The sequence below is a fragment of the Helianthus annuus genome, chromosome 7 (genome assembly GCF_002127325.2).
Source record: "Helianthus annuus cultivar XRQ/B chromosome 7, HanXRQr2.0-SUNRISE, whole genome shotgun sequence".
NCBI classification, from domain to species: Eukaryota; Viridiplantae; Streptophyta; class Magnoliopsida; order Asterales; family Asteraceae; genus Helianthus; species Helianthus annuus.
The window spans coordinates 87,215,759-87,287,847 of NC_035439.2; the positions used below are offsets into that span (position 1 = coordinate 87,215,759).

The window sequence follows — 72,089 nt, forward strand, 5'->3', positions numbered from 1 at the left end:
GCTGCAAGCGCGGCGCCTGGAAATCAAATCGATGCAAAATTCGACTTGTCACTGAGTAGATAATTCTGGCAAGTTTTCGGGGATGGCTTCAGGATATTCTTTTATCACAGGGACATCTTCGAGTTTTAGTTCTTCGGCTCCCTTGTCCCCGACATGAGCCATAAAACAACCCATCCTTTTCGTAACATTCTTTGTGCCTTCAAGCGATTTGTAATTTGCAGAGGCGTATCCTGCTTCATGAGTCAAGATCACTTCTTCGTTCGCCATGATGGTGCGGATATCAATCTCCTATTGATCATTTGTCAACCAATCCCTCCAACTACCTTGTTGAAGTCTCCCAATTCATTGGCAGTAGATCAAGTGTAATCTTACGCTTCCCGTGTTCTATCTTGCCGATTCCAGTTACTGTGTTGGCTTCCACTAGCTTCCCCTAAGCTAGTTCTAATGGGTATTGGAATATCTACTTACTTGCTGCTTAAACCAATTATACTCTCGAACTCTTAGAGGTGCGAATCCTAGAATTTGCAACAATATTTGGCAATAAAGATGCATAACATTGAGTAGTATGGGACGTACCGATATCCATGCTTGGATTCCTGGCGTGCTTCTCTGGCTCCGGTGTTAGACATCTTTCCCATGATTTTGCTTAATCTCCCTTGGGCAATCTTTCCTAAAGTGCCTGATATCCCCGCAGGTATAACATCCTTTATCTTTCCCCTTTCCTTTCTTTCCACGCATCGTCTCACTCCAACACGTTTCCCTGTTGTGTCCCACTTTGCCACAGCTGTCACACTTCCCATTTTTACATCGCCCGGTATGATGACGTCGGCACCTGTCGCATTTAGGTAGTTTACCCATGTACTCTTTTCTCTTTTTGACCTTGTTGTTGCTATTCGCCTGAGTACTCTGCTTGAAGTTTGCGAACTTCCTCTTGTTGTCTCCAGATGACTCTACATGAGTCTCATTCTTCTCCTCAGAGGTTGAAAATTTGTTCATCCTGATTGCCTCTTCAGTCAAGGCCACACTTAGATTAATGGCTTCAGCGATCGTTGTAGGCTTCGATGTCGTCACCATGCTCATGATTTGGGGTGCCAATCCTCAAATGAAACGCTCAATCTTCTTAAACTCTGGGTCTACCATGTAAGGAACGATACGCGACAGAACTTGGAACTTCTCCACATACTCAGCTATTTTTGGACCTTCCATCTTCAAGTTCCAGAACTCAGTTTCCACCTTCTGGCTTTCTGTTCTCGAACAATACTTTTTATGCATTAGCTCTTTCAGCTCGTCCCACGATAAAGCATACGCAGTAGTCTCGCCCATCGTCTGAACCTGGAGTTTCCACCATGACAGAGCCCCATCTTGGAACAGTCCGGAAATGTACGTGACCTGGTGCTCTGGGGCACATTTGCTCGCACGCAAAACAGTGTCCGTTTTCTCAACCCAGCGCACGAAAGCTACGGCACCCCCAGTGCCGTCGAAAAGTAGGGGCTGGCAGCCTAAGAACTGCTTGTAGGTACAACCGTTGGCTGGGTTATTTCCCGAGGTACCTCCACTGCGCTCAGAGCGAAGGGCCTCGTACTGCACGATGACCTGTAAGAGGCGTTCTTGAAATTCCGCCTCTGTAGTCGGCAGAGGGTTGTTGGTATCGGTGTTTCCTTGAATTGACATCTTCTAAGAGGAAGATTGGATAGGTCAGGTTTCTTTAAGAACATAAGCACAAAAGCATCTACTTAACGACTGAAACCCAGGGGGTGTATTACATATATGTATATACGTAGTTGTTATAACAATCAATCACATATCGTCACAATTATAGCACATCTTGTAGATAGGAACGTAGCAAGTAAGCATGTAGTATTATAGTTATAGCACAAATATGCAGATCAACAGTGTGCTTAGTGGGAATATAGCGACCAAGTTTTTCATTAGTTATTAGTCATAAGTATTGTCGCATGTTTAAAGATGATTGGGCTTTCGTCATCCTCCGACCACAATCACTGTGTTTTACAAAACGTATCATATCAGAAGGAACGCAGGGTCACCCTACCCTTGTCCAAAAAGAATATTAGTGCATCAAAATTACGTAGTCAGAAGTGGTCTTTAAAGTCTCCACAGACCCGGCTTATCATTAGTCTTTTTACCAAAGTGTAATGCAATCCGCATGAATCCAGAAACCAGCTATACTGGTGACTGAAGAAGAGGAGGAAAAGAAAGTAAACCGTCAACACGCGTGGACTTCCTCCTCGGGCTTGTGTACACGTCGAAGTAATTGTCTGTTCTGCTGCTCGATAGTAAAGAAATGAGTATCAGAATCCTGGGAACGGTGTGATAGCAACGGTCGAGAGCGCAAAAAGGAACCTTGATATATGTGGAGGTTTAATGTATACTGGCAATAGACAGGGTGGAGGGCGTGGTGTCTTACATAAACTTTTCAGGCAATATGCTGTCTTGTGATGTAAATACTTAAATCATGTTTTCAATTATGCAATGTTTTTGCATTTGAAGTTACCAAATGTGGTGTCAGCTCAAGCTCCAACACTCTGCGAATCATATCCTCAAACTGTAGCTCATGTGACAGGTGTACTCATCCCGTGTGTAGCCTCCATAATGTGAGGGATGACAAGGGTCTAAAATCAACATAGTGTAGCATAGGGATCCATCGAAATGACTTGTCCAGCGTTGTAGAGGTGAATGTAGCAAACGGTGCGTCTTGTTAAGTTTAGGAAAAATGTTGCCGTAGCTGAAGAATCGTTATGCGGGTGCTGACCTGGAGCGCCTTCCCGGGGTGCGGGTATGTCTTGAAAGAGAACGGTAGGCATGTCGGTGCAATGGACGTCGGTCTTCATAGATGCAACATCAGCGGGTGCAGGTGCAGTAGAAATGTCTCAACAAAAGGAGATTCAATAGGTGCAGGTACCGGGTTTGGTAAGAGGAGTGCAAGGTATAGTAGTCCAAAGGAAATAATATCACTTTTAAACAGGTTCAGCAGGTGCAACATCAAGCTGGCCCACAAGGAACTGGAGCTGCCTCAGGGGTAGGTCCTGGGGAGCGTGAGGGTATGTGATCTTGAGCAAGTGTTAGTGCAGTAGTCAAAGCGGCGGCGTCGTCCGTGTCGGGAGCCAAAAAGCGGTAATCTGCCTGTTGGTAAATTCGTAAATGTCGCAGACTCAAAGGAGTCTGAAATCGAGTGTATACTAGAATCAGAGGATAGTTTGATAATAGGGATCTCAAAACGTGGAGTTAGTAACAACGTCCTAATCTAACTTTCCATCATCCTGGGTATCAACGGAAGGATTATCAATAAGCAAATTAACGTCGTCATCAAACAATTTGTCAAAGAGGTAGATTATTGGGGAAAATAATCATGAGAGGTACGGCGTTGAGAATCGGAGCCACGATGTGCTCGTCATCGAAGTGTCCAAATGAGGAGGTGGTCGTGGACCGAAACAAGGATGACAGGAAGTTTCTTGTTAAGGAAGCCATCAGCAAGGGTAATTCATCACCAGAGTCTGGCAGCGCGGATGGTTGGCAGTCGTCCTCGTTCTTGGTCAACATGTCAGGGTCACTTTCAGTGTCTGACGTAAATATCTCCGGCGCAGGTACAGTCTCATCATCTGTGGCGGTGGCGGTAGGGTCGTCAATGCTTGACAACTCGCTTTTTGATCAAGGCGACATGCGTATCGGTATATGGTAGTCATAGTATGTATTAAGACAGTTTCCACATATGCACGTTTATCAATAATCAACAATTAAGCATGTATGCGATAGCAATGTAAGCAAGTAATCATCCTAGTCTTCCCTAGACTATCTCACCCAGTCTCTTAGACCGAACTCCCTAGTCTCTAAGACCAACTCCCTGGTCTCTAAGACCAACTCCCTGGTCTCTAAGACCAACTTCCCCAGTCTCTAGGACTAAATCCCTGGTCTTTAAGACCAAACCTCCCAGTCTCTAAGACTAAATTTTTCCCCAGCCTCTAAGACTGAACCTCCTCAATCTCTAAGATTGAACCCCTCAGTCTCTAAGACTGAACCTCCCCAGCCTCTAAGGCTGAACCTCCCTCAATCTCTAAGATTGAATCCCTCAGTCTCTAAGACTGAATTATAAACATATATTTTGGAATGTGTATTTGTGCCTTTTGTTTGTAAAAATGTTTGTTCCCTGGATCTGGGCGTTTTGTGTATGCAATGAAAACATGTTTGTAAAAGCGTTTTCGTGAGAGCCCTATTGATCGTAGTCTAGACTCGAGAATGAATCCTAGTTCGCTACGATCGAAGCTCTGATACCAAGCTGTCACACCCTGACTTTTGTGGAAGCGTGATTATGGGGTGACTTACTTGTTATCATTGCATTCAACCATATCAAACAATCTATATGATAATACCAAAGATTTGTCATCCATAAAATGAGTTTAAAACATAACAACATTGTCTAAAACGTAGACTTCAAAATTTAAGTTTTACAAACCAGATGAATTGTATAAAAGTTTGCTAAGGACTCGTCAAAGATAATAGTTGTAATCCAAGTTTGGAAGACGTGTCTCGTCCAGGATTAAGACACACTGGCCAAACCCAAAAACCATGGATGACATCTTTATACTTAATCATGACTTGAAATTCCAACGCCCGCCAGATCCATACTTAATTTCCTGAAATACATGTAGTTTGGAAAACATCAACAAAAGTTGAGCGAGTTCATGTGTATGTGAGTTTGTACAAATCGTTAATGTGTGTCCGTATAGATTGTGAAATATGTCTGTATAAATGTATGTCCTTGGTATGTAGCAATAAGGAAAAACAGATCAATTAATGTGACAACTCAAATTTCCAAGATTTCTAATTCGCATTTATTGCACGTTCAAGTGTTGTGTAGCTGTTTAATTGCACAATTGGTTACTGTAGAATTGTTTACGTTTTGGTATAATGAAGTGTATTGTGTGATTGTGCATGACTATGTGTTAATTATGATAAACTTGTCAAATGTGTAAACTTGGTGGTGAAATTGTGTAATTAATTGGAATGGTGCACTATTGTAAAATATAATACTTGAGGATGTAGAGGACAATTAGTGAAATTCTAGTAACACTTAACCCTAATCCCCTCCCTAATCATTCACTAATCACTTTCACCAAAACCAAAGCACGTACTCTCATTTCTTGGGCTCTAGCAATCATCACCATCATCATCACCAAGATAATCATCACGAGTTTGATCACTCTACTCATCTAGAATCATTCAAGGTAATTGTTAATAATTGCTTGTTGATTATTTGATTGATATCGGTTCATGATTTTTGCAATACTTGTAAACCCTAGTTCTTCACATGCTAATCCTGTAATTGATGATTTGATTTGGATTGTAGTGATAATGTTGTTGATATGTCCTACAATCGTTCATCTGATGATTTAGATTCATGGTATGTAGAAATGTTAATTGTTGAATTGATTCTGCTATGAATGAATAAGGTAGGGTTTGATCAAGAACGTAACTGTTGAAATCGTTTCAATGTAATTGAATCTTCGTGAATTATGTTAAGTCCGAGGTTTATAATGATGCATGATGACCGAGTTTATTTGTTTGAGACGTCTGAGTTTAATGGATTATGATGGTCCGAGTATGTTCTTGGACCGAGTTTAGGGAGTTGTTTGTTGTCCGAGTTTAATCTATACAAGCTGGACCGAGTTTTATTCATCAACCTTGACCGAGCTTATTATTAGATAATGTGATGTCTGAGTTTGTTCCATGCAATCCCTTGGTCCGAGTTTAAGCTTAGAAACCCCCGAGTTTAACTTGTCCGAGTTTATTGATGTTGAATGATGGTCCGAGTATAAATGTAAGCAAGTGGTCCGAGTTTATTGTTATGATGCCATGACCGAGTATAAATGAATTGAGGGGTCCGAGTTTAATGACTTAAATGTTGGTCCGACCTTAACAATTCATGTGGTCCGAGTTTCTCATTTTTTTCCCTTGTCCGACCTTATTAAACCCCCCCCCCCACTCTCTTGTCCGACCTTTAATGGTCCGAACTTCATGCTCACCTTATCTAGACCGAGTTTACTTGTAATGTCTTGCCTGAGTTTGATTGTGATATGTTGAATGCTTACATACAATCATGAGTTTACTTGTTACTTGGTTCTACATGTTAAGATACTGCGTGTACTGTGTGATACAATAACGGCATGTTCTGTTCTACATGATGTGATATCTATGTTGCTGTAATGGTGGTATATTACTATGTTTATGTGCAAACCATGTTAGTTGAGTATATAATCGATTATCAAACTCAGTTGATTGAACGCCAAGACTTGTAAACCCTAATTGATAACGGATTTCAAACACTTACATTATATCCTGTGCAATATATCCTAGGTCGTGTATAACGGACTTAGGCCATTGTTAAACCCTAGAGCATAGCATACCGAGCAAACCAAGGTGAGTTCACACCCCTACTAAGGCATGGGATTCCCGGGTCGTGGGAATGGGTTAAAGGTTTCAATTGACTTATAACGTACAAACGCTTTTCCTAGACTATCACCCATCATGGTCCTCGGATGTCAGGACGGTTCCGTAGGTTGGGATAACACCTACGTGGTTCCGTAGGTTGGGTAACACCTACGTGGTCATATGCCATTACTGCCTCGGATGTCAGGCACGCACGTAAAACCTACGTGTACGCATTACTTACTTCTTCCGTAGGTCGGGATAACACCTACGTGGTCATATACTAATTACTATCCTCGATACAAAGGATACGTGCGTAAAACCTACGCACACCTCATACGCACTACTGTTCTCGGACGAAGAACAGGGATAATACGAATAGTCTAGTGGTCACCTAACATGGGAAGCCCCCACCTGTATAACTTACTATTGGCCCTGTAGAGCCACCCGTTACTTACTATTACGCATTTACTTACTGTGAACTCGCTCAACTAGTTTGTTGATCATTCTGTTACATGCCTTGCAGATCGTTAGGTACTTGGAGCTTGCACTGGAGAAGCGGGTCGTTGTGGACAAGGATCGTGGTTTCTACGTTGAACTATTATGACATTTAAAACTATTAACTATTGTTGGATTATTTACTATGCTTCCGCAACTTAAATTATGTTTTGTTGAAACATCAATCGTATTGAATGGTTTGTTTACATTTATTATACTTGACATTAATTACATGTTCAATATGATTGGTGGCTTGATCCTGGTCAGTCATGCTCCCAAGCGGTGATACTCCGCAGGTGGATTTTGGGGGTGTGACAGATTGGTATCAGAGCCATTGGTTATAGAGAACTTGGTTTTAATATGGAAAAACGTTTTTATTAAAACCAGACTATAACCAGAACAGTGCTCTCAACGATCCACAACGACGCTTCGCTCCACGTGCAAGACTCAACTTCCTAGGTAATAAGGTTTATGTTTATTGCCTACATGCTAGAATTTGCATAGAACTTTGCTCGTAGTATGCTTACATTACCTTGCTCACAACTTGTCATTGCATGAGAATACTTATGTGCTTACACTCTTCTGTCATCGCACTATTCGCGAACCTTTCTCACTTATGTTGCCTGTGATGTGAAGATCAATGGCCGCACGAATTAACATGACTCAAGCCCAGCTAGAGGCTCTCATTGCTGCGGCAGTTGCAGCCGCCCAAGCAGGTAGTATACCCTGCAGTATAGACACTAGGATCTTTAGATCCTACATTAATTCTCGTACTTAACTTTGCCCTATTCGTACACAATAGGTCAACCCGCTCAGCAACAACCTGGGTGCACCTTCAAGAATTTCATGGATTGTCGTCCTAGCTCGTTCAGTGGCACGGAGGGAGCAGTTGGACTCCTCCACTGGTTTGAAAAGCTCGAGTCGGTTTTCGAAATGTGTGAATGCCCTGAGGCTCGCAGGGTGAAGTTCGCCACTGGCACACTTGAAGGGATTGCGCTCACTTGGTGGAACGCACAAGTGCAGATCTTAGGGTTGGCAGCTGCTAACGCCACACCCTGGAATGATTTCAAAGAACTGATCAAGAGGGAATACTGCACTAGAGAAGACATTCACAAGTTGGAGGACGAGTTGTATAACTTGAAAATGGTTGGTTCGGAAATCGAAGCTTACACTAAGAGATCAAATGAGTTGGCTGTGTTATGTCCAACTATGGTGGACCCTCCATACAAGCGTATTGAGTTGTATCTCAAAGGTTTGGCACCAGAAATACAGAGCCACGTTACCTCGGCTAACCTCAACAACATCCAGGAAATCCAGCGTCTCGCTCATCGCATCACCGATCAGGCAGTGGAACAGAATAAGCTGCCTAAGCGTGTCAGTGCTACTGCTACCGCTACTGCTTCTACTACACTTGCTACTCCCAGTGAAAGTAAGAGAAAATGGGATGGGGATTCTAGCAAGGGGTCAGCTTCAGTACAGTCACAAGCTCAGCAACGAAAGACAGACAGTTACCAGAGTCCCAGTCAGCACTCCTCAGGCAGCCACAGACAGGGAGGGTATCGAGGAAACCTTCCAAAGTGTAACACCTGCAACAAACATCACAGTGGCCAGTGTAATAAGGTTCGTTGTCAAAGATGCCTCAAGATGGGTCATGAGGCCAAAGATTGTAGAAGCGCTCGACCTGCGAACCAGAACCAGCAGCAGCTACCGGCACAGCAGAATCAGCAACAGGGCAACAAGGGGTGCTATAATTGTGGTGCTGAAGGTCACATCAAGAGACACTGCCCTCAGCTAAACAGGAACCAGAACAACAACAACAATCAGGGCAACGGGAACGACAACAACAACGGGGGAAACAACAACAACAATGGCAACGAGGCAAGAGGTCGAGTTTTCGTGTTAGGAGGAGGAGACGCAATGAACGCTAATTGAACTTATAACTTGTCTTGGGTTTTCATTATTATGTTTACGCTACTCAAACAAAGTTTGGTTTGAACATTAATCGTGTTGGGTTTTATGAATTATTTTACCTGTATACTTTATGTTTGGTATGATGGATGGTTTGATATTATTGAGCGCACCTACCATATTTATGGACCTTACAAACAGGGTGTGCAAACCCTACCTGGACAAATTTGTCATTGTCTTCATCGACGGCACTCAGATCTACTCCAAGAGTCAGGAGGAGCGCGAGCAGCACTTACGTCTTATCTTGGAACTCCTTCGAAAGGAGCAATTGTACGCAAAGTTTTCAAAATGCGACTTCTGGCTTCGTGAAGTCCACTTCTTAGGCCATGTGGTGAACAAGGATGGGATTCATGTCGATCCATCCAAGGTTGATTCGATCAGAAACTGGCCAGCACCACGTACACCGACAGAAATACGCCAATTCTTGGGTTTGGCGGGTTACTACAGGCGATTTATTAAAGACTTCTCAAAGATCGCGCAACCACTTACTATGCTAACACAGAAAGGTGTCGTTTACAGATGGGGTAATACGCAAGAGACCGCTTTTCAGTACTTAAAGGATAGGCTTTGCAGCGCACCTATTCTCTCATTGCCAGAGGGCACGGATGACTTCGTGGTTTACTGTGACGCATCGATACAGGGGCTTGGTTGTGTATTGATGCAGCGGGATAAAGTTATTGCCTACGCCTCTCGTCAACTCAAGGTTCATGAACGGAACTACACGACGCACGATCTAGAGCTGGGAGCCGTTGTTTTCGCGCTTAAGATATGGCGACACTACCTGTACGGTACCAGGTGCACGATTTACACCGATCACAGGAGTCTCGAGCATATTCTTAAGCAAAAGGATTTGAATATGCGTCAACGGAGATGGGTTGAACTTCTGAACGACTACGAATGCGCCATCAAGTATCATCCAGGCAAGGCCAATGTTGTGGCTGATGCCCTCAGTCGGAAAGACACTCTACCTAAGCGCGTGCGAGCGCTACAGCTTACTATTCAGTCCAGTCTTCCTGCACAGATACGAGCTGCTCAGTTAGAAGCACTGAAACCCGAAAACGTCAAAGCTGAAGCCTTACGCGGTTCAAGGCAACAAATGGAACAAAAGGAAGACGGCGCCTACTATGTAACGGGCCGTATTTGGGTCCCACTGTATGGCGGTCTACGAGAGCTTGTGATGAACGAAGCACACAAGTCTCGCTACTCGGTACATCCAGGTGCGGATAAAATGTACCACGATATCAAAACAACATACTGGTGGCCAAGTATGAAAGCCCACATCGCCACCTATGTTGGCAAGTGCTTGACCTGTGCGAGAGTCAAGGTTGAATATCAGAAACCAGCAGGTCTACTGCAACAACCCAAGATACCACAGTGGAAATGGGAAGAAATTTCCATGGATTTCGTTACGGGCTTACCTAGATCCCAGCGTGGGAATGACACTATCTGGGTGATCATTGATCGACTCACAAAGTCTGCTCACTTCTTGGCTATCAAAGAAACGGATAAGTTTTCTACCTTAGCAGACATTTACTTGAAGGAAGTTGTTTCAAGGCACGGAGTGCCCATCTCTATCATTTCAGACCGCGATGCACGATTTACGTCAGAGCTTTGGCAAGCGATGCACAAATCCTTCGGCTCACGATTAGACATGAGCACAGCATATCATCCTCAGACGGATGGGCAGTCTGAGCGAACTATCCAAACCCTAGAAGACATGCTTCGAGCGTGTGTCATCGATTTCGGCAACGGCTGGGAAAAGCACCTCCCTTTAGTGGAGTTTTCATACAACAACAGTTACCACACCAGCATTCAAGCCGCTCCATTTGAGGCATTGTACGGACGTAAATGCCGGTCACCTCTCTGTTGGGCAGAGGTGGGGGATAGTCAAATTACGGGTCCAGAGATTGTAGTGGACGCCACAGAAAAGATTGCGCAGATACGACAACGCATGGCGGCAGCACGCGACCGTCAGAAAGCCTACGCGGACAAGCGTAGAAAGCCATTGGAATTTGAGGTCGGGGACCGGGTTTTATTGAAAGTTTCACCCTGGAAGGGTGTGGTTCGATTTGGTAAACGAGGCAAACTGAATCCGCGGTACGTCGGACCATTCGAAATCTTAGAAAAGATTGGCAAAGTAGCCTACAGATTAAACCTACCTCCTGAACTCGGTGCAGTTCACAATGTATTTCACGTGTCGAATCTGAAGAAATGCCTATCAGATGAGACCCTTATAGTTCCTTTTAAGGAACTCACTATCGACGAGCGGTTGCAGTTCGTCGAGGAACCAGTTGAAATCACGGACCGGGATGTTAAGGTCCTCAAGCACAAGAGAATCCCTCTTGTTCGAGTTCGTTGGAACTCCCGACGTGGCCCAGAATACACCTGGGAACGCGAAGACCAAATGAAAGAAAAGTACCCCCAGTTATTCGAAACCAATGCATCCACTGCTGAGGCTGAAGCTACTACTACTGAATTTCGGGACGAAATTCCAAATCAACGGGGGGATGATGTGACACCCCAGGAAAACCAGTGAACGATGTAACTTACCTAGCTTCCTCAGTGAGTGCGTACCAAATTTCGGGACGAAATTTCTTTCAAGTTGGGGATAATGTGACAACTCAAATTTCCAAGATTTCTAATTCGCATTTATTGCACGTTCAAGTGTTGTGTAGCTGTTTAATTGCACAATTGGTTACTGTAGAATTGTTTACGTTTTGGTATAATGAAGTGTATTGTGTGATTGTGCATGACTATGTGTTAATTATGATAAACTTGTCAAATGTGTAAACTTGGTGGTGAAATTGTGTAATTAATTGGAATGGTGCACTATTGTAAAATATAATACTTGAGGATGTAGAGGACAATTAGTGAAATTCTAGTAACACTTAACCCTAATCCCCTCCCTAATCATTCACTAATCACTTTCACCAAAACCAAAGCACGTACTCTCATTTCTTGGGCTCTAGCAATCATCACCATCATCATCACCAAGATAATCATCACGAGTTTGATCACTCTACTCATCTAGAATCATTCAAGGTAATTGTTAATAATTGCTTGTTGATTATTTGATTGATATCGGTTCATGATTTTTGCAATACTTGTAAACCCTAGTTCTTCACATGCTAATCCTGTAATTGATGATTTGATTTGGATTGTAGTGATAATGTTGTTGATATGTCCTACAATCGTTCATCTGATGATTTAGATTCATGGTATGTAGAAATGTTAATTGTTGAATTGATTCTGCTATGAATGAATAAGGTAGGGTTTGATCAAGAACGTAACTGTTGAAATCGTTTCAATGTAATTGAATCTTCGTGAATTATGTTAAGTCCGAGGTTTATAATGATGCATGATGACCGAGTTTATTTGTTTGAGACGTCTGAGTTTAATGGATTATGATGGTCCGAGTATGTTCTTGGACCGAGTTTAGGGAGTTGTTTGTTGTCCGAGTTTAATCTATACAAGCTGGACCGAGTTTTATTCATCAACCTTGACCGAGCTTATTATTAGATAATGTGATGTCTGAGTTTGTTCCATGCAATCCCTTGGTCCGAGTTTAAGCTTAGAAACCCCCGAGTTTAACTTGTCCGAGTTTATTGATGTTGAATGATGGTCCGAGTATAAATGTAAGCAAGTGGTCCGAGTTTATTGTTATGATGCCATGACCGAGTATAAATGAATTCAGGGGTCCGAGTTTAATGACTTAAATGTTGGTCCGACCTTAACAATTCATGTGGTCCGAGTTTCTCATTTTTTTCCCTTGTCCGACCTTATTAAACCCCCCCCCCCCACTCTCTTGTCCGACCTTTAATGGTCCGAACTTCATGCTCACCTTATCTAGACCGAGTTTACTTGTAATGTCTTGCCTGAGTTTGATTGTGATATGTTGAATGCTTACATACAATCATGAGTTTACTTGTTACTTGGTTCTACATGTTAAGATACTGCGTGTACTGTGTGATACAATAACGGCATGTTCTGTTCTACATGATGTGATATCTATGTTGCTGTAATGGTGGTATATTACTATGTTTATGTGCAAACCATGTTAGTTGAGTATATAATCGATTATCAAACTCAGTTGATTGAACGCCAAGACTTGTAAACCCTAATTGATAACGGATTTCAAACACTTACATTATATCCTGTGCAATATATCCTAGGTCGTGTATAACGGACTTAGGCCATTGTTAAACCCTAGAGCATAGCATACCGAGCAAACCAAGGTGAGTTCACACCCCTACTAAGGCATGGGATTCCCGGGTCGTGGGAATGGGTTAAAGGTTTCAATTGACTTATAACGTACAAACGCTTTTCCTAGACTATCACCCATCATGGTCCTCGGATGTCAGGACGGTTCCGTAGGTTGGGATAACACCTACGTGGTTCCGTAGGTTGGGTAACACCTACGTGGTCATATGCCATTACTGCCTCGGATGTCAGGCACGCACGTAAAACCTACGTGTACGCATTACTTACTTCTTCCGTAGGTCGGGATAACACCTACGTGGTCATATACTAATTACTATCCTCGATACAAAGGATACGTGCGTAAAACCTACGCACACCTCATACGCACTACTGTTCTCGGACGAAGAACAGGGATAATACGAATAGTCTAGTGGTCACCTAACATGGGAAGCCCCCACCTGTATAACTTACTATTGGCCCTGTAGAGCCACCCGTTGCTTACTATTACGCATTTACTTACTGTGAACTCGCTCAACTAGTTTGTTGATCATTCTGTTACATGCCTTGCAGATCGTTAGGTACTTGGAGCTTGCACTGGAGAAGCGGGTCGTTGTGGACAAGGATCGTGGTTTCTACGTTGAACTATTATGACATTTAAAACTATTAACTATTGTTGGATTATTTACTATGCTTCCGCAACTTAAATTATGTTTTGTTGAAACATCAATCGTATTGAATGGTTTGTTTACATTTATTATACTTGACATTAATTACATGTTCAATATGATTGGTGGCTTGATCCTGGTCAGTCATGCTCCCAAGCGGTGATACTCCGCAGGTGGATTTTGGGGGTGTGACAATTAATGTGTAGCTAATACATTAATAATTGACATGGTCTAGGAAGCACTCAAACCTGTAACGCGTATTTCATACCGGTCCTTCCGGCGGAACGACATAGTCACCACATGCAGCCACACGCTGGCCCATGTGTGGGGCTCGCAACACCCAATAGATCTATCACTCATGCCTCTCGGTCCTTATACAAGGATTAATGGTCTTACGATAATAGCCTATCCATTCACGTGATCTAACAGTAAGTTCCTTAGCTAATCATACCATGTATAAAAATGTCTGTAAATGTCTGTAAATGTCTGTAAAAGTCTGTAAATGTCTGTAAATGTCTGTAAAAGTCTGTAAATGTCTGTAATAATTGTAACATGTATTTCACCCCCGAAGTATAAAACTGAAAACGGTTAAGAGAAAAGGGGGACATGAACTCACAATATTGCGTCTTCGGTACTCGTAACCCAAATCTCCTCAGCAAACACGACTACCTACAATGGTCTAACGTCTATTAGGGTATTTACAAGTATGGGGGGGGGCAAAGTGTAAATTTTTATTAATTATGAGGTAATTATAAAAGGGTTAAGGGTATTTACAAGTATAGTGGGTGTATGTCATGTTTGCATGGTGCATGGGGATTTTTGTGACCATGATTAATTTAAAATAATAAAATAATATTTCTAACAATATTTTCATGTCCCGGGTAATGTCTGGTTGTTCGGTTTCGCATCGTTCCGTTAAAGCGTTTAATTGACCCGTAAAGCGTCTTTTGTGCATCTTTTTGTAACGAATTTAATTCCAACACTTAGGAAAGTGTCCAGGACCATTTAGTCAATACTCTATATAATATGAGTGTGTTAAAAGCTGAATTGTTACTGAAAATGCGGAATTCTGTAATTAAATTGCGTTTTAGGCACTTTCCGGCACTCAAACTATCACCTAGTGACATAGTCTTATGGTCCTCACTTCCCTACACTCCATACTGGTGTAGTGTTTTATCCCTGGCCCATACTGGCCTAAAAATAGTGTCTGTCTAAGTGCTGGCATTGTCAGCACGTGTCTGAGATATCCGCTCACTGTGCTAACTGTGCTTTGTGCATCAGGTCTGTCACTAAGAGTCTGTATAAAAATAAATGGAGCGACTGTATGTAAAGTGATGCACATGTATGTATGTAAGTAACATAAATCAGTAAGTAGTTTAAAGTGTCAGTTGTTATCGAGCACAATCATTAAGCACGTAATTTAAAATTAATTAATTGTACAGTACCTGAAATTTTGAGGGTTGTCACATAAAATAAGGAAAACATCAAAGTTCAGGGGCTATTTTGTAATAAAATCAAAAGTTATCCGAATGAGAGGCGCGCGCCATGCGGCAGCCACCCCTCATCCCTCCGCGTGTCGCGACAGACATGGATCCGCAGCCAGCCCTTCCTTGCTCGCGGGTTTGCCAACTTTTCAACCACTTTTCTCACCCAATTACCTTTAAACCTCATTAACATCTAAACCTAATCACCCACTATATAAGCAAGCCTCTTAACACTAATTTTCACTTTCCAAACACATCTAAGCTCTCAAAACACTCTCAAATTTGCTGGAAAATCAAGAACAAGACAAATTCTTTCAAGTGCTAAAAGTGAGTTCAAACTCACTTTTCTTTATCTTTTCTTCATCATTTCTTCCTCTACAAAGCTTGGAACACCTCTAAGATTGTTTCCACAGGTTTACCATGGTAAACGAAGGTGGAACATCACCATTTTGAGGTCCAAACTTTCTGTTTTGGAAGAATCTATGGAAAACTTTTATGAAACTTAACTTTTCTTCGTGAATCTCATTCCTAACATCTTCCTAAACCCATCTATGGTTATGGAACTTGTTAGAGATTGATTCTTACAAGTTTAGAGGTGCAAACACCCTCTAAACTTTCTATTTTGATAGGGTTTAAGATAACCCACAAGTGTTGAAGTCATCCAAGTCTACCACAGTTCATATGACAAGACTTGTGTTTGATGCAAGTGTGAACCTTGGAAGCTTTGGTTATCCTAACTTGTTCCACACCTCACTTGATGTTTTATTTTTCTATTACAAGTAGCTTACTAGCCCTAAAGTAACGTAACCCCGTCTAGCCTCCAACACTTAGACCGCCCGTAGTGGGGCGTTTTTTTTAAAAAAAATTGCCCGAAAACGCCCAACCCCCCATTACAGGGGGCGTTTTACGGCGTTATATTTTGAAAAAATGGTTGTGCGCGTTATAATGAAAACGCCCAGTTTATGTTGGAACAAATGCTATCCACCAATCAGGTATATCCACATGGTCTGACACAATGCTGAATGCCCCCCATGTGTGCTTGTTTTTTTTTTTTCATTAAAAATAATATGGGGGTTATTGGCATAATGCCCCACTACACCACTTTTGCTATAATGCCCCCTTGCTGACTAGGACGCCACCTGTCGGATAATGCCCCATGGTGGGGGCATTATAACCTTCTACCACTACACATGGTCTTAGTTCATTCTTTCCATGTTGGGACGGCACACCCGAGTTAATCTTACTTGGCTACTTGAAGACATATATGTTAGTTGTATATTTCTTTTTCATTCATGACCATCTGAATCATCCTTGTGATGATTTGTGCATTGGTGAATTCATACAATTAGATTATCTTACCTCCATGCTTGACTTATATGACAATCTGTGATACTCTTGATGGACTTAACTTAGAATTACTATATAACTATATAAATATAAATATATATATATATATATATACATACATATACATACATAGCCGAACTCATAATGATAATCGGTTTATGATTATATGTCATGAACTTAGGCTATTTTATCTAATGTTCTAAGCTCCTCATTTTTTATTCTAGTGGGCAAACTAGGACCTATGAAATCACATACAACTTAGTGTCAAAATGAGTACTTAGACAAGATACATTTTTATGCATACATACTTTTTGTGCTTGAATTCTAAATCCCGAATCCAACCACTCCATAAACTCCGAATGACCTTACACCTTCGATTCCCCATTCTCAATAACTCGTAATTCACGGATAATCAGATTAAAAAAATACTTTATGGCATGGGTAGGTGGCGCAAGTTTACTTTTTATCTAACATATGACTTTTTATTAGATTAAAAAAAAAACTTTATGGCATGGGTAGGTGGCGCAAGTGTTTACTAGTTAATGGGTATTTTGAACAAATTTGAAATGACGGATATTGGTTGGTTTAGGCTATGGTACTTACCCTTAGGTGCTCCTTCTACCCTAAGTGACATCAACGTAAAATAAAAGTCCGACTAACTATCTAAACCGCATCTTAACCACTACACATGAAACGCGTGTATCTTACTGCACAAAACAACACATCATTCTTTTGTCATACGGTCCCCTCCTTATTCCCCCTCATCTTTAATTCTTATTATAAATAACTCACTAGCTCTCCACACAACATTTTAACAAACCCAACATGGCCACCAAATGTACAATCCCAATAATCGATTTTCTCGATTTACCCAACCAAATGTCCAACCTGATTGCAGCTAGTGAAGAGTGGGGTTGTTTCCGGCTAATCAACTGCCACAACATACTTCCGGTGACTCTGATGTCAGATATGAAGGTTTTGGTTCGATCTCTGCTTGATCTACCGGTCGAGATCAAGCACCGGAACCTCGGTGTTATCGTCGATAGTGGGTATATGGCTCCATCGTCCAAGAATCCCTTGTATGAGTCTCTTGGGTTGTACAACACAGTGTGTTGTGCTGATGTCGATAAGTTTTGTTCTCAGTTGGATGCTTCGCCCCATCAAAGGCAAGTTTATTTTACTGATTTTAGTTAACGGTGTTTGTTTTTCCTGTAGTAACGTGTGGATATAGAAAATGTTAGCTGTTGGACTGATTTGGATGCTAACCCGATACCCGATGAACCCGGTTGTGATATGGATCGGTTATCGGATACAATAACACATAGAAAGCTCAAGTCTAACTCATTTATTTTTAAATTTTTGAAAATTTAAAAATTTTCTTTTACAAATGAATAGATATAACAATAAGAAAATATAAACTTTCTTTAAAACATGAGGATATATCTGACAAAAAAATGCGAATGGGTTTTTTTCTCGCCTTTTTTAAATAACCTGGCTAGAGCTCTACTAAAATTTTTAAACAAGGAAAGCTCGATTCCTTTATATTCGTGCCAATTATGAGCGGTCTTTTCAAGGTCTATTTTCAATTATGTTTCGAGCCACGAACTATTTACAACCTTCATGGTGTTAGATTTGTGTTTGTATTAAAGCATCCACAATAACACCACCTGTAGTGGTCCTTTGTTTGGACGTTGACGGGCAAAACAAATCCCCCACATGGCAACATCGCCCCCCAGGGGTTTTTTAGCAAAATTTTGGTTGGGCGTTTTCATGAAAACGCCGGATGAAATTATTTGTTTTATTGAATGGCCAATAACAATCATCCAACTCATCCATCATAATATTATTTGTTTTGTCTTAAATAAATATAATAATTGAGTAATCATTGTGGGGGTTTTTTAACTTCAAGCCTCATAATGCCCATTTGCGAACTAGGACGCCGCATGTCAGATAATGCCCAAGAGAGGCCCTTGAACTTCAAGCCACAATACACATGGTCTAAGTGGCTTAAAAACACCTAAAACGTGCCTAGTCATTGCCACATCAAAAAAAAAAAAAACACCTATTCCTCAAAAATATCAAAAACCCACCCAATAAAAAAAGCAAAAACATTGTCACATCATCACCAACTTTTACATTCATTTTTACTTATATACTTTTTTATTTGCTTTAGTAATAATAAAATATTACAAAAATAAAAAGTTACAGTTTATAAAGTTGAAGATTTTTAAGTAAAGTTATATGTTATATATATGATGAATGGTTTTTAAGAAGTTTGTGATGGTTATGGGTGAAGGGTTGGGAGGCAGAGGTCTCGCGTTCAATCCCGGTTGGGACATGTTAGTTTAGCGTTTACTGGTAGCCCAATTGTTTGATGCGTGTGTATGCTATTCCACAAATCTGGGTTCGATCCTTGTTATCATCCTCTCTTCTCATGTTTTGGAAAAGAGTGAGTGTGTTATACGTCCAGATGCAGGTTCGACTCCTGCCTAAAGCAAGTTAATTTATTTTTCCGTTTGTTTTTGTTAGCCTTTTGACGGGTGTGAATATAGCTTCCCCCTTTTTTTTGAAACGTATAGCTTCCCTTTATGTTAAAAAAATGTTATATATGTATTTACAGAGACAATAGTTTTTTTAGATTTAAAGCTTACATATATAAATAAAAGTTATATAATAATAAAAAATAGTTTTTTTTACTTCCCAACCCACCCCATTCGCCCCACCACTTACACCATGGACCAACCGTAATTTTCGTGCTCTTGCAGAAAAAATGAAACCCAAGAAAAGGAAAGGGTAGAAGAAAAATTGAAACCCAAAAAATGGGTAGAAAAAACAACAAAAACTGTCACATGGGCTAAAAACACCCCTCCAAAAACATCATTGGGGGTGCTCTTGTTATCTCGGAATGAAATGAAAATATCAAGTATATAGACAGTAAAGATATGCAAGTAGACAGTGACCACAAATTCACATATCTAATAACTTTTTTCTATTTATATATAGATAGTAAAGATATGTAAGGTAGATAGTGACCATATATTCACATGTCTAATAACTATTTTTGTTTTGAGTTAATTACGTTTTATGTCTCTGTGGTTTGTCAAAAATCACTATTTCACTCCATCAATTTAAAAATTGCCAACACAGACCTTGTGGTTTCACTAACATAACTATTACAGTCCACCCACACTAACGCAATCTAATTATTCAGTTAGTTTATTTGAAATGATCATAATATCCGTGTTATTAAAATTAGATTTAAAATAACGCCATAGAGTGTAAAAACAGAGATATGTATGTAAAGGAGATAGTGACCGTATATTGATTCACATGTCTAATAACTTTTTTGTCTTTTTTGTTTTTTATAACAGGGAGACCATCATGAAATATGTTGAAGCCGTACATGAGCTTTCTATGAGGATTGGAAAGACACTAGCTGAAAGTCTAGGGGTAAAAAGCGCAAATATGGGAATAGAGAAGTGGCCATGCCAATTCAGGATAAACAAATATCATTTCACCCCTGAAAGTGTTGGATCCCCTGGTGTCCAAATACACACTGACTCTGGTTTCTTAACCATCCTTCAAGACGACGAAGGCGTTGGCGGTCTAGAAGTCATGAACAAGTCCGGCGAGTTCATCCCCGTCGAACCATGGCCAGACACCCTTCTTGTTAACCTCGGTGACACGGCAAAAGTTTGTCTTCAAACAACCTGTTTTTATATTTATTTATTTTTTTCAATTATTTTAGTTTGACCAGTTTGGAGATAATGATCATGTTTGAAGGTGTGGAGCAATGGAAGGTTTTGCAATGTGAAGCACAGGGTGCAATGCAAGGAAGCTAAGATACGAGTGTCGATTGCATCGTTTCTTTTGTTCCCAAGTGAGACGGTACTGGAACCTCCACTAGAACTAGTGGACGATGATCATCCCCGTCGGTATGTTCCTTTTATGTATCAAGATTACAGGAAGCTGAGGCTCTCGACAAAGTTGGAGGCGGGTGAAGCTCTTGCTCTTCTGCATACACCCATCTCTCACAAGTGATAAACCATTATTGATTTACTTTCTATTGTCATGTTAAATAATTTGTGTTTGACTGTATGGTAAACACAAAATTTGAGGTTTGTTGATTCATAATTTTATATAAAAATGCTTTAATCAAATTATGTTAACGTGATAATCTAAAATAAATTACCTGGTTGATATACACTCACGTAAAAATCAGTAGTTTAATTTAGATTTAGAATAAATTTATTGCAAGTAAAGTATCATAGTGTGTAGGTGTTCAGAATTCGATTCGAATTTAAAAAATTCAAAATTTGGCTCGATTCAAATTCGATTATCAAGGTTCGAATTCGAGTTGATTTGTATTTGAGTCCAGGGGCAAAACCAGAGGGGGGTCAGGAGGACCCCCTAATTTGAACCAGTATAGAATATAAGCTTATGATGACCCCCTAATTAAATCGTTCTGGTTCCGCCACTATTTGAGTCTAGTAATCAAATTCGAATCGAATGAGTTTCAATTCGATTTGAAATTCGAATTCAATTTATATATAATTTTTTAATATATATATATATATACATATATATATACATATATATATACATATATATGGATTGGGTAAAATGAAAACCACCATGAGATGAGAGAACCGAAGGAACAATTATCAACCCTTGATCATTCATGTTTGAGTGGCTGAGATTAAACTGCATAAAGTAAAACTTTGTTTTTGTGAAAATTATTTTTGATTATGAAAAGGGTTGTTTTTTCATTTTATATGAACTTTTTGTTAATTAGGTTTATATGTGCCATGTCAATCAAATCAAAACAAAGAGTTAAATGCTCGGATAGTCCCTGTGGTTTGGACTTTTTTCACCTTTAGTCCCTAACTTTCTAAAATTACCCATATAGTCCCCAACTTTTCAATTTTCGTTCCCGGATAGTCCCTGCCGCGAATGAGGGTTAGTTTTTGGTGTTAGATTGGTGGAAAATGACTAAAATACCCTTACTAATAAAATATGTTATTAATTGTATATTTTATTAATTATATAATAATAAAATAAAGTGAGCCCCACCCCCAACCCTCTCCCCTTTTTCTTCTCTGTTTCTCCCTTTTCTCTCTTTCATCTCCTCTGTGCCTCCACCACCACCACCACCAAGCCACCACCATCACCACCGTCATCATCAGCATCAATGGCCATCATACACTCACGAGTCTAAGCTCGCCCGTTTCCTTGTGTCATACATACACTCGCGAGTCTTCACTCCCGCTACGGTTCACCTCCGTCATAACCACCACCCACCGGAGAATCCTCCACCAGCCACATTTTCGAGCTCAAAAATCATCCAGTGCTATTCAAGAGGAAGCTGTGGCAGCTTACTCGTATCCGTACACCGTAAATGTTGCCAATTTTGTCTCTGTGAGGCTCTCAGGCGAAAATAAATGCTTTGCCTCATAGAAGGTCATGACATGCTTGGTTTCATCAAGGAAGCAAAAAACATCAGTGGTGGCGGAGGTCCGACGCCCTAACCCAGGGGTGGATATTAGGGTCTCTAAGTGAAGATGTGCTCATAACTTAAAAACTGCCAAAGATATTTGGCTACATTTAGGAAAAATTTATGGTTCTTCTTTGCCATCACAATCTGGATCAATTCCGGAGTTGAAAAAAAAAACTGCCTGGATATTGGATATGACGCATTGGAACTTTATGCCTGTACTTCTGGTTCGTAGTGTGTCGCAACAAATCGATCTGAAAGGGGATTCATTGACGCTAGCCGTGGAACGCAGTTTCAACGGCAGGTTATTGGTGTTAGAAAGGGTTGTTTCCCCGGAGTTGGGTGGTCGGCCGAAGTTATAGCGGTGGGGGTTTGGGGTGCTCGAAACAACCGGTGGGTGTGGGTTTGTCGGGAAGACAGAAGGAAGGGGGATAGGGGTGGGGTGGGGGATAGGGGTTGGGGTTGTTTTATTTATTTATTTATAAAGTAGTGGGTCCCACATAAAAATAAATCTATTAAATAGATTAAGTTATTTTGTTTTTTTAGTAAGGGTATTTTTGTCATTTCACATCATTTTAACAGAGAAAACAAACTGAAATTAGACCCAAGGACTACCCGGGAACAAAAAATGAAAACTTGGGGACTATTCAGGTAATTTTAGAAAGTTGGGGACTATAGGTGAAAAAAGGCGAAACCAGAGGGACTATCCGGACATTTTTCTCCAAAACAAAAAATAAAAAATAAAAACATTACATTAAAAATATAACATAGAAAATTACATTTGTAAAAACAATAATATTTTGAACAAAACATATATTTACATTAATACAACTAGTTTGTTGTCCATCAAATCAAAACAAGAAAAAACATTAAATCAACTAGTTCGTTTTCCCCTTGATCTTTTTCGTCATAAATCCTTAAAACACATATTTACATTGATGTAAGAATCACCAAACTTGTGCGAAAAAATAAACTCAACTTTTTCTTCTTTTGTTGTGTGTTATCCTCGTCTTTAATCATAAAGCCCAACACCCCACGAAATCAAAAGAAAAGACATAAAGGTAACGAAAATTCAGGCGGGAGTTTGTACAAGAACATAATCCGATTTACGCCCGGGTGTCGATTGACAATGTTTTTTTTAGATGTCGAATGTAAGGTCCCACGTAAATGTTTTTTTACGTGTGGTGTAGAGTGTCAAAAGTTTTTTTACACTCGGTGTCGAATGTAACATGTTTTTTACGTAAAAGTTTTTTTCACACTTGTATTCGTGTAAAAGTTGTCGAATGTAAAATGTTTTTTACGTAAAAGTTTTTTCACATTTGTATTCGTGTTATTGTGTAAACGTTGACGTATTTTTTTACGTAGAACTTTTACACGCTTGTATTCGTGTAAAAGTTGACGTAAAATTTTTTACGTCCAACTTTTACACGCTTGCATATATTCATATGTAAAGGTTTTTTAATATGTGATTTGGAATGTCAATTTTTTGTTTATGTGCAGTTTCAAATGCCAAAATTTTTGTTTACGTACTTTTTTTACTGTATGTATAAAAACATTTTCTTACATTTAACGTTTTTTTAACTGTCGAATTTAAAGTCACACGTAAAAGGTTTTTTTTTAACATGTGAGTTCAAATGTCAAAATTTTTGTTTATGTGCGATTTCGAATGTCAAAATTTTTGTTTACGTACTTTTTTTATCGTATGTAAACAAAAAATTTACATTCGAAACTACGCATAAACAAAAGTTTTGACATTCGAAATCACATATAAAAAACCTTTACGTGTGACATCATGCGAAAGTTTTTTTTTACATTCGACAACGTACGTAAAACGAAAAATTTACAAACGTGAATTTATAAACGTATGTAAAAGTAAAAATGTACAAACATGAATTTGTTACACCATTTTTACACTAACTTAAATATTTTTACATCGACGTAAAATGTTTTTACATCAAATTTTTCTCTAAAACCTAGTGTAAATCTGGAATTTACACCAAACGTAAACTTAGACAACAAAAAATCATAAGCTATCATTTTACAAACAACGTAAATATGATTTACATCAAACGTAAATGTAGACAAACCTACAAAACCTAGACAAATACCCTAACCAAAATAGTAGCACATGTGTAGAAAACCCCTAGGTGCATAGCAACAAACATTTGCATACTTTAAACACAAAAATTACATTTGCATACTTTAAACACAAAAATTTTGACCGATGAATAAAACTCATCCAAATTCAAACAAAACAACCCCAAATTTAAAATATTTGAACAACTAAACTCTGCCACAAAAAGTCAAAATCTATGTATTATGGCTAGTAACGTGAGTCACTGAAACATAAATCAAAATCTATTATCTATACTATCTATAATAAAAGACTTTTGGCTGATGTAAATCTACCTATGTGTCAACTCCTAAGGTATACCACATGTTTATGCTGATGTCATTATTCCCTTTTGTAAATTTATATTTATGTTTATATTTAATTTAATATAAATCTATCTTCTATATTATATTAATATAGATAGAGATATAATTTGAATTTTGAAATTTGAAATTCAAAATAGAGAATAGAGAAGGGGCTCAATAAATGCCAGGGAATTAAACCGCCCTCTTTTCTTCTCTATCTCTCTCTCACTAAAAAACCTATCTCAAATCATTTCAGATTCAAACTCAAATCGGTAGTTCATGTTGCCTCCTTCACAAATCAATACAAATTTAAGGTTAGAAATCCTACTCTCATATTTGATCTTCCTTTCTCAGTTTGTTTTTTAACACAGATTTGAACTTCTAGGGTTCATATGTGGGTATCTATATAATCTACGGTGAAAACAACCGTTTTTCCGGCGTGGAGGCGGTGGAGGAACCGGCTGCGGCGACATTATTTTCTGGAAACATGTTTACTTTTTCGTCATCTGCTACTTCACAGATGTATTGTATTGATGGTAAGTTTCTGTCTCGGATTTTCGTAATTCGTAACTTATTTTGAACAAAGATTGTTAATCTGTTTCATGTTTCAAGTTTGATTTTAGGTTTTGGGTGGTTTTTGTGGCATTCTATTTTTTAAAATGCAAATATCTTTATTGATGTTGATTATGTTCTTGTAGTTGGTGTTGAATCTTGATTTTAGGTCAATATCGATTCATCCATGATCCACCCATTTTTGTTGTTGTTTTTTGCCAAAATGTTCTTTTTTCCCACTTATTTTGAACAAAGATTGTTAATCGGTTTCATATTACTGTGAAATGAATATTGTTTACTTTAGAAAGTCAAGTAGGTTGATTGATTTTCTAAAATATTTCTTCTGAATTTCCATTGCAAATGAAATGTTGATTACTTTGAAATTCTATGCTAAAGTTAGTGTATTTGGGTGATTGTTTCTATTTTCGCAAGAATGCAAGTCGGTTTAAGTGAAATGGTTTGTAAAGTTGAGTGATGACTTGGGTGTAATATATGGACTGTGTTTCGGGAATGGAAGGATTATGTAAATGTGTTGTTCAGTTAAGAGAGATTACATTATTCTTTTAGGTTTGTTTAAAGAATTTCCGACATTTGTCTGAGACATGATCCGATATTTGATTGCTTTAGGAACTTACATTGACATGAAGTGTCCTTTCATTGGTGATGTCTTCATTAGAGGTCGTATTCTTGCTGGTAGTTGCGACAGTGTGAAAATGGTTAGGACCAATATTTTTCATCGGGATTACCTCCATTATGTGAAGAAGTATCAGCGGTTAGATTCAGAGAGTCAAAACCCTTTGCTGCAATTTACCAGTGTTCTTATCCATAACTAATCCAATTTGCAAGATTTATGTGTTGTATGCAGTTATGATAAGCGCCATTTATGTGTTGTATGCAGTTATGATAAGCGCCATTTATGTGTTGTATGCAGTTATGAGAAGCACATTGTTTCCGAGTGAAAGAAGGTGACCATGTCACTGTTGGATCTGTGTAGGCCTCCACTGATTGTTTCTCGATCCGATTATCAGGTAAGTTCTTCATACTTTACTTAATTTCTGAATACTTAAAAAAAATCTCTACTTTCTACTGTGTTTGCTATCTGGATTTTTAATTTTGTCTTGAACTATAAAGTGATTGGAGGTTTAGGGTTTTAGTTCGCTGTTTAACAATCGAGGAAAATGGGTTTGATATCATACCTGCTTTACAGTTTTACTTGTATCGTTTACTGTTGATAAGACTAATATGTTTACTATTGGAGATAGTGTTTTGGCCATCAGGTATTTGTTGAAATGCTTAAGTCAGATTTGATATCAAAATTTGTGTACATATGCTTATTTTTTAACATTATGGTCATAGTTCTGATACTATCTTAGTTTTGTGGGTTGTTTCCTTTCTTTCTGATTGATTAAAGGGTAATCAACAGCAAGATTATGTCGGCATTATCCTCTCCCAGAAAAGGAGATCGATATTACACGTCACGAGTATCGACTGGACCCGTTTTCAAGGAAAGTAGCAGTAGCAAGAAGGTCTGACTTGAATCTGCCGCCTGCTGCAGTGGAGACTGATGTGCATATTGTTAGTGATGATTTTGTCCAATGTAAATCTCAAGCTTCTGTAAAGTCATTCGAGATAGTTGACCAGAGTGCTGGAGGTCAAATTGCTTCTAAAACCTGTGAAAGTCAACCTCTTGTCATACGCTGACTCCATTCCATGAACCTGTGTGGTTACAAGGGTCCTACAACTAGTATATAATAAATGAAAGGTTATTTGGGCCACGTGTCATTAAATTAGGGCATCACTTTCCCGCCCAACAGTACTCTGTCCCTTTTTTTCTTTTATCTCACTTTCTCACAAACCCTAGATACAAAGTTTCCTCCGCTCCGCTGCTTCATTCATCTCCTTCACTTTTTGATTTCACTGTAATCTTCTCTCAACCTCATCGATCAAGAAAATCCAAAAACCCTAATCTCTGTCGCCGCTGATCAAGAAAATCCACCACTATCTCTTACGATTTCATTAACATCTGGTAAGTGAATGTATCTATTCTTATTTTGGTATGATTTCTTCTGTCTTTCATGGATGATTTCGTTCGATTTCATCCATTTCTTCTATCTTTCATCGCTGTTTGTAATGATTCCTTTTTTCTAATTTAGGGTTTGAAATCATGCTACTTTGTAATCATTTTTTTTGTTTATGTAGATGAAGGTGATTTTGTTATGTTCGTGTAATCTGTTCGTTGGATGTGTTTGAGAATCGGTATTTGATTAAAAGGTAACAATCGTACTCAGACAAGGCGAGATTTCAAAAAATCTGTTCGTGTTATCTGAAAAATATGTTAGTGTAATCTGTTCGTTGGACGTGTTTACGAGATCGAGCATTTGATTCTGATTGTTTTATTGGTTTTACAGGTTGAAACGGTGAGGATTTGAGGAAATTTGGGAGTTTGAGAAGCTAGGGTTTGTGGTTTTAGATGTAATGTTGTGTTCTAGTGTGTAGGTGAAGGATCCTGCTGTAAAATATACAAGTGGAGACACAAGTTCACCAGTTAGGTATTCGCTTTCAGATTCATCGGTTTTTCAAACCTTTTTCTTTTGTTTTGAATATGTGTTTATCTATTTGGAAGAATAGACTGTTGCAATGAAGTTCATACTCAAGCATGGTAAAAGTGAATAGGATACTCAAATCTCAGACAAGAAATTGAGGTATTATTAATGTCATATATATATATATATATGTGTGTGTGTGTGTGTGTGTGTTAGGGTTTAACTCATATGATGCCTGTTTTTGTAGATTTTGAGAAAATTGAAACATGAGAATATTATTCAAATGTTAGATTCGTTTGAGAGTCCACAGGGTTCTGTGTTGTTACTGAATTTGCTCAAGTAAGTAACCAGCTCTGTTCTTGATCTGTTTCTTTTGTTTGATTGAAATGGAGATTGATCTTGTAGAATTTTGATAAAGTGTGGTTGATTATTTTTTCGACTCAGTCTTGTGATTCTCGAAAGGTATTGTCTGGTTTTTGGATGATTTTAGGGTTAAAAGAGTAGGGTTGGTGTTGGTAGGAGTAGGGGTGGTGTTGGTGTTGATTATTGGGGTTTTGTTTGCTGTTAGGTTGTGCAGAGTATGATAAGTGAGCTTGAATCGCAAGGGGCGCTTCCGAGTAGCAATTTGAGGGTTTCATCGTTGGCTACATGTTGCGGACCAAGGTTGCTCTCTATATGGATTAAGTTGTAAATTTAGATGCTTTTGGTTTGTGTTTAATTGAAAAACTTTCACACTCTGACATTCATACCTATACTTAGATGGAGTGATATTCGACTTTCTTTACATTGTCATTTCTTATATCATAAACCCAATTCATACCTACCTTCCTACAGGAGTACATGATACCAAGAAACTCAATGTCTTTATGTTTTTACGACACTCGTGGATTTTCCAATAATTTAACTCAAAATTTAGAGATGATTAAGCAATGGATGACAAAAGGCGTCCGTCATGGAGAATCGATGAAAAGGTTGATTCTCTTAACTTGTGTGCAAATTCGTACGCAGATACTTATTAAAAATGATTTTTTTATTTATGTTAGTGCATCGGATAGTTCAAGTCAACGGGGCAGAATGAAGTGTAAAAACGGCTAAGATAAACACCTGACTTATGAAAGAAGGAGAGTTGATTTTGTTATATTTGTGGTAAACGGGCTCTCTGTTTTGAAATGTATGGAGAACAGGCATGCAGACACACAATACATTCATGCAGTTACTGAAGTTTTCAGTTCACCATTTTTGTCTTTTAAAGGTACTTAACACACATGTTCTAAGCTTATTTTTATTTGGATATCTTCGACAACTTCTATGATCAATGTTTCAGATCATAAACATGTTATCGCAATTACACATGGAGATCTACTTTCAATCTCTGAACGTGCGCGTGTTGGTGTTTATCTAGGACATCTACTTGGTGTTCATCCAAGTAAACAAACATTTGATGTTCCAGGTTATTCATCTGATGTCCTTTCAGTTGTCGTTTCCGTCAGTGTTCTAGCTTGAGAATGAGTTGACTTTTCAATGTTTTTGTTCTAGCAGATAACTGTGAACTGACAACTGAGTTGACTATCATTGACTTGGTGCGTTATGCTCTTGAGCATGCAGATAGGAATCTTCCCTGCAAATCCAGACTCGCAATTAGCAAGGCAAGATTCTGCAATAATAATAGCAGTATTTTTTGTTTCACTTACACGTGCAACTGGTTTTTATGTGTTTTTTTTACTTCAGCAATGATGCTGACTAGATGGGAAAACTGAGCAAGTCGGGTAACGGGCCACACGGATAATTGTAAAATACAGGTTGAAGCAGGCTGGGTCAGTTTGGGCCGACCGATGAAGCCATTTATCCATTTTTTTTAAATTTTCTACATAATTAATGTGATAAATATGATTACAAAAGTTGTATCATCACAAAAATAGTCCAGCCTTTTTTTTATATGAAATTTAGGAGCTTCTTATAATGTTGACTGACTTGTTGCCTTTTTATCTAAATCCTTTGGTTCAACTATTTGACCAATTAGAGATAAAACATAACCAAATCGACCCACTATATACATTGCAGGTTTCTACTATTCAACTATGGACACATTTGCTACTACTATTAGTCATAGGATTGTTAATGTTTACAGCCCATTTTCATGGATTCCGTTCTCTGAAACTTAATCCTGAACCAAGCCTCGAAATAAAGACAGTTATGGAATTTGATCAAGAAATCATTCCCGAACCAGACCTTTATTTTTTTACTTTTAATGCCAGATAGCCATACCTATGAATTGTAAACCTCGATGAATTGTAACAATTTTTCAATCTTATTATAGTGATATTTATTTACGTTTCACTTTCACCGTTTATACTTTAAATAACATATGCTTTAACCCATTTAATTTGATTTTCCTTCCATAGCTCGCCTTATTATCTTTTTTTTTTTTAAGTTGAATACATGACTGTATTTAATATGATTTTTCTCAACATGCCTACATAAACTATTTTGAAAAAATAGTTTTATTCAAATTAGTAAATGCGATGAACCGATTCAAACTAATACCGACATCACAACCTGCATTGTTATAATCAAAACCTTGTACCGGTATTCGTTTTTATGACTTATGACTGGTATTGGTATTTTTTTTTCATTTACACATTTAAGATTCATTTACATTAGATTTTCCATCTTGTGAAGTTCACGGGTTATAACCTATTGACCATATACTCCTACAGTAGAGCGGGCTTGATGTAATGTGGTCGTATTAATAACAAATAGTAATTAATATAACTAAGTTTCCCGAGCCCGGGAAGCAATCCCGGGTAAAAACCTAGTCTTTATCTTTACTATATAATAAAAGAAACCACTTTAGGACACTTGTCATCATATTAGACCATCTCTTATACATAATTATTATTTTAGTTTAATCTCTTCTAATTAATTATAGATAACTCTCCTACTAAATATTATTTAGTTAATATCTTATATTATAAATAACTCATCTCCTAAATATTATTAGTCTAATATCTTTTGGATAATTATTATTTATTTTAATCTCCTTCTCATTTATAATATTATTTATTTGAATTAATTATATTTGAACGTTTTGTTTAGGTTGGTATCAAATAGACTTTACGAAACTTAAAATAAAATTAACTAATATTATTTATCATTTATACATTTACGGAGTTTTAAATAAAGGGTTAAATTTATTGAGACTTCGTTAACAAATTTTGCAACATGATAATCTATTTTTATCACGAAAACCAAACTTTGTATTAATATATTAAATATTTTTTATTTTCACTTAGAAAATTACATTTACTCGACCCATGTAATACATGCGGTTTTTTAAGATATAACTTTTTATTATTTGATATACAAAATTAGATTTATTCAATTCGTACAATACACGGGGTTTTTTAACGATATATATTTTTTATTATTTAGGATAGAAAATTACATATATTCAAACCGTGTAATGCGCATATTTTTAAAGATGTAATTTTTTTATTATTTGGTATATAAAATTACATTTATTCAACTCGTGTAATACACATGGTTTTAAAGATATAACTTTTTTATTTGGTATATAAAATTACATTTATTCAACCCGTACAATATGGTTCTTATAGATATAATTATTTATTATTTAATATATAAAATTATATTTATTCAACCCGTGCAATAAATGATATTTTTAAAGATATATTGTTTTATTATTTAGTATATAAAATTTATTTATTCAACCTGTGTAATACACGGGGTTATAACCTAGTAAAAATATAAAGTAATACACACAATTAGTTTCAAAATAAAAAATAATTAAGGTTTCCTCTGGGACGTTCTCTGTTCAAAAGGGATGATGTCCCGTGTAATGATTCAATTCGAGTAGCCACATATTCACTAGATAACCACCGGTAAAATGGCGAAAAAGATTTAGACAATCACTTGGTAAAATGGTGAAAAAGACTTTTATTTAAAGTTAATTAGTTATATAATTTTGGGTTGTAGAGTCGCTTTAAAAAAGGTGCTTTTAGAACAGTTTTTTCATTACCAACATGAGGATGAGGACCTTTTATGGATAATTTAATTGACATCACTTCTTTTTTCTCATCAAATACGGGATGTAAGGTCCTTTTTTATATCTTCCTGCACCAACACCAATAATATTTTGCTTTTCGAAAATCAATCATCATCTTATCTTCGGCTCTTAAAACACCTATAAGACCGATATGTGCTACCCAGATCTACATATTCTTATATCTTGTTTTTTTTTAAATATAAAAAAATCAAATAAGAGGATAGTCGTCAACAGGATTCGAACCATCACTTGCTATCCAGATCTATAACACTGAACCTAGATTTGTAACACAAAACCCAGATCCGCTGTCATACTAAAAGAATGGGTGTTTATCATAACCACCATTGTCACGGCCCTCGGCCCCGGTTTGACCCGGTTCAAGAGCCGTGGGACAGGAAACCCGTGGTATTTAATTTAGGTGACAGCAGAAGTCTTTTAACACAAGATCTTTTAATACTAAAAATGCCCGTTTAATATATTACATAAAGTTTTAGGGATAAAATCTCATAATTTACAATAAGATGATTTCACAAGGAAATCTTTATTTCTCAAAACATGTTTCTTTATTTATTCACATTGAGCCACTTCTCTGAGCTTGTAGTGCTTCACGGCACTTTCCTTGGATCACAACAGATCACCTGAAACATGTTTGGAAAAGGTTTTGTCAGCGGGGAAATACTGAGTGAATCATTCAGTTTACTGAAAACATTACGTTTGTTATAATTCACAGTATTAAGAGCGATTACAATGTTTCTGATATCAATCCAACTACCCACAGTATTTGTCACTCGACCATCCATTGGCTAGCCCATTTGTCCAATGGAGTCTGTGACTGTGGTCAGATCACCCCTTGGCCACCCGTTTGTCCAAGTGTGACAGGAAACAAGTAATGTATACAAAACCCCACATACCGGCTGTAATTTGGTGATTACAAAGACTTAATCCCTGTAATTATAACTTTGAAAATAACTTGGAGTTTTGTAAAACAGTTGATAAAAAGAGAATGGCTCACATTGTAGAATTAACGAGCAAAGTACAAGCCTACTGATTTGCCTTGATTAACCTAATTTAACAATAATGCACACACACAAACGGGTTAGTAACTAATACAGCAGTTACGACAATTCACGAGATTAAACCCTCACAATGATTTACAAGTGCAATACTTAATAATTCAACGGATTCACGACGAATAACAGAGCATAGTCCGAATTCGAACAACACTCAAATATTCAAGTCGAAATCACGACGAATAATCAAAGTACAAGCTCAATTTGAGTAGCACTCGGACAATCGTTGGATAGTTATAATCGATCGGACGTTGTATCGTAATAGCGATCGAGTTATTACCCTGATTGCGGCAGCACTTCGTGATTGTGTGTGTTATGGACTGTTTCTGCTTATAACGTACTATACACAACGAATTTCTTCGTCGAACTAACAACAGAATGCAAGTCCCAATGTCTGCTATTTATACTGATTTTTGGACACGCTTACGGACCGTAAGCCACTTCCCTTACGGTCCGTAAGGGAAGCAGTCTATTTATAGGCTAGCCAGGTTCGGGACTAGCTATGCTGAGTTGACAGTTTTTAAATTTAAAATTTTGACAACGAGATTTATTGATAATCGTCACTAGGGTTTTACCCCCCCCACCCCTCGAGTTTTAGGGGCCCTGATCCTGATTCCGATTGTTCTGAAAATTTTAGGGTTAATGCAGAATCACTTGGGTGTCTCAATTAGGGTTTCCTTAATAAATAATTATTATTCTAAGTATTATTTTTAGTGAGAGTTTTTACATCCTCCCCACCTTAATAAAAATCTCGTCCTCGAGATTTATTGGAATAAATGAGGATATTTGCGCTTCATTTCTGATTCCAGCTCCCAAGTGTATTCTGGTCCTCTCTTTGAATTCCATTTGACTTTGACCAGGACTAGTTGTTTGTGCTTGAGAAACTTGACTTTTCTATCTTCGATTTGTAGTGGTTTTTCTATGAATTTTAGTTTTTCGTTTACCTCTACATCTTGAAGAGGTACTACCAGGGATTCGTCTGATAAACATTTCTTGAGGTTGGATACATGAAATACATCATGTATTCCAGCGAGTTCTTCTGGTAGTTGTAGACGATAAGCAACTGGTCCTATACGTTGTATCACTGGGAATGGTCCGACATACCTTGGACTCAGTTTTCCTTTCTTACCAAATCGTACTACTCCTTTCCAAGGAGAAACTTTCAATAGTACTTTGTCTCCGACTTGAAATTCTAATGGTTTGCGACGATTGTCTGCATAGCTCTTCTGACGATCTCGAGTCGTTTTCAGTCTTTCTTTGATCTGAGTTATCTTGTCAGTAGTTTCTTGTACGATTTCTGGACCTGATAGTTGATTTTCTCCTATTTCTGCCCAACATACTGGAGTTCTGCACTTGCGTCCATACAGTGCCTCGAATGGAGCAGTTTCAATGCTTGAATGATAACTATTGTTATAGGAGAATTCAATTAAAGGTAAGTGGTTATCCCAATTACCACCAAAATCTATTACACATGCTCGGAGCATGTCTTCCAAAGTTTGTATCGTCCTTTCACTTTGTCCGTCAGTTTGTGGATGATATACAGTACTCAGATTTAGTTGGGTTCCCATTGCTTTCTGGAAACTAGTCCAGAAATGGGAAGTGAAACGACTATCCCTATCTGATACAATGGAGAGCGGAACTCCATGTAAGGATACGATTTCATCTACATACAACTTTGCTAACCTTTCCATGCTAAAGGTTTCTTTCATTGGTAGGAAGTGAGCTGATTTGGTTAATCGGTCCACAATTACCCAAATCGCATCATTACCTTTTCTGGTTTTGGGTAACTTAGTAACGAAATCCATTGTTATGAGTTCCCATTTCCATAGAGACATTTCCAATTGTTGTAGTAGTCCTGAAGGTTTCTGATGTTCGGCTTTAACTTGGGAACAGGTTAAACACTTAGATACGTATTCGGCTATATCCTTTTTCATACCTATCCACCAGAAATTCTTCCTTAAATCTTGGTACATCTTATTATTTCCTGGATGTATAGTATACCTAGATTTATGAGCTTCTTCTAAAATCTTATTTCTTAATTCTCCTTGCTTAGGTACCCAAATTCGTTTCTTATGGAATTTCCAAATTCCATCATTTCCTTGTTCTAGTTCTTTAATGTAACCTTTCATTCCTTCTGCTTCGTCCTTGATTGCTGTTTCCTGAATTTCCTTTAATTGCTCAATTAAATCTATTTGTAGATTTAATCTAAGAGCACGGACTCGCTTTTGCTTCTCATGATACTTACGACTTAAGGCATCCGCGACTACGTTTGCCTTTCCTTCGTGATATTGAATATCACAGTCGTAATCATTTAGGATTTCCATCCATCTTCTTTGTCTCATATTTAATTCTTTTTGCCCAAATATGTATCTTAAGCTTTTATGATCTGTATAAACAGTAAACTTACTTCCATACAGATAATGTCTCCAGATCTTAAGGGCAAAAATTATGGCTCCTAATTCTAAGTCATGAGTCGTATAATTCTCTTCATGCTTTTTCAACTGCCTAGAGGCATACGCAATTACCTTCTTGCGTTGCATCAACACACATCCAAATCCTAACCTTGAGGCATCACAATATACTTCGAAATCTTCTATTCCTTCGGGTAAGGCTAAAATTGGAGCATTTGTCAGGCGGTGTTTTAAAATCCTGAAAGCTTCTTCTTGTCTAGGTCCCCATTCAAACTTAACGGCTTTACAGGTCAATTTAGTCAAGGGTACAACTATCTTAGAGAAATCCTTAATAAATCTTCTGTAGTGTCCAGCTAAGCCTAGAAAACTTCTAATTTCCATAGCTGTTTGAGGGACCTTCCATTTAGTGATTGCTTCTATTTTAGCAGGATCTACATGAATTCCTTCGTGATTTACCACATGACCTAAGAATTGCACTTCTTGCAGCCAAAATTCACATTTCGAGAATTTGGCATAGAGCTTTTCTTTTCTTAATAAAGTTAAGAGTACATGTAGGTGCTTGCAATGTTCCTTCTGGCTTTTGGAATAAATAAGTATATCGTCAATGAAAACGATCACAAATTTATCCAAGTATGGTTTACAGATCCTATTCATCATGTCCATGAATGCTGCTGGGGCATTCGTAGTCCAAAGGGCATGACTGTAAACTCATAATGACCATACCTAGTTCTGAAAGCAGTTTTAGGTATGTCTTCTTCTTGTACCTTCAGTTGGTGATATCCGGATCTTAAGTCAATCTTAGAAAAATACCTAGCGCCTTGAAGTTGATCAAAGAGATCATCGATCCTAGGTAATGGGTATCGATTTTTAATTGTAACTTTATTCAACTCTCTATAATCAATACACATCCTCATCGATCCATCTTTCTTTTTCACAAACAACACTGGTACTCCCCAAGGGGATGAACTAGGTTGTATAAATCCTTTGCTTAGTAATTCGTCTAATTGCTTTTTCAATTCTAGCATTTCGGCGGGTGCTAATCGATAAGGTGCCTTGGCTATTGGTGTAGTACCCGGAATTAAATGAATTCTAAATTCTACTTCTCTATCAGGTGGTAACCCAGGTAATTCTTCCGGAAAGACATCTGGGTATTCTGAGACTACAGGGATGTCCTGCAGTTCCTTACTTTTAGTGTTAATGATTACAGAAATCATATACACCATTTCTTGTTTTCTCGAATAACTAGCCAATTTCATTACTGATATGAATTTCACTGGCTTTCGAGGTCTATCTCCTGTAATCAAAATCACCTCTCCTGTGGGGGTATGAATTTCTACGGAATTCTTATTACATAGGATTCGAGCATGGTTGGCTACTAACCAATCCATTCCTAATACCACATCGAATCCGGCTAATTTCATAGGTAACAGATTTGCAGAAAACTTATGGCCTAATAGTTCTATTTTTCCTTTTTGCAAAACTTTGTCTATGTTAACAGAATTCCCTTCTGCGATTTCGACCGTAAAAATCTTCCTAAGGGTAGTTAATGGTAAATTAAGAGCTTGGCAGAATGAAGTATTAATAAAACTTTGGTTTGCACCAGAGTCAAATAATACTTTTGCAAACACGTCGTGAACTAGGAACGTACCAGCTATCACATCTGGGATGAATTCAGCTTCTTGAGTGGTCAACTGGAATGCTCGTGCATTTTTCTTAGTAGCTCCGTCGGCTTGTTTGGCTTTGTTGTCTGCTGGTTTGGCTAACTTAGGACATTCAGATTGGAAATGTCCCGTTTCTCTGCAGTTATAACAAATTCTTGTTTTCCTTCTACAGTCTTCTTCACGATGGCCTCTTGCCTTGCAAAAGTTGCAGATTATATTACATTGTCCATAGTGTTTCTTCTTGCAATTTCTGCAGAAAGGAGGTGATGAGGATTGCCCTGTTCCTCTTTTCTTAGTATTACCCACACGAAATCCTTGGGTAATCTTCTGAGCCAATTCCTTCTTTCGATCTTCTTCTCTTGTGCGTACCAGTTCATCGGTTAAGGTATTAGCTAACTCCACAGCATCGTCAATAGTGCGTGGTCTCGCAGCCTTAACGATGTTACGGATTTCTCCGATTAATCCCCAAATATAACGGGAAATGAGTACTGGTTCTGGCGAAGCCAGGGTAGGTACCACTCTCGCATATTCGAAGAATGTCGAAGTATATCTCCGACAATCTACGCCTATCATACGATGATTTAGGAATTTGTTGGCCATTTGTTCCTTTTCGTATTCGGGACAGAATTTTCTTTCTACAAGACTCTTAAATTCTTCCCAGTTCATTGCATAGGCCACCCTTTTTCCTTTTGCTTGCAATACAGTGTTCCACCACTCTAACGCCCCTTCTTTGAATAAATTCGACGCATACATAACTTGATCTTCTTCGGCACATTTACTTATTGCAATTACTGCTTCGGTTTTCTCCAACCAACGTAGTACTGCAGTTGCTCCTTCGTTACCTGCAAATTCAGCAGGTTTGCAAGCAATAAATTCCTTGTAAGTGCAACCAAGCGTTGCAGCTTTCATTTTCTTAGGAGGTGGAGCCTGTCGTGGATTATTATTGTCATGATTGCCGCCTCCATTTACACTATGGCTAAAATTGTCTTCCTGGGTACGTTTACTAGGAATGATTTGTTGTGGTTCCACAGGTTTCTGAGCAGCAGCCATGATTGCAGGAATAGCACTAGCTATCCCTTGAGTGATGATATTTTCAATATCTTGTCTAGTCATGTATTGGTTTTCCTGATTTTGCTCAGATTGATTCTCTTCATTAACTGGTTCATTACTAGCGTTTTCCATTTGATAATTGGTATGAGTGTAATTTATTAGTGTCAAATAATTGCTAGTTAAATATAACAAGGCAATTACATATAAACACATAAAACCTTACAACACATATCTATAACCAAAATTGTCGATTTTCTCGACTTCTACTTTGTTTGATAGATTATATAGGCGTCAATACACACTATCTTTCTTACAATGTTTTATTTCCCATTTTACAGAGTTAGATTTCACTATTACTATTATTATACAAACAGACTTTCCAACCCCACTTTTCTTTGATCAATTGGCAGTTCAGTAGTGACGCTCCCTCTCGTCATACTTCCAAGAGATTTGTTCTCCTATTTCCCGGATCCTAATCCCTGTACCTATCAGTTCTTCACCAAACTGATGAAGTTCGGCCAGGTTTTCATAGCTCATTGGTGGGTTGGGGATAGGTTCTGGATCAAATTGAGGAAGTAAAGTATAGGGACTATTGATCATATTTTGGAATTGCCAATCATTTGTCCACCACTCTTCCATTTGGCCTAAAGGTCGGGTGTGGATTAGTGGGTCTGGAATAGTTGGTTCTAAGTTTATTGGGAATTGGGCTGTGGCAGGGTAAGAGTAGAGATTATTTTTGATAGGTTCTATGACATCACAATTCGCCAGTAGACGATCTATTTCATCTTGGAATGTGATCTCCTCAGGTTGTTTAGAGCTCTCTCCGATCTCTATTCCCTTTTGCTTAATATCTTCCCTTATTTCTATTTCTGCTTGTTTGGAACTCTCTCCAGTTTCTATTTCTTTTCCTTTGCTCACAGGATTTTCTATTTTAGGAAGTCTCCTAGTGGCTGGCTTCCTCCTGCGTACTTTTCTCCATCCTACATATCTTCTTCTCTTTTTAGGTTTGGCTTTCTCCAGCGGTGGAGCTTGGAATTCCAGGGGTTCCTCTATGTCAGCAATGTAACCAGTAAAGTCGTGGGAGACTTCAATTGGTACTGGGTAGAGGTTGAGATTCTGGAATGCTTTCGATATCTCATTCATGCTGGATAGCATATATGCAAAATGCACAAAAATGTTAAGTTAAAACTTTGGATCAAAGTTTAACAAATAAACATTGAAGTTTTATTGCATACCAATTTATACAAAGGGTAATCAGGAAAAAGAACACACTAGGTTTTGATTTATTTATTTACGGAGTAGTGATTTTCTACTAGATTAGACCTATCGGTATTTTAGAGGTTTGCATTTTCTGCTACGGTGGCTAGCATATAGAGATTTGCCCATTTTTCATCTAATTCGTCCTCCCAAGGTGGACTAGTAACAAATTCCTGGATTTCTGGATTAAACCTCACTTTCTTGGCTTGGGGTTTCTTTATTTTCTCCTGACCCTTCCTAAGAATTGAATTTCTTTTCTCTGGGGTAAGAGGATTTTCATAATTTGCTTTACGAACAAAAATTGCTTCTTTTAAATCTGCTAGGGGTTTGGAGGAAGAGGTTCCTTTTTCAGTGGTTGTAGTGTCTAATTTGTGGTAGATAGCAGAAAGCTTTTGTTTACCCATACTGTATCTAATAAATAATCAGTTAATAATCACATATAATCACAAAATAGCAATTAGTAAAATTAAGTATTTTGTTAAATATTTAATTTATAGGCTTAAATCAGTGGCTCGATCAGTGGCTCTGATACCACATTTTCCTGTCACGGCCCTCGGCCCCGGTTTGACCCGGTTCAAGAGCCGTGGGATAGGAAACCCGTGGTATTTAATTTAGGTGACAGCGGAAGTCTTTTAACACATGATCTTTTAATACTAAAAATGCCCGTTTAATATATTACATAAAGTTTTAGGGATAAAATCCCATAATTTACAATAAGATGATTTCACAAGGAAATCTTTATTTCTCAAAACATGTTTCTTTATTTATTCACATTGAGCCACTTCTCTGAGCTTGTAGTGCTTCACGGCACTTTCCTTGGATCACAACATATCACCTGAAACATGTTTGGAAAAGGTTTTGTCAGCGGGGAAATACTGAGTGAATCATTCAGTTTACTGAAAACATTACGTTTGTTATAATTCAAAGTATTAAGAGCGATTACAATGTTTCTGATATCAATCCAACTACCCACAGTATTTGTCACTCGACCATCCATTGGCTAGCCCATTTGTCCAATGGAGTCTTTGACTATGGTTAGATCACCCCTTGGCCACCCGTTTGTCCAAGTGTGACGGGAAACAAGTAATGTATACAAAACCCCACATACCGGCTGTAATTTGGTGATTACAACGACTTAATCCCTGTAATTATAACTTTGAAAATAACATGGAGTTTTGTAAAACAGTTGATAAAAAAAGAATGACTCACATTGCAGAATTAACGAGCAAAGTACAAGCCTACTGATTTGCCTTGATTAACCTAATTTAACAATAATGCACACACACAAACGGGTTAGTAACTAATACAGCAGTTACGACAATTCACGAGATTAAACCCTCACAATGATTTACAAGTGCAATACTTAATAATTCAACGGATTCACGACGAATAACAGAGCATAGTCCGAATTCGAACAGCACTCAAATATTCAAGTCGAAATCACGACGAATAATCAAAGTACAAGCTCAATTTGAGCAGCACTCGGACAATCGTTGGATAGTTATAATCGATCGGACGTTGTATCGTAATAGCGATCGAGTTATTACCCTAATTGCGGCAGCACTTCGTGATTGTGTGTGTTATGGACTGTTTCTGCTTATAACGTACTATACACAACGAATTTCTTCGTCGAACTAACAACAGAATGCAAGTACCAATGTCTGCTATTTATACTGATTTTTGGACACGCTTACGGACCGTAAGCCACTTCCCTTACGGTCCGTAAGGGAAGCAGTCTATTTATAGGCTAGCCAGGTTCGGGACTAGCTATGCTGAGTTGACAGTTTTTAAATTTAAAATTTTGACAACGAGATTTATTGATAATCGTCACTAGGGTTTTACCCCCCTGAGTTTTAGGGGCCCTGATCCTGATTCCGATTGTTCTGAAAATTTTAGGGTTAATGTAGAATCACTTGGGTGTCTCAATTAGGGTTTCCTTAATAAATAATTATTATTCTAAGTATTATTTTTAGTGAGAGTTGTTACAACCATAACCGAACAGTTATGGTTGTGGTTATCCATTATGTCGCAACCCCCGACCCCTACCCCGGGAGCGGGCGGCCGCGAGATCCAGATTAGTGGTATGGGTGTTTATTAATTTGGTAGCGAAAATTAAACATCAGGACCGTAGTTAGGAAATAGTTTATCAGAGTTAAAACACCACATTTTTATAAATAATAAATACATGGGAAAAACCCAAGTTTCCATTACAATATGTTTATAGGGATAAACGCTATTTTATTGAAATAAAACTTCTTGCTTATTTAGGTAACTTTTTTATAACCACTTTTCCAAGCCTTCAGTGCTCTCCAGCTGGCTTCTATTTGCTTTCACATTTTGTTACCTGGAACGCGTTTTAAAAAGTTGTATTAGCAAGAAATACTGGCGAGTGCATCCCAGTTTTAATCAAAACAGGATTTTATATCTTTACAGTACTGAGAGCAATTACGATGTTTTTATCTACCCAATTACCACCCACAGTACTGTCAATCCTGACTTGTGGTCATGCTACTACTCACAGTGTAGTAACAAGTAATGTATACAAAACTCAAACATACCGACAGTAATTGTAGAATACATAGACTCAATCACTGTTAAATATACTATAAAATAATTGAGGTTTTGTAAAAACAGTTTACAAAAGAAGATGTACTCACATTACTGTTTTAGATAATACTACTGCTTTCTGGTGACTTCCTGGTTATAATCTATTAAAATTAAACAATGCACACGTGTTAGTAAGATAACCCAATTTACATTAGCTATACCCCCGAGACAGAACTCCAACGACTGAGTCAGGCAGAGCCTTGACATGCGTTACGGAGCTCTAGATCAATCGGGCAGAGTAACTAATACGTAACCGGGGGTTATAATACTTACAACGAGGCAGAGCTACATTTTTTAGGGGTATAATACCCGAGAGTTTTAGCTATTATATATCTTGAGAGAGAAAAGAAATTGAGCGATGATGAACTGAGCCTGAGGCCCCTTTTTATAGGGCTGGTCGTGGTTCTCTCGCGCCCCGCGAGAGAAAGAAGGCAAGGCCTTCGTGGCCCGCGAGAATGCTAGGGTAGGCCTTAGCTTAGTCGAGTCAACGACTAGCCTTCACACGCCTATGGCCACGTGGCGGAACCGGGTTGAGCCTGGTGTCACCCTGTCGTGGCCCGCGACAGACTGGCCTGTCTAGGTCGCGCCCCGCGAGCGGCCATAAATATTTGTTTTATTTGATTTTTAATAATATAAAGGTATATTAGGTCCGTTCCTCGTATACGGGGTGTATTTTAGGATGTATAGGAGTATTTTAATGGTTTTTGAGAGAGTTGTTATACATTAACTGATATCGTGATAATCGTTATGGTTTTAGGCCAAAACCGACCCATGCACACCCCTAATCTAAACCACATCTTAACCACTACACATGAAATGCGCGTATCTTACTGCACAAAACAACACATCACTCTTTTGTCATACGGTCCCCTTCTTATCCCCCCTCATCTTTAATTCTTTATTATAAACAACTCACTAGCTCCCCACACAAATTTTAACAAACCCAACATGGCCACCAAATGTACAATCCCAATAATCGATTTTCTCGATTTACCCAACCAAATGTCCAACCTGATTGCAGCTAGTGAAGAGTGGGGTTGTTTCCGGCTAATCAACTGCCACAACATACTTCCAGTGACGCTGATGTCAGATATGAAGGTTGTGGTTCGATCTCTGCTTGATCTACCGGTCGAGATCAAGCACCGGAACCTCGGTGTTATCGTCGATGGTGGGTATATGGCTCCATCGCCCAAGAATCCCTTGTATGAGTCCCTTGGGTTATTCAACACACTGTGTTGTGCTGATGTCGATAAATTTTGTTCTCAGTTGGATGCTTCGCCCCATCAAAGGCATGTTTGTTTTACTGGTTTTAGTTAACGGTGTTTGTTTTTTTTGTAGTGACGTGTGGATATAGAAAATGTTAGCCGTTGGACTGATTTGGATGCTAACCCGATACCCGAAATATCCGATGAACCCGGTTGTGATACGGATCGGTTATTGGATACAACAACACACAAAAAGCTCGAGTCTAACTCATTTATTTTTAAATTTTTGAAAATTTTGAATTTTTCTTTTACAAATGAATAAATATAACAATAAGAAAATATAAACTTTCTTTAAAACATGAGGATATATATAACAAAAGAATGCGAATGGGTTTTTTTCTCGCCTTTTTTAAAGAACTTGGCTAGAGCTCTGCTAAAATTTATGAACGAGGAAAGTTCGATTCCTTTATATTGGTGCCGATTATGAGCGGTCTTTTCATGGTCTATTTTCAATTATGTTTCGAGCTACGAACTATTTACAACCTTTATGGTGTTAGATTTGTGTTTGTATTAGAGCATCCACAATAAGACCACCTGTAGTAGTCCTTTGTTTGGACGTTGATGGGCAAAACAAAGCCCATTCACATGGCAACACCGTCCCTAAGGCTTTTTGTAGCAAAATTTTGGTTGGGCGTTTCCATGAAAACGCTGGATGAAATTGTTTGTTTTATTGAATGGCCAATAACAATCATCCAACTCATCCATCATAATATTATTTGTTTTGTCTTTAATAAATATAATAATTCAGTAATTATTGTTAAGGCATTATGCCACTACACTCTTTTTAACATCAAGCCCCATAATGCCCATTTGCTAACTAGGACACCACATGTCAGATAATGCCCAAGAGAGGGGCTTGAACTTCAAGCCCCACTACACATGGTCTAAGAGGCTTAAAAACACCCAACGTGTCTAGTCATTTCCACATCATAAAAACACCCATTCCTCAAAAATATCAAAAACCCACCCAATAAGAAAATCCAAAAACATTGTCACATCATCACCAACTTTTACATTCATTTTTACTTATGTACTTTTTTATTTGCTTTAGTAATAATAAAATATTACAAAAGTAAAAAGTTATAGTTTATAAAGTTGAAGATTTTTAAGTAAACTTAAATGGTATATATATGATGAATGGTTTTTAAGAAGTTTGTGAAGGTTATGGGTGAAGTTGGGAGACAGAGGTTTCGCGTTCAATCCCGATTGGGACAAGTTAGTTTAGCGTTTACTGGTAGCCCAATAGTTTGATACGCGTGTATGCTATTCTACAGACATGGGTTCGATCCTTGTTACCATCCTCTCTTCTCACGTTTTGGAAAAGAGTGAGTGTGTTATACGTCCAGACGCAGATTTGACTCCCACCTGAAGCAAGTTAATTTATTTTTCCGTTTCTTTTTGTTAGCCTTTTTGACGGGTGTGAATATAGCTTCCCTTTAAGTATTGGAGAAACTTAGGTATTTATAGAATAATCGGCTATTAAATCATTCATACTTAATTTAGGTCGTGTAGACCAATTTGAGGGATAGCGCTAATATAAAAACGCACACAAAGGTGAGTGTCACTAACCCCTCTTTTACTGTTTTATGTACTGTTTTGGGGGAAGAACACGCCTTTAAAAATGATAATTATACGTTTTTGTATAAAATATGCCTTTGAATAAATTATAAATGTATTTTCATGAAAAATATGGTTTGGAAATGATATGTTATGTTTTTTTTTTTAGGAAAAACATGTTTTGGAGGTTTTGAATGAATATATAATTGTTTCGTGAAGAAACGGGGAGGATGATGGTGTGTGAATAACACCAAATATTAAATTTAACTTTTTAGTAGGACATATATATTGTTCAATGAGGTTGGCATATTGGGTGTCCCATTACGTGGCACTTGGTGCAACTGGGCCAATTTAAACATTAATATTTCATGTGTGGAATTGTTGATAGATCTATCGTTTTGACAACCTCGTCGTGACCGGTAGCTCCACGTCAACTCAAGCGACGAATTTATATTCTGATTAGTGTCTAGCTTGATTATACCTCACTGTTGATATATAGCTCGTAATGCCTTGCAAACTTGCGAATCTGAACAATTGGGCTGAAATTTAATATATAAACCTTGGGAAAATGATCTGTATCAGAGGTTTTCAGAAAACGCTCATGATAGCTGACCTTCGGATTTTGATGAAGGAAATAAAAAATTTACTTTCTTAATTATATGTGGATGTTTTGTTATAAAAATTCATAGTAACAAAGTTTTCCTTAAACAAATAGTTACGAATGTGAATATATGAACTCACCTTCCTTTGTGTTGACACTTGATTTTTACGTGTTTTTCAGGTACATGAGTTCGGCTTGGGGAATTTAACATGTCTTGTGGGAATGGAGGCAAGTTTTATTAAATAATGTTTTGGACAACTTTTAAAACTACTTTTGGGACCTTGTGTACTAAGATCCATAAGGATCTAAACAACTAAGTCATGGTTGTGGTTATATTTAAAATTTGAACTCTAAACTTTAAACCTTATGCATTAAATAAGTTGTATATCCAAAATTATGTTACATTGTCCACTAAGATATTTATGGGTACCAACCTCCGTCACCGCCACGTTTGTATTTTCCCCTGTGACGTTTTTGGCGTGTGACATAGTCAATCTATCTTAAATCATGAAACACATCTATCTTACTGCAAAAAACAACACATCACTCTTTTGTCTTACGGTCCCCTCCTTGTCCCCCCTCATCTTTAATTCTTTATTATAAATAACTCACTAGCTCTTCACACAAAAAATTTAACAGACCCAACATGGCCACCAAATGTACAGTCCCAATAATCGATTTTCTCGATTTACCCAACCAAATGTCCAACCTGATTGCAGCTAGTGAAGAGTGGGGTTGTTTTCGGCTTATCAACTGCCACAACATACTTCCGGTGTCTCTGATGTCAGATATGAAGGTTGTGGTTCGATCTCTGCTTGATCTACCAGTCGAGGTCAAGCGCCGGAACCTCGGTGTTATCGTCGATAGCGGGTATATGGCTCCATCGCCCAAGAATCCCTTGTATGAGTCCCTTGGGTTGTACAACACAATGTGTTGTGCTGATGTTGATAAGTTTTGTTCTCAGTTGGATGCTTCGCCCCATCAAAGGCATGTTTGTTTTACTGGTTTTAGTTAACGGTGTTTGTTTGTTTGTTTGTTTTTTTTTTTTTTTTTTTTTTTTTTTTTGTAGTGACGTGTGGATATAGAAAATGTTAGTTGTTGGACTGATTTGGATGCTAACCCGATACCCGAAATACCCGATGAACCCGATTGTGATACAGATCGGTTGTCAGATACAACAACACACAGAAAGCTCGAGTCTAACTCATTTATTTTTAAATTTTTGAAAATTTGATTTTTTCTTTTAGAAATGAGTAGATATAACAATAAGAAAATATAAACTTTCTTTAAAACATGAGATATATAACAAAAAAATGCAAATGGTTTTTTTTTTCTCGCCTTTATTAAATAACCTGGCTAGAGCTCTACTAAAATTTTTGAACGAGGAAAGCTCGATTCCTTTATATTCATGCCGATTATGAACGGTCTTTTCAAGGTATATTTTCAATTATGTTTATGTTTGGAGCCACAAAGTATTTACAACCTTTATCGTCTTAGATTTGTGTATGTATTAGAGCATCCACAATAAGACCACCAGTAGTGGTCATTTGTTTAGGCTGGATGGGTAAAACAAAGCCTCATTCACATGGCAACATTGCCCCCTTGGGCTTTTTTTAGCAAAATTTTGGTTGGGCGTTTACAAGAAAATGTTGGATGAAATTATTTGTTTTATTGAATGGCCAATAACAGTCATCCAACTCATCCGTCATAATATTATTTGTTTTGTTTTTAATAAATATAATAATTGAGTAATCAATGTTGGGACATTATACCATTACACTCTTTTTAACTCCAAGCCCCCATAATGCTCTTTTGCTGAATAGGATGCCACATGTCAGATAATGCCCAAGAGAGGGGCTTGAACTTCAAGCCCCACTACACATGGTCTAAGAGGCTTAAAAACACCCAAAAACGTGCCTAGTCATTGCCACATCATAAAAACACTCATTCCTCACAAAATATCAAAAACCCAACTAATAAGAAAACCCAAAAACATTGTCACATCATCACCAACTTTTATATTCATTTTTTTACTTATATATTTTTTATTTGCTTTAGTAATAATAAAAAGAAAAAAAATATTACAAAAATAAAAAGTTATAGTTTATAAAGTTGAAGATTTTTAAGTAAAGTTAAATGTTATATATGATGAATGGTTTTTAAGAAGTTTGTGAAGGATATGGGTGAAGGGTTGGGAGACAGAGGTCTCCCGTTCAATCCCAATTGGAACATGTTAGTTTAGTGTTTACTGGTAGCCCAATTGTTTGATACGCGTGTATGTTATTCCACAGACCTGGGTTCGATCCTTTTTACCATCCTCTCTTTTCACGTTTTGGAAAAGAGTGAGTGTGTTATACGTCCAGACGTGGGTTCAACTCCCGCCTGAAGCAAGTTAATTTATTTTTCCGTTTGTTTTTGTTAGTCTTTTGACGGGTGTGAATATAGCTTCCTTTTATGTTAAAAAAATGTTATACATGTATTTGGAGAGAGATTAGTTTTTTTAGATTTAAAGCTTACATATATAAATAAAAGTTATATATAATAAAAAAAATAGTTTTTTTTTTTACTTCCCAACCCACCCCATTGGCCGCACCACTTACACCATGGACCACCGTAATTTTCGTGCTCTTGCAGAAAAAAAATGAAACCCAAAAAATGGGTAGAGAAAGCAACCACCACAAAAACTGTCACATGGGCTAAAAACACCGCTCCAAAAACATCATTGGGGAATGGGGGTGCTCTTGTTATCTCGGAATGAAATGAAAATATCAAGTATATCTAATAACTTTTTTCTCTTTATATATAGATAGTAAAGATATGAAAGTAACGTAGACAGTGCCCATATATTCACATGTCTAATAACTTTTTTTCAAAGATACGTATAACGTAGACAGTGACCCCATATATAGACAGTGACCATATAATAGACAGTAAAGATATGTAGGGAAAGTAGCTAGTGACCATATATTCACATGTCTAATAACTTTTTTTCAAAGATACGTATAACGTAGACGGTGACCCCATATATAGACAGTGACCATATAATAGACAGTAAAGATATGTAGGGAAAGTAGCTAGTGACCATATATTCACATGTCTAATAACTTTTTTTTTGTTTTGAGTTAGTTACGTTTTTCGTCTATGTGGTTTGTCAAAATTACTATTTCGGTCCATTAGTTTAAAAATTGCCAACACAGTCCTTGTGGTTTCACTTTCATAACTATTACAGTCCACCCACACTAACGTCATCTAGTTATTCAGTCAGTTTATTTAAAATGACCATAACACCCGTGTTATTAAAATTAAATTTAAAATAACGCCATAATTGTTTTGGCAATTTTAATAATAAAGGCATTATACTCATTTCAGATATATAGAAATATATAGAGAGTAAAAACAGAGATATGTATGTAAAGGAGATGGTGACCATATATTGATTCACATGTCTAATAACTTTTTTGCTTTTTTTGTTTTTGTTTTTTTTTTTTTTTTTTTTTTTATAACAGGGATACTATTATGAAATATGCTGAAGCCGTACATGAGCTTTCTATGAGGATTGGAAAGACACTAGCTGAAAGTCTAGGGGTAAAAAGCGAAAATATGGGAATAGAGAAGTGGCCATGCCAATTCAGGATAAACAAATACCATTTCACCCCTGAAAGTGTTGGATCCCCTGGTGTCCAAATACACACTGACTCTGGTTTCTTAACCATCCTTCAAGATGACGAAGGCGTTGGCGGTCTAGAAGTCATGAACAAGGCCGGCGAGTTCATCCCCGTCGAACCATGGCCAGACACCCTTCTTGTTAACCTCGGTGACATGGCAACAGTTTGTCTTCAAACAACCTGTTTTTATTTTTATTTTTTTCAAATTATTTTAGTTTGACCAGTTTGGAGATAATGATCATGTTTGAAGGTGTGGAGCAATGGAAGGTTTTGCAATGTGAAGCACAGGGTGCAATGCAAGGAAGCTAAGATACGAGTGTCGATTGCATCGTTCCTTTTGTTCCCAAGTGAGACGGTACTCGAGCCTCCACTAGAACTTGTGGACGATGATCATCCACGTCAGTATGTTCCTATTATGTATCAAGATTACAGGAAGCTGAGGCTCTCGACAAAGTTGGAGGCGGGTGAAGCTCTTGCTCTTCTGCATACACCAATCTCTCACAAGTGATAAACCATTATTGATTTACTTTCCATTGTCATGTTAAATAATTTGTGTTTGACTGTATGGTAAACACAAAATTGAGGTTTGTTGATTCATAATTTTATATAAAAATGCTTTAATCAAATTATGTTAACGTGATAATCTAAAATAAATTACCTGGTTGATAAACACTCACCTAAAAATCAGTAGTTTAATTTAGATTCAGAATAAATTTGTTGCAAGTAAAGTATCATAGTGTGTAGGGTGTTCAGAATTCGATTCGAATTTGAAAGATTCGAAATTTGACTCGATTTGAATTCGAGTCTAATAATCAAATTCGAATCGAATGATTTTCAATTGGATTCGGAATTCGAATTCAATTTATATATAATCTTTTAATATATATATATATATATATATATATATATATATATATATATATATGGATTGGGTAACTGTAGGAACAATTCTCAACCCTGGATCATTCATGTTTGAGTGACTAAGATTAAACTGCATAAATTAAAGCAATAATTATGCAATAAATAGTTTGTTTTTTAAAAATTATTTTTGATTATGAAAAGGGTTTTTTTTTATCATTTTATATGAACTTTTTGTCAATTAGGTTTATATCTGCCAGTCAAATCAAAAAAATAAAATAAAATAAAAACATTACATCAAAAATATAACATAGAAAATTACATTTGTAACAACAATAATATTTTGAACAAAACACATATTTACATTAAAACAACTATTTTATCAAATTAAAACAAGAAAAAACATTAAATCAACTAGTTCGTTTTCCCTTTGATCTTTTTCGTCATAAATCCTTGAAACACATATTTACATTGACGTAAAAATCACCAAACTTGTGCAAAAAAATAAACTCAACTCTTTCTTCACTTGTTGTGTGTTATCCTCGTCTTTAATCATAAAGCCCAACACCCCACAAAATCAAAAGAAAAGACAAAAAGGTAACGAAAATTCAGGTAGGGGTTTGTACACGAACATAATCCGATTTACGCCCGGGTGTCGATTGCCAATGTTTTTTTTTGATGTCGAATAAGGTCACACGTAAATGTTTTTTTACATGTGGTGTAGAGTGTCAAAAGTTTTTTACACTCGATGTCAAATGTAACATGTTTTTACGTAAAAAAATTTTCACACTTGTATTCGTGTAAAAGTTGTCGAATGTAAAATGTTTTTTTACGTAAAAGTTTTTTCACACTTGTATTCATGTAAAAGTTGACGTATTATTTTTACGTAGAATTTACACGCTTGTATTCGTGCGAAAGTTGACGTAATTTTTTTTACGTCAAACTTTTAATCGCATGCATATATTCATACGTAAACGTTTTTTTATATGTGATTTGGAATGTCAATTTTTTGTTTACGTGCGGTTTCAAATGCCAAAATTTTTGTTTACGTACTTTTTTTACTGTATGTAAAAAAATATTTTCTTACATTTGACGTTTTTTTAATTGTCGAATTTAAAGTCACACATAAAAGGTTTTTTTTACATGTGAGTTCAAATGTCAAAATTTTTGTTTATGTGCGATTTCGAATGTCAATTTTTGTTTACGTACTTTTTTTATCGTATGTAAACAAAAAATCTACATTCGAAACTGCGCATAAACAAAAGTTTTGATATTCGAAATCACATATAAAAAACCTTTACGTGTGACATCATGCGGAAGTTTTTTTACATTCGACAACGTACGTAGAAACGAAAAATTTACAAACGTGAATTTATAAACGTATGTAAAAGTAAAAATGTACAAACCTAAATTTTTTTACGCCATTTTAACACTAACGTAAATATTTTTTAAATGGATGTAAAATGTTTTTACATCATTTTTTTCTCTAAAACCTAGTGTAAATCTGAAATTTATACCAAACGTAAACGTAAACTTAGAAAAAAAAATCACAAGCTATCATTTTACAAACAAATATGATTTACATCAAACGTAAACGTAGACAAACCTACAAAACCTAAACAAATACCCTAACCAAAACAGTAGAATACCAACAAACATTTGCATACTTTAAACACAATTTTTTTTGAACGGTAAATTTGGATCACTAACGGACTACTGGACTATAATCGTGCCATCAGCGGAACCATCTGATCATATCCATGATCCATCTCCACTAGCCATAATGGTCTATACACCAATTCAGGAGGAAACCCAATAAATATGAGAAAACCCCTTGTGAGAATCGAACATAAGACCTATTGGTCACAAAACTTTATCACAACCCCAAGATGCCACTAGGCTAAACTCATCCAAATTTAAACAAAACAACCGCATATCTAAATTTTTGAACAGCTAAACTCTGCCACAAGAAGTCAAAAGCTATGTATTACGGTTAGTAACGTGATGAGTCACTGAAACATAAATCAAAATAAAAATATAAAGTAATACACACAATTAGTTTCAAAATAAAAAAATGACTAGGGTTACCTCTGGGACGTTCAAAAGTGATGATGTCCAGTGTATTGATTCAATTCGAGTAGCTTTACAACAGATAATCACCGGTAAAATGGCGAAAAAGATTTAGATAACCACTTGGTAAAATGGTGAAAAAGACTTTTATTTAAAGTTAATTAGTTATATAATTTTGGGTTGTAGAGTAGCTTTAAAAAAAAGGTGCTTTTACAACAGTTTCTTCATTAGACTACAGGGTGTGGTATAAAGCCTCTAGATGCTTTATTATGCGATTTTAACGTAACCTTACCGCCACGTTACACAGGGAGATTTAAAGCCCCTTTCTTTAACTTGCATGCAATGGTTTAAAATCTCAATCATCATTACCTAATTATTATTTTTTATTTATATATTTTATTTTTTAATTTATATGACAATTTTAATAACTACAAAATATAAAAAAAACATAAGTTCATTAAAATAAAATAAAAGATTACAAAGTATTAAAAAAAAACTACATGAAAAAAAAAGTGTAGAGATTTTGAATAAAAAGTAGAGGATGAAGAGATGAAAATTATAGAAAAGGGGTAGGGTATTTATAGGTAAATTATAAATTTTAAAATTAATTTTTTTTTAAAAGTAGCCGTTGATCAACGATTATGTTGACCAGCTTGTCACACCCCAACCGATAGCGGAATCATCAGGGCGCGGCACTAGGCGAATCAGATTGCTCAAGAGAATCCATAACAACTATATTGCGACAGTATTTAATACGTTCATTATCCCATACTAATAAACCATACATTCACATAAGCTATCACAGATTTCTTGTCCTCTCGAACAATACAAATCCGACAACATAGAATTTAGGTGAGTTTCTAGACTTCCTAGCTTGATTTGATGTAGACTGCGACTAAACCTGCAACATACGTTAAAACAACGTTAATACAAAAAGTATTGGCGAGTATATAAGTTTTGATAGAGTAGCATAAATAGTTAAAGTGCTGCGAATTACCAAATACATAAACGAGATACCTCAACATACATGCATACAAGACTGATACTACCAGCTAAGTCACTCGAGCTACGATTGCGATTGCTATTCATCCTAACTAGAACCCGTCGGGTGCTATAGTACTACACTAGTTAAGGCGGGACCTTGCGAGTATAATTCCTAACACATATATAACTAGCATCACGTGTAAATATGCATAACAGTTATTCGCAAGTGATAAACAGTTTAATTGAATAATTCGTTTGATAAGTTTGATTTAATAGAAACGTATGTTACACCCAAAATGCGATAAAAAGGGGGTTCGAGTATACTCACAGTCGGTGTTCGGCAAGCAAACACAACTTGGTTGGATTGAAGGGAGCGCGTCTGAGATTAGCCTGATTTCAGATTGATAACGTAAGCGTTGGATAATGCGTTAAACGGTGTAGGGTGTCAATGGATCGGACAGTACTCCGATCGGATGACAATCCGATCGGGTGGCCGGTCGATCGGGTGAAAAATGTGTTTGTGTATGATGGTTTGCCTTTTGGAGTTTTCGTTGTAGCATTTTGAAAACAGAGAAGTATCTCTACCCTTTCAGGTCGGTCGATCGAACGGCTGTTCGATCGGGCGTATAACCCGATTGGTAGACACTTTAGTGAGAACAAGTTCACAGCAGTTTGTCACTCGATCGGAGTGTAGTCCGATCGGGTGACAATCCGTTTGTATTGGATACATTGAAAATTGTTTAAGCGTTGAAGTCTAAACACCACATGGTCGGGTGGTAGTCCGTTCAACGTTCAAACTCCAATTTGTTGAAATCAAAGTCAAGTGTAGGACCCAAGGTAGAATCCGATCGAATGGCAGTCCGATCGGATGATTACCCTGTCCGTTCGGATGATTGTCCTATCCGTTCGGATGACCGTCTTGTCCGATCGGATGACCGTCCTGTCCGATCCGATGACCGTCCTGTCCGATCGGACGACTGTCCTATCTGATCGGATGACTGTCCGATAGGACGACAATCCGTCCAATCGATCTAGTCGTCCTTGGCACTTGATTATTTTGAAGGTTTTTGGCGGTTTTGATCAAGACGGTGTTGTGACGTGCTAAACAACAGAAACCCCACCTCGAACCAGGGGACCCGATCGGACAGGAATCACCCAAATCTGACCGGTTTACTGGTTCGTGACGGTCGTTCTTGGTTAACCCGAAATCGGTCGTCTCTTTGTTAGAAACCAGATCTTGAACCAACACGACACTAAGAATGAGTAGAAGGTCGGTACAAGCTCCGATTCTATCGGTCTTGAGTGCATTGAGTGTAAAAGAGTTGAAAGAAAGTTGGAAAACCATCTTTCAATCCTTTTAACCGTGAATGGGTGTAGATTCATGCGAAAACATTGTTTAATCTTGTGGAAATCCTTCAGATCTGAGTTGTTCTTGGTGGAATGAGGCCAAAGCTTGAAGTTCATAAGAACTCCATGATGACATCATCCTAGAACACCCCAAATCCACTGATTTCACGGTCAAAAGTTAAGATTCAAAGGTGAAAAAAATGAAGAAGTGTGCGACGATCATAGAAGTACAAGATTTAAGTTGAAAACTGTTGGGATTGAACCCTACCAGAGGAACAAATAATGAAAGCCAAAACCGGATCACTACAGTGGATTAGTCATAAGCAGCTGTCTACATTGAGCTTTCCCCTTGACAGTGACTCCAACATCTGATATGCTCCAAGTACTGCCCTTATCAACAACTGCTGATCCTGTAAACTACTGTTAAGCCAAAGCACTGATGAAGTTTAAAGGCTGAAGCTCAATCTACTGACGGAATCCAATCACTGCTGAAGAATTAAAGCACTACCCATTCAAGGTCTGATCATCCTTTGAAGAAAGCACTGATGCTCAAACAACAGTGGTTGACTACATCAGTGGAATGAAGAATCAGTGTTTATACATCAGTGTTTAGAATGCAATCAGTGTCTGTATGGTCAGTAGTTATAGAACAGTAGATAGAGTTTGTTAGTTTGTTAGATGTCGCTTTCATGGTGACGTCAGCTGAGATACCTTAGTGGTTTGGTTTGCCTATAAATGGAGCAGTACCCTGTACTGTTACATTTGATTGACTGAGTGAGTTCTTCTCCTCCAGTCCTATCCTTTCATCTTGTGCAATCAACCTTGGAGCATCAGGCTGAGGGGGAGTTTAGTCTGTAAGCTTGCATTGTAATCTTTTGCTTTGATTTGTAATCTTTTGACTCTATGAAAAGCAAATGTTTATCAAAACTATCTTCCTCTTTGATTGTGTTTACAAAGTTTGTTGTTCATTTCCGCTGCACTTAAACTCTGTTCATTTCTATTGATTTGTTCAAATTATACAAACAAACACAATCATGACAGCCTCCAATCCTAACAATTGGTATCAGAGCTCGGACAGTCAAATTCGATCTAACAATCAATTTGACATAATAGTTCAGCTCAAAATTCATTGATACTAAGGTTGATCGTCTTTAGTTGAAAAACAGAGTAAGGAGAAATCATATTCAAAATGATTATTCAGATACTCTGTAAAACAACCAAGATGTCATAAGACACACAAACTTCACATAACAAGTGATATCATGCATAAAACACCTATAGTGCTCAGATCTGAAAATATGTCTGATAACTATGGTATAATCATTTCCTTTACAAAATTGATTTCAAGTGTTAATATGAAGTTTGTGCTGTTTCCATCATGTTTAATACTAAGGTATGAACCTCCTGTCAACAAAAACTTAGTTTCATAAAAACAATAGTGTTTTTGTTAACATAAAAGGAGGGAAATTAAAACTTTAGTTATTACATCTTATGTGTTGAAAAACAGGTTGAGAATCCTATTAAAAAGGATCAAATCAATTCTGTTAAGAACACATTGAGAAAATCAGATGAAAAACAGACTAAATTATACGTGATGTGAGATTTGACATAAGTTTATGCAAAAATGTCCAAGTTTCTCCAAACATTGCTGTAAAATGATTCTGGTCTGGATATCTCCTCAATAAAAACCTCGCAGTAAGTATTTTTGTACTTATGAATGGGAAGGGTAAAAAGGGAAGAAGAAAATTAACAAAACTCAAAAGTGTGTTTATCTCAAAACTTTTGAAGTCAAAAGAAAGGAGTATAAACATAAAACACTCAAGAGTCCAAAGTTGGGTAAACAGTGGTCATCAAGCAATTTTGTGCATTCATTGATTCAAGGAAGTTCAGGTAACAATGGTATCACAAATGATGAAACTGATAAGAGGACTAGATAAATTTCCTCACATGTCTCCTCTTCTTGCAATCAATTAACAAGGAAATGGTCACACAAAATAGTCATTTCAAATCATTGACCATTTTCCTAAAACTTGAGACTGATGTGACTATGAGTTTTAATTGGAAAATATACCAGAATTCCTTTTGATGTTATTTTCAGAATAACCTTTAATTATTTTTGAAAAGGTTTTTTTACAATAAAACAGGATATATTATTCTTTATTTTTTTTGGAATAATATATTTTGTATTTTTACTTGTTTTTTTACTGTAAAAATATCAATCTCCTGTCAGGATATAGAACCTCTATTTTTGTTGGTGATACTATCCTTAAAAACTGATCAAAAGGAAAAGGTACTAGTGCCAAGGTCATATCAACCTCAAGTTTGTTTTATCACAGATCAAAAATTGGTTGCTAACAGACTTTAAACTACTGAGATGCTCATGTTCTAATTCAAATAATTAGACACAAAAAGAGTGGCCTTAGTAAAAAGATTTTCATCATCTGGGATACTAAACCACTGTCAGGAATTTATAAAAGTTTCAAATCTTGTAGAAAACATGTGGTAAAACCTAGAACATAAAATCCCTGAAAAACTGCTGACAAATTAAACTTGATAATTTGCATCTAAAATGTAATTTGTTAAGTATAGCATTTCTGCAGATGTATATTGACAGGTGTTGGACATGATATTGTGTTCACACAAGACAAAATCAATTTCCACATCCAAACAAGCAGATGCTCAAATTTTATGTGTCAAAAGTTCAAACACTGTTGCACTAACAGTTGCTGAGCTAATGGTCTTTCATTTTCTTACCACTGTCTTTCCCCTAACTACTGTTGTGCCCAAACATCTGCTTTCTAAATTATGTCCACTGCTGAAAGACAACCCCTGTTCTCTCATATTCTTGATAAGCACTGTTGTTCAAAATCAGTGATCCATCCACTGATATGCTATCCACTGGTAGTAAAAATCACCCACTGTTTCATTTGCTACCGTTGTAACTAATGAAGGTTGATCCATCAGTGGCTCTCAAAACAACTGTCCTCCATTATTTAATCTTTCATCAGGGGTTGGCACGTGTTCAGTTTTTAGCCATCAGATCGTTGTAACCGCTGCCACATCAGCATTCACTTTTTCCCTAAATAAAACCCTGACCAAAACCCCAAACAGGGTTTCACTGTCGAACTGAATTCCAAAAATTCTCTTCTCAAAGCAGTTTCGCACTCTTCATTCCAAAATCATTCTTCGATCTTCTTCATCAAAATGACGAAATCAAAATCGAAATCAAAATCAAAATCATCTTCTTCCTCTGCTTCCAAAGACGCCACTCAAATGGTCGCTGAACCCATCGAAATACCATACAAAGCCCCTCACAACTACTTGGGTCTACTCACAAAACCCACTACCACCAACACCTTCGATTCCATCATCGACACTTTATCTGCATCAAAGTACAAAACTTTGCTAATAGCAGATGCTCCCATTTACCAACAAACCCAGAGAGAGTTCTGGAAAAATGTTATCCTTGAAAAACAAGATAACATCGTCATAGCCATTAACTCCTCTATACAGGGCAAAGCGATTCAAATTACTCCACAATCCATTTCGGAAGTCTTTAAACTCGATGATCAGAAAGGTAAAACTTCTTTTTCTAAAACCGAGTTGAAAAATGATTTCTTGAATAGGGGGTATGCAGAACAACCAACAAGAGATACCTTACAAAAAGGTTATTTTCCTTCTGCACCAAGGTTTCTATTTCACACTCTATTGATGTGTGTTTCAAATAAAACAACTGCTTTTACGAAATACCATTAAAGATCCAATGTCTGGGATATGATATTCTAAATAATGAAAATTATAATTACTCTCAGGAGATCTTTAATGACTTGGTAAAAAATGTTGATAGCACCTCCTCTTGAAAATCTACAAGAAGTCCCGGTGGAAGTTGCACCTCCTCAAACCGACGCCAAGGAGCCCTCCTTCCTCCTCCCAAGGGAGATAGAGGAGTGGCTCGCCGACATATGAGGAATCCATGCCCGGAGGAAGGAGTTCTATGAAGCTGCATCCAACCGAGAATATTATCTTCTTGGAAATTTTGCTAATTAGAATAACTTGTAGGCTAGAACTCCTTGGTTTAAGCTTCTTGTGCTTACCTATCTAACTTACTAGCATTTTAGGATAATGTAATTCTCTCTATGATTTTTAATGAAATGATAGTTTTAAGGTTTGGATGATGTTGTAATAAATAAAACACACTCGGGATGGTGAAGGATAACAAGGGAAATGAGAAACATCACCCCATGCATGAAAACAGGGCCATCCGACAACAATTTCTTCATTACAGTAAGTTCAGCACGGGCCGTGTCCGCCCAACACGGTCCCGTGCTGCACAATCTGCAGAAATCGCCCAGTTCAGGTAACTGGACATGGGCCGTGTTCACTGAACACGCCCCCGTGTCCAGGCTTCTGTTTCTCTTTATTAATTTTTGTCACTGACAAATGAACACGGGGTCGTGCCCGGTCACCACGGGGCCGTGTCCAGAGTGCCAGTAACATAAAATTTTGATTTTAACACCCTTTTACACATGCAATCAATCTAAAAACTTATTTTTGGGACACATTGAGGACAATGTGTAATTTAAGTGTTGGAGGGGGGGGGGGATGCTAAAACATTGAATCTTGCAAGTCCTAATAACAAGCCTTACACAAAACTCTATTGGAACCGCTAATCACCCCAAATTTTTTTCAAAAATTTTCATTTTCTTTTTACTTGTCTAAGTTTAAGTTGGGAATTCAAGTTCTAACAAGGTTATATTTTTACAAGTTTACAACCGATAGCGTCGTGATAAAAAGAACTAACATAAGAAAATTATGAAATGGCATGACAAGCTTAGTTAAAATTTGATTATATATACTTGATCACATAAAAACCCTTTCCCACAAAAGTGAGTTTTGAGCTTTTATCGAGCATACAAATACATATCTTTACACTAAATGCTCATTTTTCGTCTCTTGTGTGAATAGCCGCTTGGTTCGTACTACTCTAGAACTTGCCACGACAATACATTCCCGGTCCTTACCAACTTAAACCCAAGTAAGTAAATGATGGAGGCATTTGGACTAACACTTTTTCTTTCTACACCATTATTTTTCATTTTTTTACCACCTACCCAAAATCCCCCTAGTTAACCCCTTTGAGCCTAAACCTTTTCATTTCTTAACCCAAAACAAATCACCCTTTTTACCCACCTAAAACTTTTTATTTTACCCCCTTCTTTTAGTAACAACGTTCGGTTTTCTTATGACTTGAAAAAAAAATACATTTTGATGAAACCAAATAAACAAACAAGTTCATCAAAAATAACTTTGTTTGAAAAAGAATGGTTCATCAAAATAAAATGAAATAAAAAAAATTGAAAAAATAAAAGGTCTTTCAAAAAACCGACGTTTTGTTATGCTTTTCGCCCTTTTACTAACCACTAACCCAACAACCCACCTTTAGCCCAAGCCTAACCCTTCACCCAAAAAGTCCTCTTGATATTTACAAAGGTATATAGTTAAAAAGGAGGAGGATTGATTGCTTGGCAAGCTTATGGTAGGAGTAAGTTCCATGCCGCTCTCAAGTGATTCACTAAAAAATACACCTTCGGCCGAGTGTTCAGTGATTCCCCGTGAGGTATGTGAACTTGTATATAAATGAAATTTTAAAAAGGTATGTTATGCCCTAATAAGTAATTTATTTTATGAAACGTTTTTAATAAATCATGACGAATAGGATTATAAATAAATAAAAAAATAAAACCTAAATAAAGAATCTTGGAAATCCCGACACTCTATGATAAGCCCAAAACTTCTCTTCTACCCATTCCATTTGGGTGTGTAAGCCACATAATAAAGAGTTTTGCTTGAGGACAAACAAAGATTCAAGTGTGGGGGTATTTGATGAGTGTAAAATGCAACATATAAATTACATCAATTGTGGCATAAAACTAACCCTTTTTTAGTACTAATGTTGGAAAAAGTGTGCTTTTGTCTTCCTTTTGTATTTTCAGGATTAAATGAGCTCAAATGAACAAAAGAAGCAAAAAGACAGCTAAATCTAACATAAATACAAGAAAAGGAACAAAAGTGGCATGCCCGACCTCCCGACAGCATCTTCCCAAGCAAAACAAAGAAGACAGAAGACTGAACGCACCCCGTGCTCAGTGAGCACGGGGCCGTGCCCAAGTGTCAGCAGAAAAAACAAAGTCATAGAAGCTTCTGTTGCCCACCACGGGGCTGTGCCCAGCGGACACGGGGGCGTGGTCAACTTCCTGCAGACGCATTTAATGAAATTGCGAATTGCAATTAATGAAGAGAAAGACGCGGATGGACACGGGGCCGTGCCCGAGCTTCTGTTCAGCCTATAAATAGGAGTGTTTGGAGCTCTTGCAACTCATCCCTTGGAACACCACCTCTCTCACACTTCACCCACCACCCACCACCATCACAACACCATCATCCACCACCATCATCCATTCTCCATCATAGAGTGAGTGAGTCGTCTCGGGATCCAAGATTGATCGTAAGAGTTCTTGACAATCAAAGGCCATGTTTTCCTAAGTCTCTTACATCACTTGGTGAAGATAAGTGTTTAGTGTAATACTTTTTATTTTTAATCTTTTGCACTTTTTAATTGGTTTTGTATTAATGACTTTAATTACTAGTTTCTTATGTTGAAGGTGATTCTTCCTTATCGTTTGTCCGTGGTGTCTTGGCATTATTTAACTGTCTATATAAAATAAAAGATTTTCACCATTCATATCTCCACGGTCTATATGGAGGTATGTTGGCTACCTGGTCGGGGGTTAAGGGAACGGTTCGGTAAGAGTCTTGCCATTGTTTAGTGTATAGATCCTGCAAAGCAGCAGGGTCAAATTTAGTAGGACCTCCTTCAATACCCAAAGGTATTAGATGGCGGGGGTCCAAACTCTTTGATCCCCTCATAGCTTGGTTATAAAATACGCGAGAAAACGCATTTTGGCCGAAGCTACGACTCGTCACTGAGCCTAGATAACGTGGTAATCAGTAGGTATAGTCACTAGGGACTATAACCATCGTGATTACGCTCACGTTATGAAGTTCAAACGAACTTCGCGTTGACCATAAACTGGTCAGAGCAGAAAGTCAAACACAGTTTGACTTTAACGATAGAAACGAACGAAAAACGCGAAAGAATACTTACAGAAGGTTCCCGCAAGGTTTGATTCCAAGTAAATCTCAGGTAGGAAGTGCACAAACACAACCACTTAGAGAAAAACTCAGATCAAATGTGGGAATGAATGAAATGGGGGTTGGGTATTTATAGGAAATCCACAACCGTTAGGATCGTTTCTTGGAAACCGAGCTTCGATCCAAGCCCTACACATCATACCCACTTATTTGAATACCATGGGAGCCTTCAAACCAGCCCATAGAATGGCCAAAACCATGAGCATAAGTGTGTAACAGCTGGAACAAGCTGGAAAACACATTCTGCTGATCTGGGAGGTCCTTACGGACCGTATGGTGATGTGCTTACGGTCCGTAAGCCTTGTGCAGATCAGCCAAGTTTGAAAAATGGCAGAACAGGCCCCTGAAGCCCCAAACTTGATTTTTAAGAATTTTTGGCACGTTTGAACCCCGTTAACCCCATTTTAAGGCTCTAAAATGAAGTTAAAGTATAGGGAACTTAAAATGTGCTCAAAAATATCTCGGATGTCGGCTCGTTTGGTCGTACGATTGCGTTGTTTGGTTAATTACGACGGGAGTCGTAACGAACGCAAAAACGATCCAAATTGCGCGACAAATGGATTTTTATTATGCCAAACACTAAAACATAACATTTTAATGCTCACATAAATTTTTGGATGTCCGGATGTATTCAGAACGTAAGATATGCGCGAAAATGCAAACTTATGCACTTTTTGACGCTTTTAGTCCCTATTGATCAATAAAGTTTGTTTTAGCATACCGAACCCTCAAAGCCTATTTCTAAGCTATGTAAAGGTTATTTAGGGTATGTTTAACTTATGATCAAGTACCGGAATGTTCGTTACCATACAAATCGGTATAGTTTCGCAGTTTGACACAAATAGTCCCTGCGATCGAACAAACTTGATTTCAACACACCAAACCATCCAAAACTTATTTCTAAGTTATGTGGAGGTTATTTAAGGTATGTTAAGCCTATTTCACTATTCCGGAGTGTTTGTTGCGTTAAACTGGTTATATTTACGCATTCGTGCGCATATAACCTTCCAGAAAGTGATTTAGAGCTTGAAATCGGAATCGAATCGAATTGCAAAATCACCAAACACAAATACTCACATAATAACACAAAAACACATATAATAACACCAAAGCACATTGTTTTATTAATAATCAACATTGTTTTACATCGCACCACGACTACAGAACACAGTTGTCACAATTTCCCCTACTTCAGGAAATTTCGTCCCGAAATTTTAACTAGAGGAAGCTTGTGAAAACAAATGCGGATATTTCGCCTTCATCTGGTCCTCACGTTCCCGAGTAAACTCTGGGCCACGTTTGGATTCCCAGCGAATTTTTACCATTTGAATTTGTGACAACTCGAACTTTAGACTTGCTTTGATGTAACGTTACGTGCTTATGATAACTGAATTTTATGATTTTAAATGAATATTTGTTTTGTGTGTATGTATGTTGTGTGTACACGAACCCGAACCACACACTAAAACCCGATTGCACATTAAACCGGTCACACAAGCCCGTTTGGGCCACACTTTGAAAATCGGACTCCATTAGATAACCGGATGGGCTCGGCCCAATCCCCCACTCGCAACACACAAAACCGGAACTAGGGGTTGGTTTCACTACTTTTGCAAACACCACACACACAAACCCTAGGCGATTTCCTCTCCTTCTCTCGTGTGCTTGGAACCGACGGCAAGAACACCCCTACTCGGAATCACCCTTGTTTCTTCTCCAATCCGGTTAGTGTGATTGTGATTTGTATTGTTAGATAACATGTTGTTTATGCGTGATTTCATGTTCATTCGGATAGTTGTTGATGATGTGTGATGATAATAATCTTGTTAATCGGTTATATAGTCACGAAATCGGAGTTGTATGATGCTGATTAATCCATGATTATGTGCTATGATTCGGGTTGTGGTTTGCCGTGTATGTTCTTGAATGCATGATCTAGTAATCGGTTATCATATATTGTTTCGGGTGTTAGAATTGATAAGCTACGGGATGGTTATGTTTCAAGGATTAACCTAATTGAATGTTAAAAGTTATGGTTCATATGCACAATTACTGATGTATTACTGGTTCGATGTTCTTGAATTGTTATGTTCTTGAATTGTTATGAATATGCATGAAATCTGAATTAACTGTTGATTGATCGAAATTGTGAAACTGCCTTAGATGTTTGCTAGAATCACGGATAAGTCAATGCAGGAATTATGGAAATCAGTTTCACACGGTTGCGACTCAGGTTGCGAGTCGAAACCTCCCCGTCTCGACTCGAGACCACAAACAGCACCAGCCGAGACTACGGTTGCGAGTCCCGTTGCGACTCGTAACCAGACCATGACGAACCGAGATCACCATTGCGACTCGTAACCAGCGGTTGCGACTCGTAATCTCCGGCTGTGACTCGTAACCACCGGTTGCGACTCGAGATCGCTGGTTGCGACTCGAGACCTCCTTTGCACGCACACTGTTTTGGGCCTACGCTGTCACGGGCCCAACCTTATGACTGTTATGTTATTGGACTTGTTTACATAGTTACTAATTGGACTGCTTATGTTAATTGGGCTGACTACTTGGACTCGTTACTTGATATGAACTGCTGATACGGTTATGTGATTTGCCATGATCATACTTGATACCATACGTGATACAAATGTGCTACATACGAACCTAACTTGCATAGTAACCATGATAGGACGTGGTTGATTTCTTACTTGTATACTTGAGCATTTTACCGTCTGCCGAGCAAACCCAGGTGAGTTCACACTCCTACTAAGGCATGGGATTCCCGGGTCGTGGGAATGGGATAAAGGTTACAATTGACTAAGAACGTACATATGCTTTCCTAGACTATCACCTACCATGATCCTCGGATGTCAGGACGGTTCCGTAGGTTAGGATAACACCTACGTGGTCATATGCCAATTACTGCCTCGGATGTCAGGCACACACGTAAAACCTACGTGTACGCATTACTTACTTCTATCCTCGGTACAAAGGATACGTACGTGAAACCCACGTACACCCCCGCGTCTCCTATCCTCGGTTGTGAAGGATACGTACGTAAGACCTACGTACACCCCATACGCGCTACTGTTCTCGGAAGAAGAACAGGGATGATACGAGTAGTTGATACGAATAGTCTAGTGGTCACTTAACATGGGAAGCCCCCACCTATATAACTTACTATCGGCCCAGTAGAGCCACCCGTTACTTACTGTTACGCATTTAATTACTGTGAACTCGCTCAACTAGTTTGTTGATCATTCTGTTACATGCCTTGCAGATCGTTAGGTACTTGGAGCTTGCACAAAGAGGAGCCGGTCGTTGTGGACAAGGATCGTATTGCTTTGATTAGACACATATGACATTTCCGTATTTTTAACTTGGGTTTATAACAATGCTTCCGCTACTTAAACAATGCTTGGTTTTGAAACATCGATCATGTCTTGATGAATTACTTTAATGACTTTTATTATTAAATGCTATGTTTGATATGATTGATGGCTTGATCCTGGTCAGTCACGCTCCCAAGCGGTGGTACTCCGCGGGTGGATTTTGGGGGTGTGACAGATTGGTATCAGAGCCATTGGTTATAGAGAACTTGGTTTTAATATGGGAAAACGTTTTTATTAAAACCGGACTATAACCAGAACAGTGCTCTCAACGATCCACAACGACGCTTCGCTCCACGTGCAAGACTCGACATCCTAGGTAATAAGGTTTATATTTATTGCCTGTCTGCTAGAACTGCTTAGAACTTTGCTCGTGGTATGCTTAGACTACAATGCTCACTATTTGCTATTGCTTAAGAACCCTTACGTGCTTACGCTTTTCTGTCATCGCACCATTCGTGAACTTTTCTCACCTATTTCGCCTTTGACATGAAGATCAATGGCTGGAAGAATTAACATGACACAGGCCCAGTTAGAGGCTCTTGTTCAAGCCCAAGTTGCTGCGGCAGTTGCAGCAGCTCAAGCAGGTAGTATATCCTGCAGTATAGGCACACACTAGGATCCCTAGATCCTACATTCACTCTTGTATTTAACTTCGTCCTATTCGTACACAATAGGTCAACACGCGCAGCAGCCTGTCTGCACTTTCAAGAACTTCATGGACTGTCGTCCAAACTCTTTCAGCGGCACAGAAGGAGCGGTTGGACTCCTCCACTGGTTCGAGAAGCTAGAATCAGTATTCGAGATGTGCGAGTGCCCTGAGGCTCGCAAGGTCAAGTTTGCTACTGGCACCTTGGAAGGAATCGCGCTAACCTGGTGGAACGCGCAGGTGCAGATTCTTGGGTTGGCAGCTGCTAACGCCACCCCATGGAACGATTTTAAGGAACTCATCAAGCGTGAGTATTGCACGCGTGAAGATATACACAAGCTAGAAGACGAGCTGTATAATCTGAAAATGGTTGGATCAGAGATCGAAGCGTATACTAAACGGTCGAACGAGCTGGCCGTGCTGTGCCCAACTATGGTAGACCCTCCATACAAGCGCATTGAGTTGTATCTCAAGGGATTGGCGCCAGAAATTCAGAGCCACGTTACGTCGGCTAACCTCGAAAACATCCAGGAAATCCAACGCCTCGCTCACCGCATCACCGATCAGGCAGTGGATCAGAATAAACTGCCTAAGCGTGTCAGTGCTACTACTACAGTCGCTCCTTCAGCTACTCCCGTTACCCTCAGTGACAACAAGAGGAAATGGGAGGGGGATTCAAGTAAAGCATCAGTTTCGGTTCAGTCTCAGAATCAGCAGCGAAAGACTGACAACTATCAAAGCCCTAACCAGCAGTCGTCAGGTAGCCACAGGCAGGGTGGATATCGCGGAAATCTTCCAAAGTGCAACAACTGCAACAAGCACCACAACGGTCAGTGTAACAAGGGTCGTTGTCAAAGATGCCTCAAAATGAGTCACGAGGCCAAAGACTGTAGAAGCCTTCGTCCTGCGAACCAAAATCAGCAGCAGCCTCACGCTCAGCCTAACCAGCAACAGGGCAACAAGGGATGCTACAATTGTGGTGCTGAAGGCCACATCAAGAGACACTGCCCACAGCTCAACAGGAACCAGAACAACAACAACAACAATCAGGGAAATGGTAACAACAACAATGGGGGAAACAACAACGGCAACGAGGCAAGGGGCCGTGCATTCGTACTAGGTCGTGGCGACGCAGTGAACGATCCCAACGTTGTTATGGGTAAGTTTCTCCTCGACAATATTTACGTTACTGTTTTGTTTGATTCGGGTGCGGATACAAGCTATATGTCTGTGAAAATGTGTCAACTGCTAAAACGTGCACCAACACTTTTACCCACCAAACATGTAGTAGAGTTAGCTGACGGTAAAAGTCTAGAAGCCACGCACGTAGTTCAGGGTTGTAATCTTATCCTTGCTGGCCAAGCCTTCTTTATTGATCTCATTCCCATAGTTTTGGGTAGTTTCGACGTCGTGATTGGGATGGATTGGTTATCCCAACACCAGGCAGAAATCTTATGCAGCGAGAAGATTATTCGCATTCCTCGTTTTGGTCAGGAACCTCTTGAAGTTCAAGGCGACAAGAGTGGTGCAGTGGTTGGCATCATCTCATTCTTAAAGGCTCAGAAGTGCTTACATAAAGGTCACACAGCCATTTTGGCTCTTGTTTCAGACGCATCAGTAAAGGAAAAGAAATTGGAGGATATTCCAATTGTACGCGATTACCCTCAGGTGTTTCCTGAAGATTTACCTGGCTTACCGCCTCATCGTCAGGTTGAATTCCAGATCGAGCTCGCTCCAGGAGCAGCACCCATAGCTCGCGCACCATATCGTCTAGCTCCATCGGAATTGGAAGAATTGTCAAGGCAGCTACAAGAGCTCTTGGAAAAGGGTTTCATTCGTCCAAGCTCTTCGCCTTGGGGAGCTCCAGTGCTTTTCGTGAAAAAGAAAGACGGTACGTTCAGGATGTGTATAGACTACCGTGAACTGAACAAGGTGACGGTGAAGAACCGTTATCCTCTTCCACGCATAGACGACTTGTTCGACCAGTTGCAAGGGTCGTGTTACTATTCCAAGATCGACCTACGGTCAGGTTATCATCAACTGAGAGTCCGCGAGGAGGATGTCTCTAAGACAGCATTCAGAACTCGCTATGGTCACTACGAGTTCTTGGTTATGCCGTTCGGACTTACAAACGCGCCTGCTGTATTTATGGATCTTATGAACAGGGTGTGCAAGCCCTATCTCGACAAGTTCGTTATTGTTTTCATCGACGACATTCTGATCTACTCCAAGAGTCAGGAGGAACACGAGCGACACCTACGCTTTATATTGGAACTCCTTCGGAAGGAACAGTTGTACGCCAAGCTTTCTAAATGCGACTTCTGGCTTCGTGAAGTCCACTTCTTAGGCCACGTGGTAAACAAGGATGGGATTCACGTCGATCCATCCAAGGTAGATTCGATTAGAAATTGGCCTGCACCGCGTACACCGACGGAAATACGCCAATTCTTGGGTTTGGCAGGATACTACAGACGGTTTATTAGAGACTTTTCGAAGATTGCTCAGCCGCTTACGTTACTGACACAGAAGGGTGTCACCTACCGTTGGGGCAACACGCAGGAAACTGCTTTTCAGTACCTAAAGGATAGGCTCTGCAGCGCACCTATTCTTTCATTGCCAGAGGGCACAGATGACTTCGTGGTATACTGTGACGCATCAATACAGGGTCTGGGTTGTGTATTGATGCAACGTGATAAAGTGATAGCCTACGCTTCTCGTCAACTAAAGGTTCATGAACGCAACTACACGACGCACGATCTAGAGCTGGGAGCTGTTGTTTTCGCGCTTAAGATATGGCGACACTACCTGTACGGTACCAGGTGCACGATTTACACCGATCACAGGAGTCTCGAGCATGTCCTTAAGCAGAAGGATTTGAACATGCGTCAACGACGATGGGTCGAGTTACTTAACGACTACGAATGCGCCATCAAGTACCATCCAGGCAAAGCCAATGTTGTGGCTGACGCTCTGAGTCGAAATGACACCTTACCGAAGCGCGTGCGAGCGCTACAGCTTATGATTCAGTCTAGCCTTCCAGCACAGATACGAAATGCTCAGGTAGAAGCATTGAAGCCCGAAAACGTCAAGGCTGAAGCCTTACGCGGCTCACGACAGCAAATGGAACAAAAGGAAGACGGCGCCTACTATGTAACGGGCCGGATATGGGTCCCTCTCTATGGCGGTTTACGCGAACTTGTAATGAATGAAGCTCACAAGTCTCGCTACTCGGTACATCCAGGGTCAGATAAAATGTACCACGACATCAGCACTACTTATTGGTGGCCCAGCATGAAGGCCCACATCGCTACGTACGTTGGAAAATGCTTGACCTGTGCGAGAGTCAAGGTCGAATATCAGAAGCCAGCAGGTCTACTTCAGCAGCCTAAAATACCACAATGGAAATGGGAAGAAATTTCCATGGATTTTGTTACAGGCTTACCTAGATCCCAGCGTGGGAACGATACAATATGGGTCATAGTCGATCGACTCACCAAGTCTGCACACTTCCTGCCAATTAAGGAAACGGACAAGTTCTCCACTCTCGCAGACGTCTATCTCAAAGAAGTTGTTTCGAGGCACGGAGTGCCCACCTCTATCATTTCGGATCGCGATGCACGATTCACGTCAGAGCTATGGCAAGCAATGCATAAATCTTTCGGCTCACGATTAGACATGAGCACAGCATATCATCCTCAGACGGATGGGCAGTCTGAGCGTACGATCCAAACACTCGAAGACATGCTTCGAGCATGCGTTATCGATTTCGGCAACGGCTGGGAAAAACACCTCCCTTTGGTGGAGTTCTCATACAATAACAGTTACCATACCAGCATTCAAGCCGCTCCATTCGAGGCATTGTACGGGCGTAAATGCCGGTCACCTCTCTGTTGGGCAGAGGTGGGGGATAGTCAGATTACGGGTCCAGAGATTGTAGTGGACGCCACAGAAAAGATTGCACAGATACGACAACGCATGGCGGCAGCACGCGACCGTCAGAAAGCCTACGCGGACAAGCGTAGAAAGCCTTTGGAATTTGAGGTCGGAGACCGGGTTTTATAGAAAGTTTCACCCTGGAAGGGTGTGGTACGTTTTGGCAAACGGGGCAAACTGAATCCGCGGTACGTCGGACCATTCGAAATCTTAGAAAAGATTGGCAAGGTAGCCTACAAGTTGAACCTACCATCTGAACTCGGAGCAGTTCACAATGTCTTTCACGTATCGAACTTAAAGAAGTGCCTATCAGATGAAAATCTCATCATTCCTTTTAAGGAACTCACTATCGACGAGCGGTTGCAGTTCGTCGAAGAACCAGTAGAAATCACGGACCGGGATGTGAAGGTCCTCAAAAACAAGAGAATCCCTCTTGTTCGAGTTCGTTGGAACTCCAAACGTGGCCCAGAGTACACCTGGGAACGCGAAGACAGAATGACAGAAAAGTACCCCCAGTTATTCGAAACCAATGCTACCACTACTGAGGCTGAAGCTACTACTTCGGAATTTCGGGACGAAATTCCAGATCAACGGGGGGAGGATGTGACACCCCAGGAAAACCAGTGAATGCTTTAACTTACCTAGCTTCCTCAGTGAGTGCATACCAAATTTCGGGACGAAATTTCCAATTAGTTGGGGATAATGTGACAACTCGAACTTTAGACTTGCTTTGATGTAACGTTACGTGCTTATGATAACTGAATTTTATGATTTTAAATGAATATTTGTTTTGTGTGTATGTATGTTGTGTGTACACGAACCCGAACCACACACTAAAACCCGATTGCACATTAAACCGGTCACACAAGCCCGTTTGGGCCACACTTTGAAAATCGGACTCCATTAGATAACCGGATGGGCTCGGCCCAATCCCCCACTCGCAACACACAAAACCGGAACTAGGGGTTGGTTTCACTACTTTTGCAAACACCACACACACAAACCCTAGGCGATTTCCTCTCCTTCTCTCGTGTGCTTGGAACCGACGGCAAGAACACCCCTACTCGGAATCACCCTTGTTTCTTCTCCAATCCGGTTAGTGTGATTGTGATTTGTATTGTTAGATAACATGTTGTTTATGCGTGATTTCATGTTCATTCGGATAGTTGTTGATGATGTGTGATGATAATAATCTTGTTAATCGGTTATATAGTCACGAAATCGGAGTTGTATGATGCTGATTAATCCATGATTATGTGCTATGATTCGGGTTGTGGTTTGCCGTGTATGTTCTTGAATGCATGATCTAGTAATCGGTTATCATATATTGTTTCGGGTGTTAGAATTGATAAGCTACGGGATGGTTATGTTTCAAGGATTAACCTAATTGAATGTTAAAAGTGATGGTTCATATGCACAATTACTGATGTATTACTGGTTCGATGTTCTTGAATTGTTATGTTCTTGAATTGTTATGAATATGCATGAAATCTGAATTAACTGTTGATTGATCGAAATTGTGAAACTGCCTTAGATGTTTGCTAGAATCACGGATAAGTCAATGCAGGAATTATGGAAATCAGTTTCACACGGTTGCGACTCAGGTTGCGAGTCGAAACCTCCCCGTCTCGACTCGAGACCACAAACAGCACCAGCCGAGACTACGGTTGCGAGTCCCGTTGCGACTCGTAACCAGACCATGACGAACCGAGATCACCATTGCGACTCGTAACCAGCGGTTGCGACTCGTATTCTCTGGCTGTGACTCGTAACCACCGGTTGCGACTCGAGATCGCTGGTTGCGACTCGAGACCTCCTTTGCACGCACACTGTTTTGGGCCTACGCTGTCACGGGCCCAACCTTATGACTGTTATGTTATTGGACTTGTTTACATAGTTACTAATTGGACTGCTTATGTTAATTGGGCTGACTACTTGGACTCGTTACTTGATATGAACTGCTGATACGGTTATGTGATTTGCCATGATCATACTTGATACCATACGTGATACATGTGCTACATACGAACCTAACTTGCATAGTAACCATGATAGGACGTGGTTGATTTCTTACTTGTATACTTGAGCATTTTACCGTCTGCCGAGCAAACCCAGGTGAGTTCACACTCCTACTAAGGCATGGGATTCCCGGGTCGTGGGAATGGGATAAAGGTTACAATTGACTAAGAACGTACATATGCTTTCCTAGACTATCACCTACCATGATCCTCGGATGTCAGGACGGTTCCGTAGGTTAGGATAACACCTACGTGGTCATATGCCAATTACTGCCTCGGATGTCAGGCACGCACGTAAAACCTACGTGTACGCATTACTTACTTCTATCCTCGGTACAAAGGATACGTACGTGAAACCCACGTACACCCCCGCGTCTCCTATCCTCGGTTGTGAAGGATACGTACGTAAGACCTACGTACACCCCATACGCGCTACTGTTCTCGGAAGAAGAACAGGGATGATACGAGTAGTTGATACGAATAGTCTAGTGGTCACTTAACATGGGAAGCCCCCACCTATATAACTTACTATCGGCCCAGTAGAGCCACCCGTTACTTACTGTTACGCATTTAATTACTGTGAACTCGCTCAACTAGTTTGTTGATCATTCTGTTACATGCCTTGCAGATCGTTAGGTACTTGAAGCTTGCACAAAGAGGAGCCGGTCGTTGTGGACAAGGATCGTATTGCTTTGATTAGACACATATGACATTTCCGTATTTTTAACTTGGGTTTATAACAATGCTTCCGCTACTTAAACAATGCTTGGTTTTGAAACATCGATCATGTCTTGATGAATTACTTTAATGAC

General features: G+C 38.5%; 3 protein-coding genes across 12 annotated transcripts; all 3 read left to right on the top strand.

Moving 5' to 3' along the window:
- The first annotated feature begins 17,402 nt into the window (after positions 1-17,402).
- LOC110886755 (2-oxoglutarate-dependent dioxygenase DAO) lies at positions 17,403-20,753 on the top strand. The gene is made up of 3 exons (XM_022134590.2): positions 17,403-17,769; positions 19,975-20,296; positions 20,387-20,753. The coding sequence occupies exons 1-3, from the start codon at positions 17,429-17,431 to the stop codon at positions 20,642-20,644; spliced, it is 921 nt and encodes a 306-aa protein (XP_021990282.1). The 5' UTR covers positions 17,403-17,428; the 3' UTR covers positions 20,645-20,753.
- Positions 20,754-26,855: 6,102 nt separating this feature from the next.
- On the top strand, positions 26,856-29,951 carry LOC110886756. 10 transcript variants are annotated; one of them, XM_022134591.2, is made up of 12 exons: positions 26,857-27,093; positions 27,267-27,338; positions 27,476-27,616; positions 27,696-27,769; positions 27,858-27,949; positions 28,016-28,072; positions 28,179-28,273; positions 28,445-28,581; positions 28,765-28,862; positions 28,935-29,060; positions 29,150-29,256; positions 29,672-29,951. In XM_022134591.2, exons 7-12 carry the CDS (start codon positions 28,259-28,261, stop codon positions 29,867-29,869), a joined length of 681 nt encoding a protein of 226 aa, XP_021990283.1. In that variant the 5' UTR covers positions 26,857-27,093; positions 27,267-27,338; positions 27,476-27,616; positions 27,696-27,769; positions 27,858-27,949; positions 28,016-28,072; positions 28,179-28,258; the 3' UTR covers positions 29,870-29,951. The 10 variants fall into 10 exon arrangements, 9 of the variants coding, with proteins under 9 accessions (XP_021990283.1, XP_021990285.1, XP_035831544.1 ...); XM_022134593.2 differs by having other exon boundaries at positions 28,055-28,072; XM_035975651.1 differs by having other exon boundaries at positions 27,476-27,484; positions 27,557-27,616; positions 27,858-28,072.
- Positions 29,952-45,798: 15,847 nt separating this feature from the next.
- LOC110886758 (2-oxoglutarate-dependent dioxygenase DAO) lies at positions 45,799-49,446 on the top strand. Its single transcript, XM_022134600.2, has 3 exons — positions 45,799-46,142; positions 48,662-48,983; positions 49,071-49,446. The coding sequence occupies exons 1-3, from the start codon at positions 45,802-45,804 to the stop codon at positions 49,326-49,328; spliced, it is 921 nt and encodes a 306-aa protein (XP_021990292.1). The 5' UTR covers positions 45,799-45,801; the 3' UTR covers positions 49,329-49,446.
- The last annotated feature ends 22,643 nt before the right edge of the window (positions 49,447-72,089 follow it).

What these genes read in the sequence shown, in the direction of transcription:
- LOC110886756 (XM_022134591.2), top strand. An exon ending in ACAAACATTTGATGTTCCAG is followed by an intron (nt 29,061 to 29,149) that starts GTTATTCATCTG and finishes TTGTTCTAGCAG; the next exon opens with ATAACTGTGAACTGACAACT. An exon ending in CCAGACTCGCAATTAGCAAG is followed by an intron (nt 29,257 to 29,671) that starts GCAAGATTCTGC and finishes TATACATTGCAG; the next exon opens with GTTTCTACTATTCAACTATG.
- LOC110886755 (XM_022134590.2), top strand. Translation starts at nt 17,429, where the DNA reads ATGGCCACCAAATGTACAATCCCAATAATCGATTTTCTCGATTTACCC. An exon ending in GATGCTTCGCCCCATCAAAG is followed by an intron (nt 17,770 to 19,974) that starts GCAAGTTTATTT and finishes TTTTTATAACAG; the next exon opens with GGAGACCATCATGAAATATG. An exon ending in ACCTCGGTGACACGGCAAAA is followed by an intron (nt 20,297 to 20,386) that starts GTTTGTCTTCAA and finishes TCATGTTTGAAG; the next exon opens with GTGTGGAGCAATGGAAGGTT.
- LOC110886758 (XM_022134600.2), top strand. Translation starts at nt 45,802, where the DNA reads ATGGCCACCAAATGTACAGTCCCAATAATCGATTTTCTCGATTTACCC. An exon ending in GATGCTTCGCCCCATCAAAG is followed by an intron (nt 46,143 to 48,661) that starts GCATGTTTGTTT and finishes TTTTTATAACAG; the next exon opens with GGATACTATTATGAAATATG. An exon ending in ACCTCGGTGACATGGCAACA is followed by an intron (nt 48,984 to 49,070) that starts GTTTGTCTTCAA and finishes TCATGTTTGAAG; the next exon opens with GTGTGGAGCAATGGAAGGTT.